Here is a 72,089-nt window from a genome sequence, read left to right on the forward strand (position 1 = left end):
TTATCATCTTATATTTCCATTCAAAATAATTATATGGTGTTAAAAGTGGAACTATAGATGCATCCATGATAGTAGAAAAGAAGATTGCAAAGAATTAGGAAAAGTGCAAGAAAGAAGGCACAAGAGACACCCCCCCTTTTCACTAGTCTCAGAAATCACCCCCCCCAGATATTACAAGGTTGACACTTTATAATTAGTGCATTTACAAGGCTTTTTATCAGATTACAATTCTTTTAAGAAACCAATAGAGATTTTAAATACAAATAATTTGAGACAAGATCTTAAACAAATTAGCCTTATAACTACTTAATTTATCTCAATACCTTTCCACCAACTATTAGTTTTTGAAAAACAGAGTTGTGAGGAGAAAGATATGACCAGTTGAAGAGAAAAAGAAGTAGCTGATACAACCTTTAATATCTGATAGAAAAAGGCAAAAAAATTCAATTAGACCTACACTAATGGAGAGTGCTCATTTCTAGCTTTCTGTCAAGTATTTGTTTGCAAAAATATGACACCCGAGGCAAAAGTTGTGCAACTTTTAAGAAATGTTGTTGAATTTCCCTGATAGAAAAACGGCTTAGGCCCTATTCAAGCTCGTTTTCTGCAAAATTTATTAATTTTCTGAAAATACCATCCAAAACCCAAAAAAAATTCGATGCTGAGAAGAAAACCCAAAAATTGTTTTTTGTGAAAGTGAACAGAAGTTGGAACACTAAAGCCAAAATGAGAACAACTCCAATAAAAACATTTACTCTGATTTTTTTATTGTGTCCTCCAAACTCTAATTTTGGTGAAGTAAATGTCACTTTTGACTTTGTCAAGCCTTATGGACACTCTGGAAATTCTTATTAAACTTCCAATATTACCACAAAGTTGGTATCACCCATATCTTACAAGAACACATACATGTAAACTAGATTTAACTAGAAGCTATTTTCTTTTAAATTGTTCTGATTCTCCAGATCACACGAGAATGCAGGAGAAGAGCATACTTAGTTTTTAAGGAAAATATTAGCTATATAAAAGTCTCAAATCCCTCAAATAAATCAAAAAAAGCAATGAGCTATACCAGACAATAAGCTCTGATACCATGTGAGATTCTGCGAGAAGCGAGAATCGAGCCAAGATCTGATGTCGGTCGTAGATCACATGCAACTCCTCACACAACGGATGATCGAAGATCAAAATATCTGAATGAAAATAATTTCATTATGAGAGAGAAATAGAGACAAAGAGGAGAATTTGGAGAAGACTCTCACCAAGCTATCACTCCACTAACTTAACTAGTGAAGGTGAGAGTATAGTGTTTATTATATAGAAAAATATAAGCATATACATCCAAGGGGTGCATTAACTCCTATTCCCCATAAAAAGTGGGAGGTTTTACCTTCTTGGTAAATGCCAAAACATGTGGCATAACCTCCTTACATGAAGACAAAAAAGGAGTTGAGAAAGTTGGCACATAAGACCAAAAGAGGGTGTGAAACCCAACTACCCCATAACCCACTTAGGAAATGACAAAATAGTGGTTATGAGAGGTGGCACAACAAGCCAAAAGAGGGTGTGTAACTCAACTACCCATGTGAGGTGGAGAGTTACACATGTAACTAAAGTATTTTGCCACGTGTCCTCATATAAACCACTCCTATTAACCTAAGCAAGCTTAAATAATATATGTGTAGGAAAAATAAATACCCCCTAACATAAGGAAAATGAAAAACCTACACTAACACTTCCTCCTCGACCAGCTCCTCATTATCCACAATAAGTTTTGTTATCCTATTAGCTGCTTTATGCTTGATAGTCAACATATGAAAAAAGCTTGTATTTCTATCTCCTTCCTTAAGCTAAATGCATCTTGATCTCTGCTTCCAGAAAGTTTCCTCTTTAGCAATGATTTCATGGTATTTTTTAAGAGTCTCATTTTCATCAGCAATGGACAGAGTACTGAAACCATCCTTCTGAATTTGGGTCTGTATTTTTTTAAGGTCATCTTGAACTTTACCTTTAGCCTCAAAGATATAGCCAAAGCTGGATTTATTCCAAAGTCTTATATTGTCTTTAACACCTTTAAGTTTCTTAACAACTTTGTACATAGCAGTTCCCTCAACTTGGATGCTCCACCATTTCTGAATATTATAGGTGATATTTGGTTGATGAGTCCACTTTTTTTCAAATCTGAAAGGATAATGTCTCCTTCTATTAGTAGGGTCAGCAATCAAGGTGATAGGAAAATGATCTGACCCAACCCGAATGTGGGTAGACATAGAACATAAATAATGTTTGTACCAGTCATCTAAGATGAGAGTCCTATCAAGGCGAACTTGGATAAGATCATTGTCAGTTCTCCTATTAGTCCACATGTAATTACAACTCTATATCTCCACATCGTTGAGAGCCTGAGTGTTAATAAAATCCATTAGGGCCAGCCTACTTTCCAACTGAGAGGGGCTTCCTCCAAATTTTTCCTCCTCTCTCAAAGCAGTATTAAAATCTCCCATGATCACCCAGCTAAGATTTTTGAAGCTATCCCTAACTTCTATTAGTTGTTTTTCAAAAGGAATTTCTAGGTTTCAAGGTATTGGGAGCATAAATGTGAGTGAGAACCCATGAAGTTCCATCTTTTAAATGCTCAAATCTAATGCAAGAGAAAAAAATTTCCTGAATAAGAACATGGCCTTTGACATTGTTAAGGTTCCAAATGGTAGCTATGCCCCCTGAAGCACCTTCCGAACTACCACCACTGATATTACCATTTTTGAAAAACTTCAAAGATTCAACTTTTTCTCTACTTATTTTGGTCTCTTGAATAAGAAAAACATCAGGTTTAATATCCCTTATCATATTCCTAATGATATCATGTTTATGAGGATTATTAATTCCCCTAATATTCCAAGAGATAATCTTCATAGTTACTTACTGATTCCTAACTCCTTAAGAGTCTTCTGGGTCCCATCTGCAATGTTCTTACTGGCCTCCTTGTCTCTAACTTTATGGTTAGAGGGTCGACCTGGGGAAGAGGAGATATACCCAACATCAACTTGAACTATTCTGTTGGATTTCCTTAGTTGAGAAGCCGAGGGAGTGGTTCCTTTCTTATTCCTGCATTTTGGTATTTTCCAGTCAGCTTCTTTCTCTAGAGCCGCTTCCGAGTTACTGAGGATTCTAGAAATTTCATCTTCATTACCCTAGTTAGGGATTCTGGAACCATTTGAATCACTGCTTATAGTTTTTGAACTTTGGTCTAAATCCAAAAGGTTCATACCTAGTATTGCACATTTTTGGGCTTCTTGCATTTCAGAAATTGTCATGAGCGATGAAGAGTCAGTCTTTTCTTCTTGGGAGCCATGGATCTCCCCTTCCTCAGGTTGGTCCTCTATCTTTTGTGTTTCCTTACCCACATAAGTGTCAATTACCACTTCAGCTGTGTTATTTGGAGATTCAGTTTGTTCTTTCAGTTCCTCTTTTCAAATCTGCTCTGTAATAGAGATGTTTACTTTGGTATCCTCATCTCTCAATACTTCCTAGGTTGGAGGATTGGAGACAGAAGTTGAGGACACTTCCTTATTTTCCCCCAATGGTTAAAACAATTATATTCAGCTTCCTTATTCTTTGAGTTTTTAACTTGCCATACCATTTTTTCAGGAGCCTTTTTACTTTCAACCTGAGGTTTAGTCTGCTTGGTCTCAACTTTCGGCTTGAATGGACATGATTTTGCCCAGTGACCTACTTTTTTGCAATGGAAGTAGGCAAAGGGGATAGATTCATATTCAATTTGTTATTTCCATTTTCCTAACTTTGAAACTAGATCTATCTATTTTGGCATATTTGCATCATGGGCTATCCCTACACAAAACCTAGCATGAGCGAGTCTCCTTTTTGAAGCTGTGACTGGGTCTATGGAGAGGAGTTCACCAAAGGAACTTACAATTCCTGAGAAGATGTTTTCTGCCCAATATTCAAGAGGCAAACCTAGTAACTTCACCCATACTGGGACTTGTGCCAAAAGAGAGTCGTTCATGTTCAGATTCGGGTGCCATTTCTGAAGAACCAAAGTTGTCTTTCCTACCATCAGGGACTTCCACAAAGTATCCTTAATTTATCTTCTTCACATGAAAGGGTAAATGATAGGAAGCCTTTAGGCAAAGCCAAGATTTCAACATTACCCTTCAGATCCCATTTTTGTTTGACGTACAACCTAACAACTTCGATGTTTGGACGTGAACCCATGAATTTGCCTACTAGGGAGTTCGACATACTATTTATATTATGATCTAAAACTAGATCAGGAATAGAGATAGCGAACTTTCCACCGGAAGGATCAGAAATATTCTTGACAGGAGGTAAAGAGGATTTACCAGATGGTTTTGTTCCAAAAAGGGATGACCATTTTCTAGGTTCATTTCCGATCTCCAAGGTCTCTTCACGTGGGCTGGGCCCCTCGTTGGATCCCTCCCCCAAAAACCCGAAACCCTCTTTCTTCCCTGGCAGAGTACCGCCAGTCTGCAAAATGTCAACAACCTTCAAAATGTCTGGAGGCTTGTCCTTCTCTCCCATGGGGCCATCTCCTTCGATCTGGCTACTCCCACCATTGGAGTTGGAACCAGAGTTCCCGCCTTGTAGAGAATTTGAATTTTGAATTCTCCCATTGCCACTTCCTAATCCTCCAAGCTCTTCTATCTCTCGTCGAAGAGAACTTTTCAGTGTTGATTGCTTCTCAAAGAATGAATAACAAAATGGATAAGTTGTTTGTTCTTTTTAACTTGCAATAAAAAAAGTTGACTGTGAATTTTATCCTTGCAAGAAATGAAAGTTTGTTTGTTTGTTTTAAACCCAAAATGAAAGTGTGTCCCTAACTTGCAAGAAAAAAAAATTGTTTGCTTGATTTTGTGGTTATTTTTGTTGATATTTTGGATATGTTGATATGGTTTTTTCATTGATGTCAACGCTTGTCAACACTTATCAGCACTTGGAGATTCATGTTTATGTTCACCGACATGATCAGTGACTTATGCATAGTCACCGATATCTGGTTCACCAGCAGGTTACATTGTTCACCGACACTTGGAATGACTTGGAGACTACTTGGTTATGTCAAAGACATCGTTTGGACACTTGGTTTTGGTGATTTGTTCATTGGTCTAAATTGGGTTTGCATATTTGTTGTTACCGACAAATAGGTCTAGGTTATGGACCGGCAAGTATATCTTTTCCAGATCAGCACGACATGTCATGAAGATGATTTATTGTTATTGTAAATACATTGAGCCGACATAATGCATCGCATATTGGTTCATTTATAATTGATTTTATTGTAATATCTTAGTGAGACGACCTACTCATTTGGTCTTAGGTTTTGCTATATATGTAAGATCTCATTTATGAGATTGTGTAGAAGAGTGTGGAAAAGGATTGTAATAAGGTATATGCAAATATAAGCAGAGCTATACACACAAACATCATTCAAGATTGAAGGAAGGTTTGAAGAAGGCAAATCAGAGCTTAACCATTACTGAATCCAGCATATGAAGATGCTATTTTGAGCAATACATTATCATTGGATTTAACCATCCAATTGTAGTCAGTGTGACTCTCATTTTGTGATTGAGCAGTGAGCTCTAGGCAGTTGGCCTTTCTACATGTGCAGACTCCATATTGTACACACATACTATCTGCAGTAGTATCATCTGATTGTGGGTAAAGCTTCCCACCGTGTTTTTTCCCCTTACAGGGTTTCCATGTATAAATAACTGTGTTATGTGTTGTGTATGTTATTTGTCTTTCTGTTTCATGCATTAAACTTTACCAGTACTGCAATTAATTATCAAACTGTCTACTGGCATTAAAGTTTGGTTTACTGGCATTAAGCATTAAGTTTGGTTAAGTCAGTCTTTGGTTTGTATTTTTTGGACAACGGATTCAACCCCCCCTCTCAGTTGCCTCTGGGACCTAACAATTGGTATCAGAGCCTAGTCCTCTTTTTGCAGAAGTTTAACAGCTTGAGGAGATCCAATGTCTTCTAACTATTTTAGGAAGGACAGTCTAAAGCTTGATGGAACCAACTATGGCATATGGAAAATCAGGATGGAGACACATCTGAATTACATTGGAAAGGACATTTGGGATGTTACAAAGACTGGCTATGTTGTTCCTACTCAAGGTTAACCTATTCCACTAACCTTTGCTAAAGATGAGGAAAATGATTGCAAAGCAAGAGAAGCACTTTTGAGCTCATTGTCTAATCAACAAATCATGGGATTGTCAGATAGATCTACTGCTAAAGCTATTTGGGATAAATTGGAAACATTGAATGAAGGTGACACCATAATCAAAATTGCAAAACTGGAATGCCTCCGGATCAAGTATGTGTTGGTTAACAGATTTGTCTCCTTCTTGAAATTTCTACTATTATCTTCTTAAAGAAAAATATGACTCCGTTTTACCCTTTAGAAAGAAATAATTATACCAACAGTTGGAAGAATTAATGAAAATTCAACCTCTGCATTAGAGGGCAGCTCCTCGTATGATTTACAATGAATTTATTATACAATTGATATGCTAACACTTTTAACCAGAAAGCATTAAAAGGCTCCAACATTTATCCATCAACACAAATAAATGCCTTCAAAACTACAACATAAGAAAATGTCTCAAAGAATATTCAAAGGAGAGTTCACAGACTTTGATTTATAACATACTTGCTGTATAAATTCAAAACAAAATAGGGACTCAGAAAAAACTAATGGCTCGATCGATACTCTCTCATGCATCAGAGGGCAAGGGGAATCAAGCAAATCAATACAATGCAAGTCATTCAACAACCAATAATAAACATGAACTGAGACAAAATACAAAGATAACTAATCACCAAATTATATTGTGCCCATAACAACTTAAGAAAGATTACAAATCTCAAAACACACAGATTCAAAGATAACACAACATTTGATTGATAACTAGTCATTATATCATCCAAACAATTCATATCAGAAACCAAAATTTTATTTGTTGCTCCCAAAATCACAGTTTTCGGAACCCATACAAGGACAAGCCCTTCCACTTAAATAGCCACCAGGCCATATTTTTTACATGATCAAATAACATTTACTTTCACCCAGGTGAAAGAAACTGTTTAAAGAAACATAAATGAAAATTACACTAACAACCACTAAAAGGCTGACATTTCATTTTCAGATCAGCTAGGCTTCCACCGTGGTAGAGGAGGTTATGGACTTGTCCTGCTTTTCCGTAGAACCACATCATTCAAGGTGAGCTACCGAGAAGTTCAAGATGAATTGGAAATAGGGCAGACTGATGTGCAGAATCCTCTGCTTCCACACTTCTTTGTCCATATTTACCTGTGTAACTTTTGCCTTGTGAACCTCTAAATGGTCCGAACAGACAAAGATCATTGATTCAATCCTTGCCGCTTTTGAAAAGTCATCAGTGGTCAATGATTTTGTTGTCTGAATGAAATGGATCCTTTCTTGAAAAGACTTAGTCATGTCTGCATCTTCTTCGATTACCTTGGCGCCCTCCTTCATGAGTTGAATATCAATACACTTGAGGTCCTTCTGCATCGTGTCAATCAAGTCAGTCAGTCCTTTGAGCAGCTTGGTGGATTCTTCATGGCCCTACTTGATGATCAAATTGTGCCATTCCACATTTTTGTTTGACACATACAACACATTGTCATCCAAGTTCTCCACCGGTTTCTCAGCCAGGAATTTCATCACTTCATACTTTTGAACATCATTCATCTATGCGAGGACTACTACCCACTTGATCCTTTCTTTTTCCCAAGTGGCTATTTCCAGTTCAAGCTCTTTACTCACGGTTTCAACATCCTTATAAACTTTAACTAGATTACTAATATAATCTAACCCTTGTTGTATTGTCAGGTCCAACCATTTATTAAACATATCTGTCACTACCTTGTTCCTTTGAACCTGATCTAGCATCTTCTGTTTTGCTAGTGATTTAGGATCAAATGACACTGGTATCTGCAAAAATGATTGGGGGTCTGGGTTGTGGATAACATTGATGTACTCGGCCATCAGTGTGACAAATTGCTTTAGTTCTCTTTTATCCTTTTCATCCTTCCAAGTCCTTGAAATTATCCTCTTCATGGAGGATTCCAGATGCTTAACATCTACAACCCTCGAAGCAACCCCCAAATATATCTTCTCCAGAGTGAAATCCTCCTCCATAGCCTTGTCTGCGTCTCTTCCAAAAATAGGTTTGGAAACTTTGTCTGTCCAGTGACCTGTTGTGTCATCCACATCAAGCATTGCTTGTGTTTTGAGCTTTTTTGGCTTTGATGTCTTTCCCAAGCATCTGTTGACCATGTCCTCCATTGGAATTGTGACCGACACTAAACTCCTTTTTTTTTTTTCCAATGGCGGCTTCCATCCATCTTGGTGCGATTGTAGGTTCCTTAGGTGGCGGGGTGGTCCATGCATCTGGTGAAGTAACAATTACCAAGGTATTCATGGGATCCTGTTAAATTTCCACTTCTTTATTTGTGTCTGTTTCTTGCATCCCAGGCTCGCTTTGATCCTATGAATCCATTATTTGTTCAACCTCTTCATTGGGGTCCAAGTCTATAATAAACTATCTCACGATGGGCTCCCTACTCTTCTTTTTCTTCTGGATTGAGTTACTCGAGCAACTATAAGACTGGGTGGCAACCTTTTTGACCTTCTCAGTTGAATTTTCTTTACAATGGGCTTTGAGACACCTGCAACATCAACAACTTCATTAGTGGCAGAAACAAGAGATTGAACCACAATGTGTGAATCAATTCTTGATTCATGTGAGGACATGTGAGGTCCCTCCTTGAACTTCTGATTCCTCAACCATCTCTCTATTTTCCTAACAACATTGAAGGTTCTTGTTTGGATATTGTCATCTTCCTTTTTGTTGCAGTCAATTTTTGGAATTGGTTTTCCTTCAATCTTAGTAACAAACTCAGGATCCAAAACATCCCTCTATGTATCTTCTGATATGCCTAATATATTAATTGGGAGCCTCATGGTAGTTATCTGTTACAAAGTGAATCTGGACCACAGTTTCTTTCTCACTTCATACTCATCCTTGCAGTTCTCCCAATAATCCTCTATTTGAGATTCATGGCAAAAATGACTATCTACATTAAGGTTCTCCCTTGCATAACCCTTGCTATCAAATTTTTGTCTTGCCACATATGGCTGCAAGTTCATCCTTTTAAACTCTAGTTCCAGGTTCAAGGCATCTGATACAGACTTGCAACTGTAATATCTGAGTTCAACGAGAAATACCACCCTGGACTCACCCTTTGCTCCTAATCTTTTATCAATGTAGGCCAACTGCCTGCTCACTTCTATAAGCAAGTAGCTATCAAAAGCGTACCTGGGTAGTTTGAATGGTTGGCTTTCAAAGCCACCTACTCGTATGTAAGTAAATCGAGGAAATTGGATAAAGAAACTTCCATATATACTCATAAATTCCATAGCTTCAACTGACATTCTCCTATTTGCATCACCCTGAAGCTCAAAGGCAAGTCTCCCCATGAATACTCTATTCCACCTGTCAATCTGCTCAACATGTCTCTGTTGTTGCAATAGAGGATAAAAATTGTAAACCCTCATTCCATCAATCCAGGGTTCATTAGGTAGTCTAGGCCAATCCCTTGTGCAAGCTAAAATGTACAAAAGGTAGGAAGACATGTAAAACCCTGTCATCCCCACAAAATTGCTCAATCCTTCATGAAGTCTCTCTGCAATTACTTGAGACCAATCCAGAAATCTGTCACCGGATAAAACCACTTGGATGAAAAAGTACATCCAATCCTCCCAGTAGAAGGAATGTGAATTCCCTTTCACTCTGTTCAAAAGTATAACAATGTATCACACCTCTGGGATGAAATTCTCTCTATTCGGAAGCTTGGGTTATTGTGATCCTCCTTTTTGAATCTTCAAGAGCCAATTTCTAGCAATTACACTCCTGTACTTGCTCTTATTTTCAGAGAAATAGGCGTACGAACTCCCAATAGTCCAGTCCTCATACTCATCCTTATGCAGAATACCCATTGTTGCCATCACTATTTCTCTATTAATTCTGACTAGCTCCTCACCATCGTAGGTTTTGATACATCTGTTCTTAGAGTCACATCTATTCATGCATGCCAACACTAAATCTAGGCACTGTGTGACGAGCGGGAATGCAACAGCTTCCACAAGACCACTCTTAACTATCTTTTCCATTAATGAACTGGTCTGAGGGTTCTTGGTTCTTTCCAGGAAATCCCCTAAATATACATGAACTAAGGAGGTGTCTTCCAATTCTGGCAAAATACTTACTAGACATGAGGTCCGGCCAAGCTTCAACAACATTGGCCTCATGTTAAGTACCTACCCCCTTAACCAATAAATTTTAACAACAAGACAGTATCCTACCCCAACAATTTAGAGATTTCTCTTTTCTATACTGATAAAAACCTCAGAACTCAAAGAAACACAACTTAGGAGAAATCAACTGAACTTACCTGTTAACACCATGAAAACTGGAAACTCTTCTAGAGAACAGAGCTGGTTTAACCTTCGACGCCTCCAATTTACTGAATTATGGCAACTGTGACCTTCTTAAATATGGAAATAAATTCATACACATTTCCTTCAATTGGATGAATAAATATCTTTTAGAGCTACACATGCTTCAACATGATTTACCCAAGTGTGCGAAGTGACGGTGAAATGACACAGACTGACACCTTCTAAATTATCTATCACTTCCACATAAGTAATTTGATGTTCTCATGATTACTTTCCACATTTAGAATTTTAAATTTCCGAATAAGGGAATATTCCTTCTTGTCGTGCCACTTTTATTTCCACCAAAAAGCTTTAGAGCTAATTTTGAAATGAACCCATGAACCTTGAACCGTTTGACAAAAAGGTTCATCGGTTCAAGTTCACTTAAGAAATATAAGAGTGAGAGGGTGACACACAAAACAACACCGGGAACGAGCGACAAAAGAAAAGGACTATTAAACGTGAACCTTGAACCTTTTGAACCGCTTGAAATTTAGTTCAAGGTTCAAGGTCGCATATCAACTCAAAACATAAGGACTCATGCTCGTCATATAACGATACATTGCCGTGACTCACGAAAAGGCATTTTGAACTTTGAACCTTGAACCGCTTGAAATTTGGTTCAATGGGTTCAAAACTTCGATGACCACAAACAAAGTTCAATTGTTTGCACAACGACAAAGACCAAAAATGACTCTCTTTTAAAACACGCTTTGAACCTTGAACCATTTGAATTTTTTTTTTAAAAAGAGTTCAACGGTTCAAGTACGAGGAAAACAAATGACCCGACAGAAGTAAAGACACAAAAGGCAACCCGTGAAATTGAATATTTAAAAAGGAAAAAAATTACGTGTGGACTAACAGTATGAAAATCTGAAAAATGGAAGAAGATAAAAGAATTTCTGCTTTTATGGAAAGAGTAAATGAAATTGTTTTGGGTATACAATGTTGTGGAGGAACCTTAAGTGAAGATGAAATTGTTTCTAAATTTTTAAGAGCATTGCCACCGGAATATAAAATGAAAGTAACTTCTATTAATGAATTGAGAACAATGCCTAATACATCAGTATCTAGAGACACTTTGGTTTGAAAACTTTCAGCTTTTGAACTTGAGGAATTTGGTCTTGTTGCTACTATTAAGACAGATTTAGTTTTCAAAGAATCATCATCATCTGATAAATCTAATTGGAAAGCCTTTTATGAAAGAGAACTTGAAGAAATTAGAAAGGAGAATGAATAACTGGAAGAACTTGAAGCACTATTTGCAAGGAAAATGCCTAAAGGTCCAGTTGGAAGTAAGTATGAAGGTACAAAGCACCCTTTAAATGTTTTAACTGCAATAAGAATGGTCATATGGCTTCTAGGTGTCTTGATAGACATGCAAGATTGAAAGAAGAAGCTAAAAGAACATATAAGTCTAACCCTGAATATCAAAGATACAAATTTAAAAAGAATAGAGACAAATCATGTTACTATGTTGATGAAGGAGTTACTGATGATTCTGATGAGGAACCGAAAGACAATGGATGGGCTTTTGTTGCTATAACAGAAGATCAACCAGCACCTACTATTCAACCGGTAGAGCAAGCCCTGACAACTAAAATTGAAGATAAGGATGAATGGGTTATTGATTCCGGATGTTCACATCATATGACTGGTGATAAGAGTAAATTCTTAACCTTTTAGGAATACAATGGAGGTCTAGTAAGATTTGGCGATGACAAAGCTTGTTTGATCAAAGGAAAAGGCACTATATCTTTTGATGGTAAGCACAATACTGATAATGTTTATTATGTTGAAGGTTTGAAGAATAATCTTTTGAGTGTTGGTCAATTAGTTGAAAAGGGATTTCAGTTACAATTAAAGAATGGTAAATGCAAAATCATGAATAGAACTGGTTTAGAAATTGCAACCGGTAATCAGACTAGAGGTAATATCTTTCATTTGAATAACAATGAAAAAACATGTTTGATTGCACATATTGATGAAAGTTGGTTATGGCATAAGAGACTGTGTCATGTAAATTTTGATTGCATTGTGAAGATCAGTGCAATTAAGGCAGTAAGAGATTTACCTAAGATTGTTAAGCCTCACAATCTGACATGTAAGGAATGTCAATTTGGAAAACAAGTTAGAGCAAATTTTAAGAGTATACCAGAGAAATCCAATAATGTTCTTGACTTAATTCATAATGATTTATGTGGTCTAGCAAGAACTAGAAGTTTACAAGGAGATAGATATTTTATGCTAATCATTGATGACTATACTAGAATGTGTTGGGTTACTTTTCTCAAGGAGAAATCAAAAGCTTTTGGAAAATTCAAACTATTCAAGGTGATGGTAGAGAATGAAACCGGTAAGAAAATCAAATGTTTGAGATCAGATCATGGAGGTGAATTCACATCTAAGGAATTTAATACATTCTATGAAGTGAATGGAATTAAAAGACAATTATCAGCACCTCGGACACCCCAGCAGAATGGAGTTATGGAAATAAAGAACATAACTATTTTGGATGCAGATAGAAGCATGCTATCAGAAGAAAACCTACCTCATGTGTATTGGAGAGAAGCATTGAATACAACAGTTTATACATTCAACAGAGTTCACATCAAAGGTGAAACCAGTAAGACCCCTCATGAACTATGGTTTGGTAATACTCCTACTTTTAAATATTTCATAATATTTGGAAGTAAATGTTATATTAGAAGAGATGAGTATATTAACAAATTTGATCCTAGAAGTGATAAAGGAATATTTCTTGGTTATTCATCTAAGAGCAAGGCATATAGATGTTTTAATAAGAGATTGCAGAAAATCATTGAGAGTGCAAATGTGAAGATTGATGAATAGTTTAGAAGGTCTATGGACTCTGAACTGACAATAGAGATAATATCAAATGAACCTAAAATGAGTACACCAGTATAGAATGTTGATCCAGTCACATCAGCATCATCTAAGGATTCAATAGTGACTGAGGAACAACAGCAAGTGAAAACACCTCGGTATGTAAGATTGAATCACTCTAAAAATCAGATAATTGGGAACAAGTATCAAGGAGTTATGACTAGAGGAAGACTGGTAAATGAAGAAGTATGTCTTATTTCTCAAATTGAACCAACATCAATTAATGAGGCATGTGAAGATAAACATTAGATTAAAGCTATGGAAGATGAATTGGAACAAATTGAAAAGAATAACACATGGACATTAGTTCCCCAGCCTAAAGACAAAAATGTAATTCGAACTAAATGGGTATTCAGAAATAAACTTAATGAAGATGGTAAGGTAATCAAAAATAAAGCAAGATTAGTGTGTAAGGGATATTCACAGAAAGAAGGAATTGATTATAATGAAACCTTTGCACTGGTAGCTAGAATTGAGGTTGTCAGATTATTCTTAGCTTTTGCAGCACACAAGAACTATAAAGTATATAAAATGGATGTTAAATGTGCATTTCTGAATGGTGATCTTGAAGAAGTTTACATTGAAAAACCTAATGGATTTTCTTTGACAGATAACAAAGATATGGTTTGTAGGTTAAGAAAAGCTTTATATGGATTGAAGCAAGCTCCTAGAGCTTGGTATGCTAGATTGGACAAATATCTTTTGAAGATTGGTTTCACTAAAGGTAATGTTGATAGCAATGTATATTACAAAGTGACTAATGATGATATCTTGGTTATTGAGTTTTTGTTGATGATATAAGCTTTGGAGGAGAAGATGGATTGTGTAAAGACTTTTCTAAAAAGATGTAGGAAGAATTTGAAATGTCTATGATTGGAGAGATAAAATTCTTTTTAGGATTGCAGATTTCACAGACTGATAAAGGTATATTCATAAATCAATCAAAGTACTTGAAGGAATTACTAAAGAAATTTGGCATGGAAAACTCTAAACCGGTACGCACACCTATGACTACAACTTCTAAACTATTATTGAAGGATGAATCAACACCTATTAATCTGACTAGGTACAAGTCTATGATAGGAGGTTTACTGTATTTGACACAAACAAGACCTGATATTATGAATGCAGTATGTATTGTTTCAAGGTTTTAGAGTAATCCTAAAGAAAATCATGAATCAGCAGTGAAAAGGAATTTCTGATATCTACAAGGAAATACAAATCTTGGTTTATGGTATCCTAGAGATGAAAACTTTGATTTATGTGCATACACAGATGCAAATTGGGCAAGAGATGTACATGACATAAAAAGTACCACTGGTGGAGCATTTTTTCTTGGCAGCAGATTAATTTCTTGGTTGAGCAAGAAACAAAGTTGTACATCTTTATCAACATCAGAATCAGAATATGTTGCAGTAACAACTAATTGCACATAGGTATTATGGATAAAGAAAATGTTGAAGGACATAAAGGTAAAATGCAAGGAACCTATAACAATTTACTGTGATAATATGGCAGCAATTGATATATAAAAGAATCTGGTATTTCACTCTAAAACTAAACATGTTTCTATCAAATTCAATTTTCTAAAAGAGAATGTTGAAGCAAAAGAAGTGAAATTGGTTTATGTGAATACTAAAGAGAAGATTGCAGATATCTTTACTAAGCCTTTGCCTAAGGAAACTTTTGAATATCTAAGAGAGCAGCTTGGAGTTATACCCTCACCGGTAGAGACTTAGACAGTTGATGATTGACATCAACCTGCTGAATTAACAGAGAAATCTTCTCTCTGGCTTTGATGAGGAGAGCTACTTCTCAAGGGGAGTACCTGGATAAATTGATAAGTTGGTATTTTGTGATAAGTTCTTTGAACTAATTGAATTTGGTTTTGTATTGCTTTGGCATTTGATGTCAAAGGGGGAGAGATTATTCATTGGAGGAGAGATTGTTACTCTCTATATCTGTATTTTGATTTCTGGTTAATGATCTTTTTTGAAGATTGTTGGTTTTTGGTTTTTGGCATTTCTATTTTGGCACTTTGATGGTTTTTCCATCTTGTGTTGCCATCAATGCCAAAGGGGGAGATTGTTGGTATTTTGGATATGTTGATATGGTTTTGTCATTGATGTCAACACTTGTCAACACTTATCAACACTTGGAGATTCTTATTTATGTTCACCGGCATGATCAGTGACTTATGTACAGTTGCCAGTATCTGGTTCACTGACACTTGGAATGAATTGGAGACTACTTGTTTATGTCAAAGACAGCGTTTGGACACTTGGTTTTGGTGATTTGTTCATTGGTCTAAATCGGGTTTGCATATTTTTTGTTACCGGCAAATAGGTCTAGGTTATGGACCGACAAGCATATCTATTCCAGATCAGCACAACACGTCATGAAGATGATTTATTGTTATTGTAAATGCATTGAGCCGACATCATGCATCTCATATTGATTCACTTGTAATTGATCTTATTGTAATATCTTAGTGAGCCAACCTACTCATTTGGTCTTAGGTTTTTCTATATATGTAAGATCTCATTTATGAGATTGTGTAGAAGAGTGTGGAAAAGGATTGTAATAAGGTATATGTGATTATAAGCAGAGCTATACATGCAAACATCATTCAAGATTGAAGGAAGGTTTGAAGAAGGCAAATCAGAGCTTAACTGGTACTGAATCCAGCATATGAAGATGCTATTTGGAGCAGTACATTATCATTGGATTTAACCATCCAATTGTAGTCAGTGTGACTTTCATTTTGTGATTGAGCAGTGAGCTCTAGGCATTTGGCCTTTCTACATGTGCAGACTCCATATTGTACACACATACTATCTGCAGTAGTATCATCTGATTGTTGGTAAGGCTTCCCACCGTGGTTTTGCCCCTTACAGGGTTTCCACGTACAAATAACTGTGTTATGTGTTGTGTATGTTATTTGTCTTTCTGTTTCATGCATTAAGCTTTACCCATACTACAATTAACTATTAAGCTGTCTACCGACATTAAGCATTAAGTTTGGTTAAGTTAGTCTTTGTTTTGTATTTATTGGACAACTAATTCACCACCACCAGCCCCCCCCCCTCCCTCTCAGTTGCCTTTGGTACCTAACACTTTTTAACTTTGCAAAATGAAATTCATTTTATGCCCCAAACTAAAAATTTTGTTGATTTTTAATCCAAAATGAAAGATGAAGTTTTTTTTTAAACCAAAAAGTAAAGTGAATTCTTTTTAAATCTAACTTTAACAGAAAAATCTTAGATAGAAAAAGAAATAAACTTTCTAAATCCCTAACTCCTCAAATCCTGCAAAACAAGAAGTTAGCAAAAACCTGCACAAGAAAAGACAACAGTTAGTGAAATGAAGGTTTTTGGTGGGCTTCTACAAGCCTAAAATTTGAATTTTCAGTTACATAATATTTTTTTTCAACTCTCTATTACAAAAGCGCTACTCTATGTAAACACAAAACAACTACTTTAATACAAACGTGCTAAAAGACTAACAAATGCGCTAAAAGAACAATAAATGCGCTACCAGATGGACAAATGCGTTAATAAAAATTGTTAAACAGAATGAAATCTCTGTCAAACAGAGAGCACAAACACGCTAAATGAGTGACAATAGCGCTATTTAACCAACAATAGTGCTATAACTTTGACAAATGTGCTAATTCTAAGCCAAACGCGCTAGAATGCAGATAAAGGCACTAAATCCTCAACTATCGAAGGCACTAAAACGCGTGTCAATAGCCCTAAAGTGTAACCTGTGTGTGGCAATTTTGGTAATTTTTACAAAAAAAGTTAGTAGTTTCAATCAGAAGGTTGCATGTTAGATCCAGGTCGGGTTCACCAAATGATGCACTGCAAAAAGGAATGTTAGGAACACAAGATTCAAATGTTAATGTTGTTAATATCAATCAGAAATGAAATAGAAATGAAACTACAATCCTAAGCATGCATATCAAGAGAGATATCAAAAACATTATAGAAAGCACACAAAAACGGAGGAAAGACACTAAACCCTCCCAAATGCTCATAGCTGCTCCCCCCTTGTTCCTCTCCTCTCCAAGTTCCACATGAGTGTATCCCTCAACGTTCTACACTACTATGGATGTCTTATGAAGATTCAAGATTATGAAAATGATTAATTATTCAAATACAACAAGCTAAATATGAGAAAGCCTAATTAATCTATGTTGATTTTAACCAGAATAACAAAGAAAAGTTCTCCTAGATGCTCTCTCAAATTTGGTATAAGTTTGATGCATACAAGATTTTAGGATCTGGATGAAGAAGGAATGGGCTCTATTTATAGGGAAAATTGGGCAATGGATGGCGAAGATTGGATAATCTTAACAATGGTCAAGGTTGATGGGTTTATGATCCATGTGAGGGCTTTCAACCCAATCCTAGGATGACAAATGTCAACATGAGATGGCTTGAGAGGAGAGGGAAGAAGCATTAAATGCTTAAGATGACATGAAGGTTACCTTGGGAGGTAATGTTAGGCTTGTTAGCATTATACACTCTAATGAGAATTGAAGGTGTTGTCATTGATGGCAACCTTGTGGAAACCTTCAGGTTACCTTGTGGTATTCATTTGGTAAACCACCAACAGGCACTGACACCGGCAGGTACTTCATCGGTAACGACAACAATGCATACTGGCACCCTAGCCGACATGAACAAACTTTTATTTAATTTATTTAATTGTAAATATCTTTTGTAAAGCTGAAATGGTATATTGTAATAGACTCATATATGTATGAGATCCTGTAAATCATATTTGTGAGAAAAAAAGAGTAAGAGATAGTAGATAGGTAGAAGAGATGAGCGAATATTAAGGAAGATTTTGTATAAGGTTTATGGTTATAGTATGAGCTCAAACCGGTACTAAACCTGGCATAGAAGATGTTGAATTGTAGGAGTAAATTATATTGAATTCTCATATTCCATTTTGTAAGTCAATGAGACTTCCATTTTGTAGATTGAGTAGTGAGCTCTAGGCAGTTGGCCTTCCTGGATGTGCAGACACCACATTGTAAGTAATATCCATTCATTGGCTAGTGAGTGAATATTGTGGGTGACAAATCCCATTGAGGTTTTTCCCACGTCAGGTTTCCTCATTAAACATCTTGTGTTATGGTGTGTTTTCTATGTTGTCTTTATTGTTCCTATTTACTGCATTATCTCTTATTTATCGATACATTGTTTTGGAATGCAAAATACTTAATAAGGTTAAATATTTTGTTAACCGGCTAGATACTAATTCACCCCCTCCCCCTCTCAGTATCTTTGGGACTGTCATTAATCCTAACAATTGGTATCAAAGCTTGGTCCTCTATTTTCAAAAGTCTAACAGCTTGAGGAAGATTCTGACACTGGTACAGATGGAGAACTTAAGAAAACAATTATAAGGAGCTCTTGTGGACTATGATGCAGAGAAGTTGAAGAATATCAAACTTGAAGATGATCTGAGGACTGCATAGGAATTCATTCAAGGACTTCAGGAGAATCTTATTATTGCTAGAAATAAAAGAAAAGAACTTCATGAGAAGATGCAAAGTGATGATGATGAAAAGGAAATTCTTAATGATCTTGTGAACAAAATGAGGCAAGAAATGAGAAATGAAATGCAAGATATGACTATGAGATTTTGTAAAGACATTGAAGATAAAAAGAAGAATGAAGATGACTTGACTAGGAGACTCAATGATGCTGGAAATAAAAATCTAAGACTCAGTCATGAAAATGATATGTTGAAGACATATCTGATTCACATGCAACATGATAAAACTGAACTTATGAGACAAAAAGGAATTCTGGAAAATGAGTTCGCTACTGCAAATCAACATAAAGAGAAATTCAAGAAAAGTTAAGAAGAACTTGATAATATGCTGAAAAGTCAGAAACCTAATGGAGATACTAATGGACTTGGATTTGAAGTTGGAGAAAGTTCTGGTACTGCAAACAATCATGATAACAGTAAACCGGTAAGACAACCTAATACTTACAAATTTAATGAGAAATGCTTTAACTGTAACAAGTATGGTCATAGAGCAAATCAGTGTAGATCTAGAAACAATCAGAACATTAATGCACCCACCGGTCAATGTTCCAAATGCAACAAAATTGGTCATAATTCATAAAACTGCAGAATGAATGTGAGATGTCATGTTTGTGGAAGATTTGGGCACTTATCTAATCAATTCATAACATAAACCGACATAGGATATGGAAAGGCTATTCAGAAGAATAATGTGACTTGTTATGCTTGTAACAAGATTGGACATATTGCAAAATTTTGTAGAAGCAAGACTTCATCAGCAACTAATAAAAGACCTAGTTTGAAAGTCAAAGAGAAAGTAGATGAAGTAAAGCAAGAATTTTCAAAATAGTGGATTAGAAAGAGAGATCAGAATGTTGGCGAGACTATTCCTTCACCGATAGAACAGAGTATTACTCCATCAGCAGGAGATTCTTCATCCAACTGAAAAAGTAACCCTTTGGGGGTATTGTAGCAAGTTGAATATCATGTAGTTTACCCTCGATTGATGGTGAGAAGATGGACTTCATCTCTACCGATAGATGTGTTAAGTTTCACTTAACCGACGAGCATTTAATGCGGTTGTTGAAAGAAAAGACATTATAAATCATCGATTTTCCCCCTTTTTCGATTCACCGAGCATTCAAACTTTCAGAGAGCGTGAAATCTGAGAGAAGGTATCCAAGGCGAATAAGTGAAGCGATTTCTTTCAAGTGCTCAACCTTTATCAAGCAGCTTAAGGTATTTCTCAAATGGCTTCCTCTTATGCTCCCGAATTTATTGCAAACCCTACTGTTGTGGAAGTTGTAAAACGCCCTAGGCTCACTTTCAAAATTATTCCCGAGATAGCTAAGCAAGATGATTCCATAGGTGCATTTTCAAAAATTCATAAAGGTGTTGCTTATGCAGAAGACCCTAGAATTTATATTTACTGCAATATTAAGGAATTAGGTTCTGAGGAAGTGTTAAATATGTGTAGAACTGTTATCTATGATGAAAATGGCAATGTCAAGCCTGAACACAAGATAATTAAGACCTTAGGTTTTATGGAAATCTTGGACATCCCTGAATTTCCTAAGGAGGTAGTGAGAATTGTCCTTAGCAGGGTACATGGAGAATTTCTTTGGTTAGATTCAGTTTGCAAACTTACCAAGGAAGCAACTAGGGCAGTGACATGTTTACCCTCCACCGGTAGTAGGCCAAGCAAGACAAAGAAGGTACCTAAAAACACAATCATGACCTTAACTTGAGCACCATCTGATAGTAGATCTCTGAGAGTAAATGACATCAAGGATATCAATGTCAGATTCATAAGTATGATTTTAGGATACAAGACCACACATGCAAACCGACTTAATTTAGTTTCTAGTCTTTGCATCAAAAGTGCTTATGATATGGTAAATAATGATGCAAAAATAGATGTGTGTGAGTGGCTAAGGATGAATTGATAGACAACCTGAAAAAGATAAAAGGTGATAAGAAAGGAACATTCTGTTCTGGCAATCTTTTGGTATGTCTTATGTTGTATTTCTCAAAACAAGTTCCCGGTATTGGACAAAAAGATTTTGGATATGACATATCGGTAGGAAAACAATTTTAAGAAGCCTTCACCGGCATGGGTACTGATAAGGAAAACAATATAACTGAGTATTTGAAACCCTTCCAAGTGAAAATGAAAACCAGAGAGATACTACCACAAAGTATAGTAGACAAATATAACAAAGAAATATGTTTTGTGATTAAAAAGGATGAAATATGGATGGAAGTAGTTCTTCCTAGAACTGTATGGGTAACTGAAATGGGGTATGATGCAGATGTGAATATTATTGAAACTTATGCTAAAGCCCTGTTAGAAGCACCTAGAGAACCCACATAATTTTTTTTTGGTAATGCTGAAATAATTGAAGTGGTGTACAGACAATGAAACAGAGAAAGAAAAGAGAAAAGTACATAAGGAGTGCAACAAAACAAGTAAAGGAAATCAAAGAAAACATCTAGAACATTACTGGAATAAAGGAAAGTAAACTAGAAGGATTACAACTGGAGGCACATATCTCACCGATTGGTACATCATCTGACAGTGAAATACCTGTTGAGTTAAAGAGAGTTGATAGGAAGAGAAAACCCTCACCGGTACCCTCTCCTTCACCCAAGAAAACAAGAAAGAAACAACAGGCGGTAAGACAACCGGCAAAGAAGTTGACACCAAAGAAGAAACAAAAACAGGTTATAACACCTCTGGATAATTTACTGAGTGAAATCACTGATGACGGCAACTTAACAAATGTGAGCAAACTGTATAATACATTCACTGATTCTGAGAAGGAAAGTATTGAGAACAACATAATTATACATCTGGACATTTACAAGAAAGTGTTAATTGAAGTTGTAGATGATTTGCCAAATGAATTGTATAGAAGGTTAGATGCAAAAAGGATTTCAGTTATGGAGTTAGATAAGAAACTTAAGATTGAAAAACTTCTAGCTCTACATCCAGTTAACTCTAAAGAGGAGATTGATGAACTAATTAGTGAAGCTAATAGATCAGTTTTTGCAAGTGGTCACCAACATGTGAGCTTAATGGCAGGAAGAGTCAATGAAATTGCAGAGGAAACAACTAATAAATGGGATTATCTTTTTTGTAGAGAAGGAAAAATAGGAAGAATTAAATAGACCTAAGAAAACTTTCAAAGTATATCAGAAGGACAGAGACAAAGGAAAATAAATTGGTGGAATACCCAACATCAAAATAACTAACAACCTACCACTACCCTTGGTCACTACATAGGTAAATACTAAGGACATACCAGCTACTGAAAATATAGACACAAGACATGAGGACACTAACCCTGAATCAGAAATTTTATTCACCATGAATATTGATACTCAGGAAGTGAACATTTTTATGGACAAGGACAACATTGAGGTAAAGAAAGATATTGCTAATACTGAAAAACATTGTTGAGCAACCGACAGAAAATGGTGAGGTTGAAACACAAATAGAGCATTCAGAGCAACCTTTGGACCGTGGAATGAATACTAGAAGTCTTGATGTTGGCACTGAGAAACCTATAGAGATAGTGACAGAGATACCAGTAGCAGATAACATAGAGAACCGACAGATACACAGGTAAATATTGAGATAGTACAACCGGTAATCACTGAGAAACCCAAACCATTGCTAGTTGAAATGTAAACTTAGACTGATCCACCAGAGGTCGATACAAGCAAATTGGTTACTAGTACTGCAAGCACTGAGCTAGTAAAGGCAGTTGGTCAAACATTTGGTACTTCACTAAGTGAATTCAGACCTATAAATGTGACAGAGGTACTTCTAGACTCAATCAAGAAGATAACTGACTGTAATGCATTGGCCTATAAGGCGATTGATGATACTATACCCATTCTTAAAATGATTACACCAAAATGCAATATAGATCATGTAAAGGATTCTTTAAGTCAGTTAGACACATTGTCTAAATTCATTGTTGAAATGTAAAAACAGTTGACAAAATAAATGAGGAAACATTCAAAGAGAAAATGGAAAAAGAAAAATTCTTTGAGGAAACAATAAGGATGTGCACTGAACACATTAACACACTTTTACCGGCATTGAATACAACAATTTTAGAGTATAAGGAACTATACAGGGATACATGCAAGCCACAACTGTTGACACAAGACATTGAAAAGGAAATAAGCAGAGTACAAAAAGAGATAGATGATATAGCTGATAACATCATTGGTTCATCCAAACCTATATCAGTTATTGAGAAAGAGATAGTAGGATTTGAGGAAAAGTTGGAGAAACTAGAGAAAGAAAAAGCAAGGATCAAGGCAAATGCTAGAGAGCTTAAGTACAAACTTAGTCCTAAACTGGATAACCTTATCTCTCTAAGAAAAGAGATCTTTGAGGCATTAATTCAAGGGAAAAGGTCACTGGAAGAGCATATGCATCATCTGACTGACACAATCCAAAGAACTAAGGCAACCATGAAGGACAACAACAGATTCATATAGAGTTTAAACTTGGTTTTGGCTGACATATTTCAGATTGTAACCAACCTTTTACAAAATTCAAGGTGAAATTTTGCACTCATTTGACAATTTTTGACAACCTTTGTCATTGATGTCAAAGGGGGAGTAGTGGACAGAGAAAAATGGCTAATCAAAGGAGATCATTTGCTCAGGGGGAGCACACATTTTTGGTAAATGTTTGGAACAGATTTTGGATTTTTTTCATGAGTGTTGCCATCAATGCCAAAGGGAGAGATTATTGGCATTATACACTCTAATGAGAATTGAAGGTGTTGTCATTGATGGCAACCTTATGGCATTCATATGGTAAACCACCGACAGGCACTTCATCGACAGTGGCAACAATGCATACCGACACCCTAGTCGACAGGAACAAACTTTTGTTTATTGTATTTAATTGTAAATATCTTTTGTAAAGCTGACATGGTATATTGTAATAGACTCATATATGTCTGAGATCTTGTAAATCATATTTGTGATAAAAAAGAGTAAGAGACAGGAGATAGGTAGAAGAGATGAGCAAATATTAAGGAAGATTTTGTATAAGGTTTATGGTTATAGTATGAGCTTAAACCGGTACTGAACCTGGTATAGCAGATGCTGAATTGTAGTAGTACATTATATTGAATTCTCATAATCTATTTTGTAAGTCAGTGAGACTTCCATTTTGTAGATTGAGCAATGAGCTCTAGGCAGCTGGCCTTCCTGCAAGTGAAGGCACCACATTGTAAGTAATATCCATTCATTGGCCAATGAGTGAATATTGCAGGTCACAAATCCCACCGAGGTTTTTCCCACACCGAGTTTCCTTGTTAAACATCTTGTGTTATGGTGTATTTTCTATGTAATTGTCTTTATTGTTCCTATTTACTGAATTAGCTCTTATTTACTAGTACACTATTTTGGAATGCAAAATTCTTAATAAGGTTAAATATTTTGTTAACCAGTTAGATACTGATTCACCCCCCCCCCCCTCTCAATATCTTTGGGACTTTCATTAGGCCTAACAAGGCCTGAGTTGAATGAATAAAGCCTTTATCCAATGAATAATGCCTTTATCCAATGGACAAACTCTTGTGCAAGAGTTAGTGGGGATAACCATGGTCAAAGCAATGAATGCTTGAAGAGACCCATGAGTTAAATGGGAGTTGAAGTAGAGGGAAAGTCTCTAACCATGTGGGTGAGTTGAGTTAACCATTAATGGTTATGTAAGAGACATAAATGGTTATGTAAGAACCATTAATGGTTTGGAAGACTTTAGGGGTTAACTTGTTGAAAACATAAAGCCTTTAATGCATTTCAAAGACTTTGAGGCTTTGGGAAGTGACTCCAAGTTGCATAGGAATGTGACAATAATTAGGGAGGGTGATTAGGCTAATTAGGAATGGTTTAGAATATTCTAGAATGGGTTAGAAGAGTCTAGAATGGGTTAGAAGAGTCTAGTGGGTTTGGTGGGCGAGAGAAAATAAGATTTTAATTAAAATAAAATTCATTATTTCAACCAAATAGGTGCAACTTGCATTTGTAGGAGAATGCAAGTGGGGGGGTAGTTTAGGGATTTAAATAAATGTTTATTTATTTATTTAAGTGAGGAAAGGAGGTTAAATTAAATAAGTGTGTTTTATTCATTTAATTGATTTGGAGTGTGGCTTGATGAATTAATTTAAATAAATTGAATAATTTATTTAGTTAATAGAAGAAGAGGTTGAGGATGAATTAATTAAATATTAATTTAATTAACTGATTATTGATGGTTAACTAATCAAATAAATAGTAAATATTCATTTAATTAAGTGGACAGAATTATGTGACTACACATACATGACAATTTCTATAGCAACATAATATCCAATTCGTCTAAAACTCATTTATTTTTATTTACCATTTTTTAGACTAGAGGAATTGGGTAGCCACCCTATAAACAAAAGTGTGTTGGTAAACTTTTTAACATGAGCACTAATGTTAGCGCGACACATCCTCAAGTACCACATGGGCTAGGGAGAAACTGAACCTCGTGACCTTTTGCTTTACCATAGGAAGCTCTCACTAATCAAGCCAAGCTCCTAGACCTCAATTTACCATTTTAAAGCAACATATATGCATACATATTTTAAAGGCTTGAAATTTACCTACCTATCATTTTTTTTATCCATTTGTTGACACCCTATCTTTGTGACTTAATCTCATTCTAGGAAGTGGAGTAGCAATTTTGAGACTTAACACTATTGTTGATGATCTATGTAAAAAATCTAATGATAAATACTCCCTCCTATTGGTGTTGCATTAGTTTTTCAAATTTTTAATTGTGTGGGGGAAAAAGTGACACTAAGCAAACATGCCCTAATCTCACTTTCAACCACACACTTGTGGAATACGAAAGAGCCTAGAGGTATCACACAATTGGCTACTTCTTTTTGTGGAAGAGAGAGCCATGGGCTACCTATTAGGATTTCTATTCCTTTGTTGTAATTGAAAGATAAAATGATGCAAGTTCAATTCCTAACCCAAAGTGCAAGTATGAACTAATAACAAGATTGCAGAATTGAACTTAAACAATGGAAAGCTGTAAACACAAGGACAAAACAAGAATTCAAATGCGTACCCGGAGTTAAAATCTGACTGAAAATGTTCGGGACGGGGGCGCGGGCGCCACTGTCCTGATTCTGCCCCTGAAACTGCTCCGGAAACTGTTGTTTTGCAAAGTTGTCAAAAATGCTGAAAACTGCTGTCAGAAGGACCAGGGCGCCCAGCGCCCCTGTCTTGGCAGGACTAGGGCACCCCATGCCCCTGTCCTGGTCTTTTGCTCTGAGATTTGGTGTGAAGTTCGGTCTCCGTCTGCTTCTTCCGGATCTGTAACCTGCGGCGTCGTCCGAGTCCCGAAACCTGAACTTATATCTGAAAAGGTGTTTGGGCGGCTATATAGGGTTTTGCCTTAGTCAAACCCCCTCTTCGGTGATTTCCACCTCCACGAATAGCCAAGTTGTATTGTAAAATGTATTGTGTGTGCAGACCTAGTGTGTGTGCAAGGTCCTTAAATGCAAGTAAGCAAACTAGAGCAACCTAGAAAGTAAACCCTAATTGCTTGTAAATGATAATGTAAATGCTCTAAATCAAGATGCAAAGTGATCTAAAGCATGAATAAAGGATATATTGAAGCTTATGCAAAGACATGAAAACAACATGAAATCATACCCAACCCTCAAGGGAGGAGTACAAGCCAATCTTCAGTCGGTAATCTCCTATTGTTCTTCAATGTCTTCCAAGCCCTAAATGAATGAAATTGATGAATGCTTGATGGATGGATGTTGAATGTTATTGAAGTCTTCAAAGATCTGCTCTTTCGCTGCATAGAAGGTCCTTGAAAGCCAAAATTCGGATCCTTTCAAATGAAGAAAGGGAGCTCTTATATATGAAACTCTAGGTCTTAATTTCGACTTTTGGCCGACCTAGAGATTGAATATCCCGCCAATTTCTTGGGGTTAAGCTTTATTTTATGATTGGGTCGTGCTCCTAAAATTTTGAGAAAAATGTTCGGGACCATGTGCACGCCGGGCGCCATGGTCCCGACAACTTTTCACCAAATTTTCAGGGCCATCGGATATGATGATTTTAGAGAGAATCCCGAAGTTATAGCTGATTTTGAGATGTTTTGACCCCCGAAATCAAGCCCCCAAGTTCAAAATAGGACCTAATTAGGGTTTTTGATTAAATGATGTATTGGAAGAATAAAATGAAAGGGGCACACTTTAATGAAAGGGCCCAACTTTATGATGTGGGAGATGATGAAATAGAACCTTAGACCTAATTAATTTGACTAATTAAGTGCTAAAGAGGAAATGCAATGCAAAATGCAAAATGCGCCAAGGTGGGTGCTAAACTAGGTGTGAAATTGTACCACCCTAGCAAGTGCATACAATTTACGACGCTACATTTAGCCCCCACTTTAGTGGTCATATGAACACTACATGCATATGCAAGCTAAAGTACAAAAAAGTAAACATTATTTGAAAAAGGATATATCCATAAGTCTGTCGAACGAAGCCCCCAACGGTATCTGCAGTACACAGTTAGGAACCGCACCCTACAAAACACACGTTAGATCACAAAATCACCTAATGCTTACTAAGGAAGGTGATGAAAATTCAAGGGTAGCTATATGCCCCCCCCTGTTTCGGCTTGCTAATTTTAGTGAGTTGAAACAGGGTATCATGTTTACCACTTCGAATTGTTAAAGAATATTGATGACAAATGCTCACAAGAAGATTTGATATGAGATCAGAAACTAATGGAGAATCATTTGGTAAGAAAGAGGACTAAATCTCAATTCCAACACAACAAAGAGTGTGAAGATTTGAGAGTTCTCTAACACAAGATGAAGGATGTAAATGGAAACAAAATGCAAAGAGAAAGAAAGGAAAAAAGCATGAATACACACATTGGTGATCCATGAGAAGAATAGTGAGAGAGAAAACATGGACTTCTCGCCCCTAGATCTTGTCTAGGTGATCCATGGGAAAAAGGACATGGAAAACTAGCCCCTAGAGTCTGTCTAGGTGATCCATGTAAGGGAGGAGAGTGAGAAAGTCTAGCCTTATGCCGCTAGTTCCACTCAACCTCGTGCATGTGTGTGTAAGGGAGGTTAGAAGCACCTCATAGGAGTCTATGCCTGAGTATGCTACAACCTGTATATGTATAGTACAAAAGTGTGACATCTCGCTCTAAGAGTCTTTGCTCTGGTTCCGAGAATAATCACCTTGCATAAAAGAAAAAAATGGAGACATCTCGCTCTAAGAGTCTGTGCTCTGGTTCCGAGAATGACCCATTGCTCAAAAAGTGTAATGTTTATGTCATAAGCAAAGTAGAACAAGGATACCTACCTTCATCACAAAAGAAGATACCCCAAAAATGCAACAATGTCATAGATCCAAGCAAGAGAGTTTTGTACTCTTTAAGCAAGGATAAGATAGTTGAAAAGGGATATCTTGTAGTATGTGTAAAGGAGATCCTTAGAGGAGAAGAGATCTTTGTACAAAAGACACCTATCCTCGAGAGGAATTGTGTTAGACAAATATAACATCTTCTAGAATAAGACAAAGAAGAGAATAAGAATGCAATACTTTCTTTCGCGAGGTGAAAGTGATTCTTAATGAAGGATGACGCTCTTTTTAACCCAATTGGGAGAGTGAATTCATTATGGATGTATTTTACCAAGTGAAAAAGAGGTCGTAGTCAAGGACTTACACCTCTTGTAAGAGAGAATCCTTTGAACAAACGACAACAAATGCGTACCAGGCATAACATCAAGTAATAAAGTCCACACCATCCACAAAATAGGAAAAAGTGGATCCTTAGATAAAAATAAGGAAAGATCATTGCCTCCCAAGGATAAGGACAATGAGAAGGACTTACACAATCTTCTAGGGAGAGACTTGGACATAAGCAAAAGAAGAGATGTATGAAATCACTCTTGTCCCCATAGGAACAAGAAAATTAGGCTATTATGTTGCTTCAAAAAATATGATTGCACTTGAAATTGTACCATCATGAATGACAATGAGCCCCCAGTAAATGAGCTACCAATGTCACATAATGATGAGCAACATAATAGCCATTAATGTTATTTAAAGACATGATAGACTAAATGAGGTATTTGAATATGACATGTTGAATGCTCAACTATAAGTGAGATCAAAAACATGTATAAAATGATAAAAATTGAAGAAGGAAAGTTACGAGAAATCTTAGAAGAGAGATGAGTGTAATTTATTAGAGCCTTATCCCTGGAGGAAAGGACTTTATGATGAATAGGAGATAAAGATTCATAATTGGATTTAGAAATTTGAGGGGAGTCATAAAGAGATTTGTTCATCGCCAAGATTTCCTTATGAGGGGAATGAGAGTTGATAGAAGTAGAAGATGATTTAGTTGAAGTGAGATCATCATTACTACTAAATATAGCATTCACATTGAGAGATGGTCTTTTAGATGCTTTGGTGGGCTTAGAAAGATTATATCCAAGTCCACATGAATATTCATGCATGTTATGTTCTAAAGGAACTTTAATTCCTTGTTCATTTGCGCCACAACCATTTCCACTATAGCCACTCTTAGCCAAAATGTGAAAACCACGACCATAACGATTAGCCATTTCAGAAAGAAAGGGTGGTTTTTCATAAGACAAAGAATCAAATTTTTCAGAATTAGAGGTGTGAGGAGAAGAAGTTTGAGAAGCGGCCACAAAATTATTGCTCATAGGTTTAGGTAAGACTGATTGATCTCTAGTTTCTTCCTTCTTTTTAACTTTAAACTCTCTAGGAGGAACCCTATACTCACCCACAAAGGTGGGATTGAAATCAAGAGATCCCCAATCGTCTTCTGCGAGAACCTTCCCAGGATCAAAAGCCTTTTCATGTGTAGATTCAAGTTGAGAAGAATCTTCTTCAGGAGCTTCAGACTCATCCAAAGAATTTTGATTATCAGAGGGTGATGATTCATCCATAGGTATCTTGTTTAACGAGTCATCACTAGAAGAGGAAGGTTTAGAAGAACTCCCTTTGGAAGTAGATGTTTGCAAACAAGCTTGAAAATTAGTATCACCTATCAAGGTATATGTCTTATTGTTATAAATGAATTTAACTTGTCTATGCAATGTAGAGGGGACAGCTTGCATACTGTGAATCCAAGGTCTCCCTAATAACAAGTTGTATGTTAGATTTCCTGACATAACATGGATAGGAGTAGGCAAAGTAACAGGTCCCGCTGTGATGGGTAAGGTGATAATACCTAATGAAGACTTAGCCACATTATCAAAGCCTCGAATGGGACGAGAGTCAGGCTCAATAAGGGATGTATCCACATTCATCTTATGCAATAGATTAATGCTACACACATTAAGGCCAGAGCCATTATCTACCAATGTTCGTCTTATAGCAGTTTCATTTATGACAACCACAATCATCAAGGGATCATATTGATGTTGAATTTCACTAGTAGGCAACTCATCTTGAGTAAACACAATTTGAGCTTTAGGATTCATCACAGAGTTAACCAAAGACACTATATTACTAGATGTATTAGGTGGAGGAACATTCAAATCTTTCAAGGCATCTTGTAGCATTCCATGATGAGCGGAAGAAGTTTGGATCAAATCCCAAAGGGATATCTTAGCAGGGGTAGCTTTAAGTTGTTCTATGAGATCATATTCCTTACCAAGAACTTGTGAAATACGTGGAGCTTGAGGAAGAATAGGTTGAGAAGGAGGAAGTGAAGTTGGGATAACTAGAGGAGGATTAGGTTGCCTATTGTTTCTTGTGTTATAAGTATGGGCAACCACATGATAACTCTCTCTAGTTAGTTGCTTAGCATACTCATAAGGGCTCTTAGAAGAATAACCTCCTTGCACAGTAATAATAGGTTTCTTAGGAGTACAAAAAGAATCATTAGCATAACCACCTTGAACCACTAAAATAGGTTTATTTAAAGGTTGAGAATTTTGAGAAGGACAAGCACCTTGGACAGTGAAGAGAGGTTTGTTAGGTGTTTCATTCACACGTATCAAATTAATTGAGGATGGTTTAGAGGAATGAACAAAAGTGTTGGAAGAATTATTGATAGTCTTCTCTTGCACTAAAATCTTATCACAGATTAAATCAATTTTAGGAGAGAGACAAGGGGTAGGCATTGATGTTCCAGTAGGAAGAGTAATACTAGGAAAGGTCATATCATCCTCTATCATCAAAGGATCTACATGGGGAATAAACTCTCTAGGAGAAGGATCAACATTACTCTCTAAAGTCTCACTTTTGAGAGGGAGATCTTTGAAAGAAATGTTAACCATCTTGCTTTGAACTAGGGTATCCTTATGAGTAGAACCAAGTTGAGGAGAGGGAGATGCTTTATTTTTAGAGGGAGAATGATTGAGATTCAAGGAAGATGAGAAACTATCAAGGGAGTTTTTAATCTTGATTTCATCCCCTTTGGATAGGGGTAGAGAATAATCTATACCTTCTTCTAATGGTTCATCCCAAATAGTGAGGTTGTTGAAAGGAATGTTTGAAGTATTGTCAATTTCGGGAGAGGAGATAACATTGTTTATTAATTCCTCATCCTTAGGAGGGAGAGAATCAATAGATGTGTTAAAATAATCCTCTTTCCTCAAAATATATTCAATATGATCTTTAGGGGAGAGAGAATTAGGGAAATTGCTTATTATTTCATCTTCTTTCTCTAAGGGATGCTTATGGGTAGGACAAACTTTAGGAGAAGGATAAGCATTTATCATTAATTCATCATCTCTAGTGGGAATTTTGTTGGAAAAGGAAAGGCCATCACTAGGAAATGTAGGGTTAATGTCATCTTCTTGCACAAAAGGATCCTCATGAAGGGAGTGTTTTTTAGGGGACACAAAGGCATCAAGGGCATCATTCAACAAAGCATGATCATATCTATTAAAAGGTTTATCTTTTGATTCAAAAGGAGATATCTCTTCATAGAGGGGATCATTGAAAACAACCATGTTACTAGATTTAGTGGAAGAACTGATGGGAATGTACCCTTGAGAGGAATCATTCGACTTATCTTTCTCATCACAACGAAATGGCATAGTAACAATGTTTATGATTTTTTGGTAAAATGAAGGTTTGGTATATTTAGGTTTCAAAAATTCATCTAAAGCTTCATCTAACTCATAATCATCACAAATATGAACATCTTGCAAATAAAAATCTGACATTTTGAAATTGCATAAAATTTAAACACACAATGCAAAGAAACACACTTTTTTTTTTTTTCTTTTTTTCTTTTTAATGAAAATGAAATGAAAACACACTAAATCTAGATCTAGATCTAACAAATGCAATGCAAGAGGAAGCAATGATAGATTCACATCGGGTTCACAAAAATGTGTGGGGGAAAAAGTGACACTAAGCAAACATGCCCTAATCTCACTTTCAACCACACACTTGTGGAATACGAAAGAGCCTAGAGGTATCACACAATTGGCTACTTCTTTTTGTGGAAGAGAGAGCCACGGGCTACCTATTAGGATTTCTATTCCTTTGTTGTAATTGAAAGATAAAATGATGCAAGTTCAATTCCTAACCCAAAGTGCAAGTATGAACTAATAACAAGATTGCAGAATTGAACTTAAACAATGGAAAGCTGTAAACACAAGGACAAAACAAGAATTCAAATGCGTACCCAGAGTTAAAATCTGACTGAAAATGTTCGGGACGGGGGCGCGGGCGCCACTGTCCTGATTCTGCCCCTGAAACTGCTCCGGAAACTGTTGTTTTGCAAAGTTGTCAAAAATGCTGAAAACTGCTGTCAGAAGGACCAGGGCGCCCAGCGTCCCTGTCCCAGGGACCAGGGCGCCCCACGCCCCTGTCCTGGTCTTTTGCTCTGAGATTTGGTGTGAAGTTCGGTCTCCGTCTGCTTCTTCCGGATCTGTAACCTGCGGCGTCGTCCGAGTCCCGAAACCTGAACTTATATCTGAAAAGGTGTTTGGGCGGCTATATAGGGTTTTGCCTTAGTCAAACCCCCGCTTCGGTGATTTCCACCTCCACGAATAGCCAAGTTGTATTGTAAAATGTATTGTGTGTGCAGACCTAGTGTGTGTGCAAGGTCCTTAAATGCAAGTAAGCAAACTAGAGCAACCTAGAAAGTAAACCCTAATTGCTTGTAAATGATAATGTAAATGCTCTATATCAAGATGCAAAGTGATCTAAAGCATGAATAAAGGATATATTGAAGCTTATGCAAAGACATGAAAACAACATGAAATCATACCCAACCCTCAAGGGAGGAGTACAAGCCAATCTTCAGTCGGTAATCTCCTATTGTTCTTCAATGTCTTCCAAGCCCTAAATGAATGAAATTTATGAATTCTTGATGGATGGATGTTGAATGTTATTGAAGTCTTCAAAGATCTTCTCTTTCACTGCACAGAAGGTCCTTGAAAGCCAAAATTCGGATCCTTTCAAATGAAGAAAGAGAGCTCTTATATATGAAACCCTAGGTCTTAATTTCGACTTTTGGCTGACCTAGAGATTGAATATCCCGCCAATTTCTTGGGGTTAAGCTTTATTTTATGATTGGGTCGTGCTCCTAAAATTTCGGGAAAAATGTCCGGGACCATGTGCATGCCGGGTGCCATGGTCCCGACAAATTTTCACCAAATTTTCAGGGTCGTCGGATATGATGATTTTAGAGAGAATCCTGAAGTTACAGCTGATTTCAAGATGTTTTGACCCCCGAAATCAAGCCCCCAAGTTCAAAATAGGACCTAATTAGGGTTTTTGATTAAATGATGTATTGGAAGAATAAAATGAAAGGGGCACACTTTAATGAAAGGGCCCAACTTTATGATGTGGGAGATGATGAAATAGAACCTTAGACCTAATTAATTTGACTAATTAAGTGCTAAAGAGGAAATGCAATGCAAAATGCAAAATGCGCCAAGGTGGGTGCTAAACTAGGTGTGAAATTGTACCACCCTAGCAAGTGCGTACAATTTACGACGCTACATTAATATTGTGTTTGGGCTTGTTCATTTGAATCACTTGATTCTACAAGACTTTGAGGGTATGCCTTTTTGCCACTTGAGTTTTTGTGAATATTGTACTATTATCTTTTTAGTTAATTTAAAAGTAAAGTAGAAATAAATTTGTAGAAAAAAAAAGAATATTTGAATTTCTGCATGTATGTTCAATCTCCCACCTCTTAATTTCTTATAGATATCTCACTACAATATTGTTTTACCGATGTCATACATGACTATGTAACTAGATCTTACATGATCTAGAGTAAAAATTGGCACCCACTATAACTCTCTCCTACTATGTTTTCAACCAAAAAATCACCAAGGAAGATAGGTTACATGGTCTTTCCTTATATTATTGAGTTGGCTAACACAATCCCAAGTGTTGCCCTTGCTTCTTGTTGAAAGTAACCAATTTTGAATGGATTTTCCACAACTCTAGCTATCTAACAATGATAATTTTGATGGGTGCAATCAAAGGAGATGATTGAGGAGAATACGTAAGTTGATGAACTAGCCAAGTAGATTAACATTGGCACTTAGTAGCCAAAGTGCCAACCCATGTTTAAGAAAAGAGTATCTCTTGATCTACAAATGACAAAGAAATCTTTAGAATAACATTCACAAGAAGTAATACAAACTCCTTTAACCACAATATCTTATGTTATGATCACCAAATACAACACATTGTCCTTGTTTGGTAGAGGTAGTTTGTGAGACTAAACAAAGATCTCAAATAGAGAAATAATATAATTCATCTCCAAATACTTTCCTACAGAATATGTTTCATCCATTTTTTTCTTCTTAATATTGACAATGCTCATAATAACCTAATCAAAGGCATGAATTTGGTATTTTTAACAATGTTCCATCGAGAAGAAATAAAAATCATCTTAGCCAAGTTTGATGAAATGCGCTCCTAACGATTGCAAGAACTCCACCACAGTGGACCATTATGGAAGGCTAAACCTTCCCTAGCAAAGAACATGAACATTAATGAGTGTCATAGAAAATAAAGGTCCATTATAGTATGTCAACAAAAGCAACTCTTATTACACAGAGGTTCTAAGATTTCTCAAAAACCAAAAGAAACTTCTTTCTATTAGCATTACTTTTGCATGGTCCTCTCTCTGTGAATGATGGATTTCTTGCATGCAAACTACTGCAGATCAATAAGTCTAACTAAGCCTCTTTCACCATTAATTTAATAGTTTGGGCGGTGGTTCTTTTTATATAAATCATGCATTCACCAGATTGTAAGTAATGTAACAAATTAATTTAATTTTCATTCATATGCATATTCATTTATCTGCTCTGTTCATTTCTTTTGTTCTCTGCATCTGCAAGTTTTTCTTTTATCTTCTTGCTAGATCCATAATTGTTTTTGCAGGTTTAGCTACAAAATTTAACATGTATCAGAGCTTAGGAGTTAGGAAGAAAAAGTGTAAACTTTTTTTTTGTAGGTACTACAGATCAGATCTTTTGCAAAGTATGAAATTTCCAGCCTCTTCTCTTCGCATACCATACAACTATTTCAAATGGAAGTCAAAGATTATACTTCAACTTAAAGTAGAGGCTTGTATTGAATAGTCATGGATACAAAAGTTGAACCTAATCCTGCTATTGAAAATCCCAATATTTCAATAGGAAGGACGAGGTGTTTGGTCTTCTATAGTTGTCCATGTATCCATAATTGTTGTTTCATGTTAAAGCATGCACAACACCATATGAAGTTTAGACTAAGTTGAAGACTCTTTTTGGGAAGCAAGATGAAATGCGAGGTCACGTTCTAGAAAATGAGCTCAGCTCATTAGATCCGAGAAATTTTGAAAACATTCAAGACTTTTTCACAAGGTTCAAATACTTATTACTCCTGCTAAAAGAATGTGGAATTGACAAATCCAAAGAATAAAACAATTTAATTCTTGCTATTTTTTCAAAATCGGATCCTAAATATGCTATATATTTGTCTCTTCTTTTCACATAGTTAGGCTTTCAATAGGAGAAAGTTGGAGGATTCCTACTCTTGATGATTTCATTGAGTCTTTTATACATGAGTAGGATAAGCTCATAAAAATGGGTACTTTAAAAGATTCTAAAGCTCATACACTTGTTGTGCATACAAGTGAGAAGACCAATGAGAAGAAAAATTCTCAATCCAATACAGAGAAGAAGACATCTGGTGAGCCTTGCAATTTTTGTGGCAAGGTGAGACATGCAATCAATAGGTTTTGGAAGAGACTAGAGGCTTTAGAGGAGGCCATGCAACATCATATTTCAGCCACTCAATCTTCTTCATCACAGACAGACCAATTTCAAGGTCATGCTCTTTCTGCACGGGCCTTGCTTTCATCTTCTACTTCTCCTTTGCGACACATTGTTTCAGTGGACCTGTCATGCTTCTCCTTTATCATATTATGAGGGATTTTTTCTATTGTTAGTGCTAACGCTTCTTTGATTTTGTTTCTGACTTTGATCGGTTCTTTAAACTATCGGCATATGTATTTTCGACTAGTAGCTTCTTGCATGGTTGAGTAGTGTCATGGGGTCACTCGTGGAAATGGTTGAGTCTAGTACAAAGAATGAACTACAAAAACAAGAAAATTAGAAATTATAACGTATCCACCAAAATACAACTAGAACAATATGATGATCCAAAAGAAGCCACAACAAACTTTAATTAGTGATTGGTTTTTAAAATGTCTTCTCCTGCTCAGTTTTTTGCATCTACATTTTGACCATTGCTTGGGTGTGGCACCTTTTCTTCAGCTAGGTGTGGTGTCCCTCCTTCTTCCTCGTTGGCTCTGCTCCCTCCCCCCTTGGGCGTTGGCTTCTCTAGGGACTCGACTGTCGCTACTTATGCATTGCCTCTTCCCCGCGACTCCCCTATTCCTGAAGTGGTCTTCCCGCTTGCTGGTGGTGGTTTTGGTGCTCCCCGCGTGGGAGCTTCCCTTTTGGAAGATGGTCCCCCTCTCGTGGATGCCCTCCTAGAGAGCATTGTTGTTACTAACTCTTTTGCTCTCGATAATGGTTCTCAACTGACTGCTATTGGTGCTAAGGTTCTGCCCAGGCCTTCTTTTGTTGGCAAGCATAGCTTTGCTCATGTGGCTAGGTCTACTACCTAACTCTCCAGGGGTGTTTTTCCTCTTCCCTATGCCAAATCCTCCCCCGTGGTGGTTTGTGGGAAAGATGTTGTGGACAATATTCGGTTGTACCAACGTTGTGCATTAGTTTTCAGATTCTCTAGGCTCTGGCCTTCACTTTCTGACCTCCATCATTAGGTGAGTGACTCCTGGAGACCTTTGGTAGCTCATAATGTTGAGCTTTTTCCTTGTGCTAAGGGATTTTTTATAGCTTCTTTTACTTCTTTGACTAATAGGGACCTGGTTTTGGACAAGCTGTGGGCTTGGGGAGTTCACCCCCTCTCTGTTAAGCCTTGGACAACTTCTTTCAACCCTCTCACTGAACCATTTAATTTGTGTCCAGTTTGGGTTCGCCTTTCAAAACTCTCTCTCCATTTTTGGGAGCTTTCTTGCTATGAGACTATTGGTAACTCTTTAAGCCAATTCTTAAAGGTGGATGATACCATGCCTTCTATGGACCACACTACCTTTTCTCGAATCCTTGTTGATATTGACATCTCTTTGCCTCTCTTTGGAGATGTGGTTCTTATGGTTGGTGATTAGCCTTGGACACAACAGTTAGACTTTGAGGGTCTTCCCTTCCGCTGTCGAAAATGTTTCTCTACGGGCCATCTTGCTTCGGACTTCTCTATCTGACACCACAAAGGTGTTGCTACTTGGTGGAAGTATGCTACTGTTGATCACTTGACCATCTATGCTGTTGAATCTGATTTGGATGGTTCCTCTCAGGAGGTTGAGGTGCCTTCTACTACTGTTGATCCTGTTGTTGATTCCATCATTTTGGCTCTTCCTGCCTCAACGGACCCTGTTGCCTCTGATTTGCAGCTTCTCTCTACACCTACTGGTCCTTCTTCTGATGCTCTGCAGTAGCCTTCTGTTCTGCAACTATCTCCTATTCTGCAGCAGTTTAGTGTTGTCTTGCAGCAACCTGATGCTAGCTTCACTAATGGCCTTGATAACAATATCGCTTGAACTGTTGTTTGTCTTAGGCGGAAGGGGAAGTCCTCCCCAACCCCCCCCCCCTTGGATCGGGTCTCCACACCCCTTCTTGAGTTGGGTCTTTGTTGTTGAAGGTTGGACAAGTTTCGTTTGTTCAAACTTGTTAATCCCAGACTTGCTTCGATGTGTTGTCTCTTTGCCTATGAGATTTTATTTCTTTTTTGATAGTCTATGACTATGTTAAGGGTCAGCACCCTAGTTAATGTTGCTTTTTAAATAAAAAACAAACTATAATAGGTACATAAAAAAAGAAAACTAACTTATTTCCCTTAATATAAGTAGGCAAAAATAGATTCATGTACATAGTCTTAACTTCTTCATAAAGTGATGTGGGAAATTGTATTGAAGTATAAATAAAATAACTCATTAGAAATTGGCATTTATGTTTAAAATGAGTTATCATAACTTAATCTATTGATTTGTATGTTAGAATGTTGTTTATTTTAATAGAAAGACAATACAAATTTGAAATCAAATGCCTAACCATTAATTAGTTCAATAACAATATATGTTTGATTTATACATAAAACATTACAGAATGCTTTACACTCAAAATAAAGAGAATTAATACCTCAATAGTAGTATGTCTTTAATATTCATAAGAGAGGTTTCATATTCAAATCCTAATCAATCCCTCAAAAAATTCAATAAAATGTTCAAATACAAAATTTATCTTAAAATAAAATTTTAGAAAATGAATCTTTAATAATAAACACGTTGTAACTCAATGATATTTTACATAGATACATACAATTTAATTTTTTTTAATTTTTTTTAATTTTATTTAATTTATTCAAAATACAATTAATATTTCAACAATAGTCCTCTAAAAAAAGGCTAAAACCTCAATAAGCTCACTCTTTAAGTTCATAACATATGAGATCATGAAAGGAACATTTTTGTATAAATAACTAGGTTAACAATATAGACAACATTAGAACAACATTCTATTCTAAAAAGGTAGAAATTGTAAAAAGGTTGAGGATTAAAGACATGTAGAATAGGAATTGTCTTCCACCATAATGCTGATGGAACGAGTTGGATTGTGTGTAGAACAATTGGTTCTAATTTCTCCTTTGGTGCCTGTCACTACACTCGACTGACCCATTTTTTCCATGGCCAAACCAAATTTTTGAAAGAAGAGATCTTGGTCAAGGGCAAAATCTATAACGATTTGTTGGGTGTGAGAGTTTGTGTAAAGATCTTGATTTGATGCAAAGAGGCCCTCTTGATTCCCAAGATTCACATAATACATATTGTCGAATAAGTTGGGTGAGTGAATGTCTAATACAGTAGTGTTGGTGACATTCGTGGTTGGGCAATTGGCTTGCAAATTTGTATCAAAGACCCTGAAAAGAGTGCTATCTTGGGCGGGTATAATTGTTTCTCAAATGATGCACAATGCCCTATTCCTATGGTGTGCGCACTTGTACTCACTAAACATTAAAAACAAAATCTAATTAATATATAGTTACTTTGTACAAAATGAAATATAATTTAAAATGGATGCAAAATAACACATATTAAATTAAAAACATATTTTATATACTAACTAATGCAATGTATAATAGTTTCTAAAGGTTTTTTAATTATTATTAATTATTTTTCAATGTATTTTTAATATGGTTTTTATGGTCTATCAAGATTTATTTGTAGAAATTTTTAAATCTGTTTGTAACAATATGTTTTTCTATGAAACATATGCAAAATGTAACTTGACTATTAGGTGATTATGAGAAATGACAACTACAATTATATTGTTGTGCACTAAAATCGTAGTCAAATCATGACTGCTAGAGTTAAAAAATAATCACATCACTTCTTTATATAGTGTTTATGACAACCAAAAATTATTTGTAGAAATTGTTATATTGTTACACACTGCAATCATATTGTTGTGCACTATTATCTTGAGTTGAATCATGATTACCAGAGTAAAAAAATAATCAAATCACATTTTGAATTCCAATTTTAAAAAGAAAAACAATCACAAATATTTTATACAATATTCACATTTTGAATTCCAATTTTAAAAAGAAAAACAACCACAATATTTGTGTTAAATTTTCATAAATGAACTTTTGATGGGCCCTGTGTTCTACCCCAGCTAATCATCACTTAAAGACAATTAAAAATAAATGTCATATACATGGTTCAAACATATTGGCCAGATCTATCAGATTTCTACAGACCATGATGGTGGTTATAATTAGTTTCTGGATTCAACTATGTAAAAACTTTTGCATCAACTTTTCGGGCCACACTCCATGAACCATCATCAGAATGAAAGAGAAAAATTCAAGAAAAATGATAAGGGTTCACAAAGTGTGACCTAAAACGTTGATGCAAAAGTTTTTACATAGTTGAATCAAAAAACTAATTATAATCAGAAATAATATTAGCTTTTTATTTGTAAACAAAAAAAATAAATATAGAGCTAACATGAAAGAGCCACAAGGTCTATGACATCAAGGCCTTTGGTTGCAAGAGCATCAATAAAAGCCCGAGGCATTGGAGGTTGGATTTGGAAGGTTCACAAGTGTCACAGTTTGACTGACAAAATTCAAGCTGTCCCTCCGCCCTAGAGGCACTTTGTATTTTGGCCCTCCACTCTATTATAAAAAAATCAATGACAAAATTACAAAACAAATCAAAACAAAAAAACTACAAAGAGAAAATAATCGAGACAAAACCCACAAAAAAATGTAGAGGAACCCACAGAAAATGCATCTCTCTCTTTACCAAATCATTATGAAAAGAAAAAAGTAGATCCAAATATGCTTAAATTACTTCATATAATGATAAATTTACCTCTGCGACTGAATCACGAGCTGCCAGAGCAGTGATGTCTGCACAGGAAATGACGACATCACAGGCCTTGTCCACAAGCTCTTTAATATCATTTATTATTTCAAAATCTTTTTTCCGTAATGTTAAATTTGGAGTGGCATCTTGCTCACTCGGCCCGTTGGCTGATCCATCCAACATAACTGAAGCATCATAGCCTTGTGCAATAGATTTCACCATTTAACACCAACCCAACAAACAAATACAGCGAAACAAATAAATTAGATAAAACCCAACCTGAATAAAACAGTCATGAAAGTGAAGACGAAGCAACGCGACGGCCTGAGTAATATCCTTGTTTAATTGAAACTTGATCTGTTCTTCGACAATGGATTCCAGATTGGGACAGGTGTTGTCATAAAAGCTCCATGAAAGCTCATTTTCCAGAGGAATCTCTGCATTTGAATACAGGACATTCTCTGCTCCAGCGATGCAAGAGAAAGGAACTTTCTGTAAACCATGCAAACTAGAACTTTCCTTACATAACTTGGGAAAGGAACTTTCTGTAAACCATGCAAACTGGAATTTTCATTATATGATGCAAGAGAAAGGAAACTTGTCTCACATAATTCAGACTATCTCACACATAAAAATGCTCTTGGTGTTAATCTCACAACTCTAGGAAATATTCTATTTACAAAATAGAAGACGTTCTCTTACTGAACATTCAACACGAGCTGCACTTAAGCAACTTCGACAACCACACCTTTTGAACTATAGAAACTTAACACTATCTGCTATCAGGAATCCCTATGTTTAAGATGATGTATCTTTTTTTTTTTCAATGATTGATAATAAAAAGGGTTAAAAATTTATTCAAAATGAGAAAGAGAAATACATAAATAAAACAATCCACCCAACTAAGAGAAGACTACAATGGACTTTTCTCGATCAACAAGTTGAACCAACTTTGGAGAAAGTTGTCCGTTGTCCTCAATAGACCAGCCCTCCATAAAGTCTGAAGTCCATTTAGCAAGACAATCAACCATTCCATTCCATTCCCTAGTAATATGATTGAAAGTGACAGACTCAAAAGAATTACAAAACAAAAGAATCTGTCAAATAATCAACTATAACTGTCAATTAACGCCATCGAAGTTCTACTTATTTAGCAAAGCCACCACAACCTAGGAGTCAGATTCCACAACAATCCATTGCCAACAAAGAGAAGAACAATGCACCACCATAAACAAAATAGCAAGAGCCTCCATATAGTTATTTGTGTGACAACCCTTGTAGATAGAAAACAAAAACTGGACTTGCCCTGAGCTATCACGCCCCACGCTACCAATACCAACATACCTAGGATTACCCCTTGAAAACCCATCAGTATTAATTTCAAAACACAAAGAGGAGGAGGGCTCCAATGACCCACTCTAGAAATCCTGTGCAAACGATGATGACATCTATTCCTCATAAGTTGTCGAGACAACATCACTCTCGAATTAGAAAGAGAGAAATTAAAGCGGTTACAAATATCAATCTCCCTAGGAGCCACTCCCCCAACAAGGTCACACTTTTCCGAAACAGTCCCTCGAAGAAGAATGCAAAATTTTCCACCACACATGTTGAATAGTTAACTTGGCATCTTAGAAAATCTGACAATTCCTTTTCAACCAGATGTGCAATGGTTAAGTTGATAGTAAAATATGAAATGCTTAACGAGTCTTTAGTGCTATACATATGACGTGTGAAGCAAATGAAATGGCTTTCAACACCATCCAAGCATGCACTTTGATTTGACTGAATTCTTCATTGTCAACACTATATTTACTCCCTCATCTGCCCACAGTCTAAAGTTTTTTAGCAATTTTTGTATGTATGAATTAAAATAGTTGTAGTCAACTACTTCTACGGTCTTTCCATTAAGACATAAGTGTGTAGAAGCATGTAAAAAAGATGTATATATCATTGGCAAATTAATGAATATAGGTGGTTTTTGGGGCTTTTCATGTGTGTGTTTTCTATATGCTCAATTTCCTATATGCTATGTTTTGCTCTGTTTGTTCACTCTATTCCAGATTGTTCTAACCGTTGTATAAATATGCAATAATGTTTTTTTATAGATGGAAATATGCTTATCACTTTATTCATCCATTGCCATGAATCTTCTTGTATGCTTTACCATTAACATTCCATAAATAAAGGTGGTTTCAGGGAGAACAAAGATCAAACCATATTATCCTTGGTCAAAACAGGGACACAAGTAGGGGGTTTCAACACAATTAAGTAAAAGGAAATTATTCAAATTCATTTTTCTCTATATTTTCTAGCGATTAGAAGAGGCATGTTCCTGCAACTTATTACTTCTAACATTGATTACTTAGCACAAATTATAAATGCCTAAAATTTGAGTTTTTTAAATGTTTCTCTTTCTTTGTCGTAGTAAATAGCATCAAAATAATAATTTTGAAAGTGTCTTAATGATATAATAGCTGAGCATCTAGCCTTAGAAATAAGCATTTCTTTCTACCATCTGGTCTATACCAAGGAGAACATGCTTGGCATTTTCTTCATAATCGATCAAGGAATATACAAAACATATTAAATCATGTAAATTGTTGTCTAAAACAAGATTTACTTCAATTGCATGCCAAGAAAGTTGGATTAGATATTCTGCAGAAATAGCGTTATTATTTGCCAGTACAAATTATCCAAATCAAGATTGCCATAAGACTTTTAAGCAACTACTCATTTTCCTCGAAAAATATAATACACTACGCCACCAAATGTGAGCATAATTCTCTTCTGCGAATAATTTCTGAGAATGTTAGAGAAAGCACAGTGTAAGAAATGTGGAAAGTGGTGAGAGGTTTCTCACAATAAAATAGTCTATGGGCTAAATACATTTATTTAGTATAACTAGCAATTGCACTTTGGTGTGTAATGGGCACGTTTAAGAGGTTTGAAAAGTCAATGAAGAAAAATTCAAATGGTCTATTTTTGTATACATTTAGGCAGTACATGAGGTCAATTGATAGGAAATTTAGCAAATGTTGTTTTTCCAACAAAAAGGTCTCAATGAAGAAATTGTAGCTTCAAATCAACTATGCATCCACTTAGATGGACTCAAACATGACTCAAAATGAAACCTCTGAAAAAAGAAAATAATCAAGATCCATTGCCAGCATGCTCATATTATGTTTGCAATAGGGGGAGAGGGGGAAAAAGAGAGAGGGAGAGATAGAGTTGGAAAGAGAAAGAGAGAGAGATGGGTAAGGAGATGGAGATAGAGATCAATATGGAGAAGGAGATGGAGCACAAGATGGATATAGAGTGGAGAGGGAGAGGTACACACACACACACACACATAGAGAGAGAGATATATATATATATATAAAGGGGCAAGAATAGTGAGGCAGATATTAGATAAAGAGAAAGATAAAAAGAGATATATAAAGTTAGAGAGAAAGATGCAAGAGTAGTGAGAGTGTTGAACACTATCGGAAGCTAAGAGGGAGCTGGGGAAGGGGGGAGGCGGGTGAATTAGCATTCACTAAATATTACCACATTAAAGTAATTCCAACTCTATTATTTGTCCATATCAACAAGATGAAAGTAAATAGTAGTAACAACAAAACATCCACACAAGAACACCAAATTTTTATGTAAAAAACCCAAATTGGGAAAAAGCACGGTGAGAATCAAACTTACAATATATAATAACAATTTTAAAATAAACAAGGCTTCCTGCCAAAAGAGCTTACTGCTCTAGACTTGCAGATTGAGGCACACAATCTTAGGCAAGATACAAAAAGAGCTCACTTAGCTGAAGATCACTTCTACAAGGAAAGAGACAAAACTGATCTCATAAAACAATAGGAATAGTAGATAAAACTATATACAAAAAACATCTATTTGAATGTAGATAACAATTCACTGTATATACTTTGAAAAAAACAATCTTGAGAAATTTATCTAACATGGAAAGTTTGAAACTGCAACTCTCACTTGGTTCTCCCACCTGCACCTCTGCATGCTCCTCTGTTGTTGCTCTCCCTGCCGGATTGGATCGTGCTACGATTGATGCTAGTCCAACTTGGGCTTTGCTGGCCGTTGGTGGCTCTTGCCCCGACTCTACTCAAGTTTCGAGGGTTCCCTCTTCATCTTCACGTAGAGGGGATGGATCAGGGTTTATCCTTGTCTCTTGTGTCACCTCTGCCAATGTGAATGAAGCATCTGGAAAGGAAATAGAGAACAATGTGAATATTTTTACGGAGCATAGTATTATCTGTAGATTCAAGGGTTTCTGGCCCAACCTCCCAGAGTTGCTTAAATGGATCCCCTAGCACTGGGATCCTCTTATTTCGGGTACTGTTCACATTTTCCCTATGGCTAAAGTTTTCTTTGCTGCTAAATTTGAGAACGCTAAGGACAATAGAAAAATCTTGTGCGAAAGTTTTTTCTATGAGAAAGATAAAATGTCTCTTTTGGCCAAACCTTGGCACACTTATTTTAACCCTCTTTCTGAGAAGTTCAACAAAATTTTGATTTGAGTTAGGCTTCCTTACCTTCCTCTCCATTTGTGATTTCATTCTCTCTTTGAGGAGATTGGTGATGCTATTGGGAGCTTCATTATGGTGGATAATGACTCCTCTAAGCTTTACCATACTACTTTTGCTCACATTATGGTTGAGCTAGACATTTCCAAGGGACTACCACCTGAGATTGCCATTAATTCCTCTTTTGGCTACTGGGTCCAATCTTTGGATTACGAAGGTATTCCTTTTAGGTGTCGTAGATGCTTTAAAGCCGACCATGCAGCTAGGAATTGTAGGCTTGAGAAGAAAAATCTGGTTGCCTCATGGTGGTCAGGGGCTTCTTTCTGGCATTATACAGTTAATAAATCTTCAGAGGCTTCTAAAGAGTCATTGGGCGTTGGGGTTTCTACTTTGGCTGACTCGGATTCTTTATTAGCAATGAATTATTTGGACGCCACATTGGATGCTCCTATGATTAAAGATGTTGTTATACAGGTTGCTGCTATCTCTTCTGCTGAAAATGGTTTGTTGTCTCCTACCCCATCGATTGCTTCACAGTGTGTTGGCATAAATTTTGCCCCATCTGTTGGTTGTGATCCTGCACCTGCAACGGTTATTGTTCCCTCTATTGACACTCTTTTTTCCAATCCAGAAAGATCGGTGTTGGGCCCTTCGGATTGGACAGTTGCAGTAGCTAAAGTTGAAGATGGGTGGATTACTGTAAAGGGGAAACATTCAAAGATGTCCAAGTCATCTTTTGATATGACTCTTCGTTCCCACAAGGCCAATTGGAAATCTTGAGGGTGCTTGTAGTTGGTTGTTTGGGCTAGTTTTACTGTCCCTTTCTTTGTCTAGGTTGCATGCTTTCTTTAGGGGTAGTCCCTATTTTTTGGTTGTTCTATCTAGCTGGGCTTTCAATGCTTTATGGGTATGTGCACAAAGATGGTGGTCATAAAAGTGGACACCACCCAAAAAAAACATGGAAAAACAAGCAGTGCATACGCGGTTTTAAAATTTAAAATTCCCGTGTACGCACTTAGGTTTGTTCTTCCTGAGCCTAGAGAAGATAGCGCATACGCGCTGCTCAAAGGAAAATGAGCGCGTACGTGATAATAATCCAAATATAACCGCGTACGCGATGCCTGGTAAAAAAAGTTTTTAAAAAAAATGGGTCTCATTTACTCATGAATTGCGCGTTTTTTACTTTGTTTTTTTCCCATTTCCTCTTCTAAACTGCGAACGGGGTGCTAGTTTGTCCTCCAAGCTATCGATCAAGGTTAGTTTTTGTTTATTTTTGTCTTTCTTTCTCGTTTATGCAATTTGTTTTACATTTTGAATTTAATTTCATTAATTTTGATTAGGTTTTTTAATTTTTTATTTCAAAAACCAAATTCTTCTAATCCAGAATAAGAACAACCAAATGCACCTCCTGAAAAACACACAAGAACATCCCCCAATTCCTCCTTTTGACCACACACCCGAAACACAAGAGTAATTAATTAATCAATTAGGACAAAATACGTCTAAAATCAATAGACTGATTGTTAAATTGAAAACTTCTAAACTTGACCATCATCAATCCCTCGCCACTAGCCTAGAAATATTATCTAGTGGTGCCATAGTTGTTTCCACACAAATTACCAAATGGGGAAGCTTTAGAGATAGGTGTCATCAATTCTATGCCAATGGGCTATCATACGATGGAGTAAAAAAGAAAAATATTTCTAAACAATAAATATGTGCCCTTTTCGTTGATCCCAAAACTATTCAGTCATTACCTCTTAATACAAAGAGGTTTCCCATACATTGGTGTACCAATGTGCAGATGAAGAATCTTTTTTGGCAGAGCTGGTGGATGGTCTTTGATGATCCACCTTGTAATAATTATGAGGTGCCACTATATTTTTTGAGAAAAGTATATTGTGAGTTTGTGCTCAATGAGTGCCCAAACTATTTTGACATGAGAGAGTTCTATGGTAGAGGTGGTGGCTCTACCCAAGATAGACCTGGAGCCCATAGGCGATTACTTGCGAAGAGTCACCGCCCCCTAGCCAAACCCAAGGTGCATCAGGCTGTCCCAGTAGAGCTAAAAGAGTCGATGGAGCTACAGACTCTTCAAGCTACCACAACATTGACTGGTGCCATCATCCAGCATGGTCCGTCATTAACACACCCTATTGTATTGGATGATGAGCCATTAGAGGGTGACAGAGAGCCCATCTAGCATATGTGTATCAGTTGCTCGAGGATATGCTCGAGGATAGATGATGCAGCTGGTGCAGATGGATCCTCATATCATTTGTGCACGATTTGCGGTTGTAGATGTCAAGCCCACACGGTTGAGGATGTTGTGCTAACAGATGAGTTAATGGACATGGTGTTTGCCCATGAGCCACAGAAACAAGTGTGTTGATTTAAATTCATAACATTTTATTTATCTGTCACTTTAAATTTGTAATTGTATGTGGGGAAAGAGGGGCGATGAAACTTAAAATGTGAAAAATGAAGCTCAAAGAGGCTTGCCCACACACCCACAGGACTTCTAGGTGCAAGTTATGAAGTCATGAAGAATGACTCAACTTCCCAAGGTTGCTTCCATGGTTCTCTATCTCACAAGGTCCCTCAAGCCAATGTCTTTGCTCTCAGACCACTGAGCAAAGTGGCTTAGGGATGACTAATGCAATAACGAGGGATGCTTATGATGGATTTAGTTATGAAAATGCATCCTATCTATGCATGATTCTATAAATGAAATAAACTAGATTATAAGATGACAAGATTAGTAGCAATACTATCCTAACATGATATACTAGTTTATGAGTTAAGCTAATGATGAAGGAAATAGTCTAAAATGCTTATTAGATTAATTCCTATTTACAAAGAGAAGCTAGATGTGTTAATAAAATTGAGCATAAATGAGATACTAAAAGCTTGCATGGATCCTTTAAATGGAGGAATGAGAGCTCTATTTATAATGAAACTAGGGCAATGGATGGTCAGGATTGAAAGAGTTAATCAAGGGTCAAGTTTGAAAGTTGTCAATCCATGTTTACAATTTTCACCAATGAAATGGTGACAATTGTCAACATAAGGCTGGTTGAGAGGAGAGGTAGGAAGCATTAAATGCTTGAAAAGACCTCATGGTTACCCTAGGAGGTAAGGGATAAGGTTAGCTTAGGGTTATCCAATGGATAAAGCTTTTATCCAAGAGATAAACTCTTGTGCAAAGGGTAAAGGAATAACCATAGTCAAAGCAATAAATGCTTGATGAGACCCTTGGGTTACATGGAGGTTAAGTTAGTCAAAAAGTCTCTAACCATGTCACTAAGGGTTAGTTAACCATTAATGGTTTAAAGACTTTGGGGACAAATTTGTAAGAGTCCTTCTAGATTTGGGGGTATTCAACAAGTTAGCTTGTTGAATGGATAAAGGCTTTAATTCTTTTTGAAGACTTTACTCCAAATTTGAGAAGTGACCTCATCAAATTTAGGGAAAAGGGATAATGACTAGTTTTGGGCTAATTGATTAGGATTAGATGAATTCTAGAAGAAATTAGGAATAGGGTTTAGGATGCAAGTGGGAGATGTAGGAAAATGGAAGTGGGTGAGGGAAAATAGAATTAATTAAAATAAATTACTTTATTTCAATTTGGTTGCAATTTGGGAAATTGAATAAATTAGATTTATTCAATTTGGGGTAGACTATTAATTAAATGTAAATTTAATTAAAAGGTAAGAAGAAGGGATTTAACTAAATAAAATGATTTATTCAATTAAATGATATAAAGGGCTCTAGTGAATTTAACTAAATAAATTGAATAATTTACTTAATTAAATAGAGGAATGTGGGTGATTTAGTTAAATTAGTTTTAACTAAAATAGAGGAATAAACATAAAATATTCATTTAGGAATATGGTCATTTTTATACATCTACATTTTGCCCCTCTTTGAAGTGACGTGTATGCACATGTTAATTCAAAGAAAATGATGTGTCATCATGATTTGGTTATGATCAGTTTTTATGTCGAGATGTTCATGTCGTGCCTCAGATTTGGTAACCAATGCCCCAAATTTGATTAAATGATGTTGATAATGCCCCCTCAGGAGATGAATCAAATTTTTTTGAAAATTTGATTTGATTTGGATAAATTTAATGGCATTTTAAATTTTGGTCTATGTTGAATGTGATAAATTGATTCATCTCCCGATAATGATGTTTGGTAGAGTTATATGAGACACCACAAGTGATTCTCGTGTTTCTCAATGTAATCCTAATTTTAATTTACCCTATAAAAGGGAAAAAGTGATTCCTTTTTGTTGGCATTACAATAAGTTGGAAGATTGTTAGCATTACAATAAGTTGGGAGATTGTTAGCATTACAATAAGTTTATTGGTTGATGATATTGAGAAGGTTGTTGAAGATGAATGATATAATTGATAAAGAATGATTATTGTCTTAATATTATTATTTTGTCATTGATGTCAAGCAATTGATTTTTTGATTCAGTATGATGTTGCCATATCTTAAAAAGTATGTTTTGATGAGTATAAAGATGTCGGTAAATGACACAGAAAGAATGTGAAAATAAAGGGGAGTAATAAGTTATTCAATGGGCAACTATTACCGAGTTAGACAATGATGAGATTATGATGTTTTGATTGTTTTGATATCCTATATATGTGTATTCAAAGACTGAACAAGAAGGAGAAAAGATTTCATGCAATAGAATGTGTAAAAGTTTGTTATTGTTCTATTTTACCGAGCAAGGAACTAGTCAGTAAACTCCAAGGTTATCGATGTCGGTTAAAGAAGGAAAAAGTCACCGAGAAGAGAATGACTACCGAGTAAAGTTCAGTATTAACCGAGTATCAACCGAGCAGTAACATAATGCATTAAATGAGTGAATACATTATTAAATGAAGGATGCCAATGAGCTGGAGATTTATTGAAGATTGGAATGTCATGCAAGAAGTTTGTTAAGGATCAATGGCAATGAAAATTCAAGAGTTAGATCTACAGCGCAGATTGAACGGTCATAACCAAGCACAAGTACCAAGGAAGGATACAAGTTTCAAGGCAAGATAAAACATTTTTCAGACCGAAAGATTCAATGAACCTAGTCAAATTTGAAGATCTGATGGTTAAGATTAATCATGGGAAATGTGATTAAGGAGATTAAGCAGTCAGGAATTGCTTATAAATAAAGAGTAGTTGAAGAACAATGGATGCGGGCAAACTGAAGCACGGTGATGCTATAGAAGTGATAACCGAGTACAGGAGATTGAAGATCTGATTGAAGAACAGATTGAGAAGCCCAGCAAGGAGAAAGATAAGTCTTATGATAAGATTATCTTGAGCACATTGAGCACATAGAATCTGCTTTAACATTTTAGATGTGAAGTTGCAGATATATTTTATTACTGTTATTTATTTTTGTAAGTGACAGGAAATCTCTTAACCGAGTGGACTTAACAGTCTTATTTGTAAATCCTCTTGGAAGGTAACATTCTGAATGAGTGTTTGAAATCCTTTGACAAGGTCACTTCTAACAAAGTGAAGATTCTAACAGATCTGAGGGAAATCACTTAACTGGGTCACATCTAGCAATGTGTCTATAATCTTTAATAAGATTTGCTTTTAACCGAGCATACTCTAGAAGAGTATATTTTCTTGTGGGTCCGAAATCCCACAGTAGTTTTTCCCTATTAGGTTTTCCACGTTAAATCTAGTGTCAAATGTGATTTAATGTTATAAGTTTATCTATTTATGAGTTTGAATGATTTACAGTCATAGTTGCATATCAAGTAAGTGCTACCGAGGTTGAATCGAATTAGAGTATTGATTATTGAGGTTATCTGATTCATCCCCCCCCCTCTCATCTAACTAACAATTTTTGTCTCATTTGTGCTTGTTGACTTTGGAGAAAGTGACATGTGGAGAAAAGTCAACATGCCGATTCCATATTCTTCCCATTGATTCGATAACACAAGGCATTGGAACCTCAGAGTCGGCCTTGCATATTTGTTGGATATCTTGAGGGTGTTAAGGCATATAGATTGCTAGATCCTGAGACACATGAGGTGTTCATTGAGAGGAGTGTTTACTTTGAGGAAAGCTCTCCTAGCTTAGCCTCTCTACCTCCTCCACCTTCCTCCATTGTGGATAGTGATTTTAGTGATTCAGATGATGAGACTTCTTCAACTCTGACTCACAGGGTTACACCTCCGCAGGGTCCACTTGCAGTTGAGGAGCCTCGTTCTCCACCTCCACCTAGACCTCGTTGGGCTCGACAGACACTTGAGTCCGTGGGTTCTCTTGTTGGGGATCCTTCAGATACACGGAGAACTCGATCACAACATTAGGATCTACCACATGCATTCATTGCTACCACTTCCGATCCACAGACATTTAGGGAAGCATCCGGGGTTCCTGAGTGGGACCAAGCTATGGAGGAAGAGTATAGTTCCTTGATGAGGAACAACACATGGGATTTAGTCCATCTCCCTAAGGGGAGAAAGATGGTTTGATATAAGTGGATCTATCGGACCAAGTTTGCAGCGGATGGAAGTGTGGATAAGTATAAGGCTCGGCTTGTTGCAAAAGGTTTCTCTCAGGTTGCAAGTGTTGACTATACTAAGACCTTTGCACCCGTAGCCAAGATGAACTCCATTCGCTTGACACTTGCTATTGCTGCAACTCATGTTTGGGTTGTACATCAGATGGATGTGAAGAGTGCTTTTCTTCATGGTGATTTTGATGAGGAGATTTATATGGAGCAGCCATAGGGTTTCATCCAGGATACTTCCTTGGTTTGCAGACTAAGGAAATCTCTCTATGGCCTTAAGTAGGCCCCCAGGGCTTGGTACGCCAAGATGGATTCCTTTCTTCTCTCAGCGGGGTTCACCAGGTGTCATTTTGATCTGAATGTCTATATTTTGTGACATGATGACTCTCACTTGATAATTGTGCTCTATGTTGATGACTTGATCATTACAGGGAGTACCACATCCATCATTAGCAGGGTCAAATCTGCTTTGCATGATAGATTTGCTATGACTGACTTGGGTCTTTTGCACTACTTTCTCCGGATCGAGATTTCACAGTCACCTTCCAGGATTACACTATCACAGCCCAAGTATGCTCTTGATCTACTTGCACGCTTTCATATGGCTGATTGTAAGCCTGCCTTGACTCCCTTTCTTTCAGGAGTCAAGCTTGAGGCTTAGTGTTCTTCTCCACCAGTTGATGCCACTTTGTATCGTCAGCTTGTGGGTAGTCTCATCTACTTGACTCATACACGCCCTGATATTTCATTTGCAGTTGGCATGGTTTCCCGCTTCATGCAGGAACCACATGAGCTTCATTGGAAAGCTGCCAAATGCATCCTTCATTACATCCATGGTACACATCACTATGGGATTCACTATGCAGCAGGCATAGGACTTTGCTTGGTTGGTTACACAAACTCTGATTGGACTGGCGATCTTGATGATCGTAAGTCTACTTCCGGTTACAATTTTCACCTTGGTTCAGGCCCCATTTGTTGGCAGAGCAAGAAGCATCATGCTATTTCTCTCTCTTTGACTGAGGCTGAGTATCGAGGCACTGTTAACACAGCGACTGAGACCATTTGGCTTCAGCAGATTCTCACAGAGTTTGGATTCACCACTCCACAGCCGACAGTTCTACATTGTGATAATCAGAGTGCTATTGCAATCTCAAAGAACCCGGTCCAACACCAGCAGACCAAACACATCGAGATTCATATGCACTATATCCGAGAGATGATTCAGGAGTAGGTCATTGATTTGCAGTATTGTCCTACAGTGGAGCAAGTTGCTAACATATTCACCAAACCTTTCACCGAGAGTAAGTTCCAGCAGTTGTGAGCTCTCTTGGGGGTGTAGGATGTGTCATTAGGGGGGGTCAGTTAACTTCTCCTTCCTCTCTTATGGGGGGGACTTTTTCCTCTTTATGGTTTTGTCCTTCTTCTTTGAGAGCCCTTTATACATTCATCTCTCTTTTTGGGGCGAGTTTTTTCCCACTGGGTTTTCTCCCTTTCTCCATTTGTGAGAGATTGCTTTGCATAGTTTTGCTGGCATTTGCATATTGTACATGGGTACCTATCATGGCCTAGTAGCCGGGACCCATCTTGCGTTGTTGACTTGAGTCTTCATTCCCCTAAGTTGCACTTAAGGGGGGGTGTTGGTGTAAATAAATATTCATTATGGATATTATTACACTTTACTTAAGTTAACATAGGGATAGAGCTTGTAGGAGAAATTCCACCTTTTGTGGTCTTGTTTTGTTGTTATACTCCACATTCGGTGGGTCATCCACCTCTTGTGGAATATTATATTATTTCTCCTACCTACCCCTAGTATTTCTTACCTACCCTTGTTTCTCATTGAGCCACATGTCATGATTGTGTGCTCGTACATCCATATGGCCTTGCCTATATAAAAAGGCCTATATTCATTGTATTGAAGAATCCAGTTGATCATTTGCATATTGATGAGAATATAGTTTTGTTCTTGTCATTCTATTGTCTCTCTTTTTATGCTTTTCATTGTGCCCTTGATCTTGGCAAAATCCTACAAGAGGCCTGTTGCATGGACCACCGGTAAGTCAACCTTTTTGACCCATTTTGGATTTTATATTTTGTCTTCCTTGGTCATGTTTTCAACTTGTCATGCGGATTTTACGTTTTAGCGCATCGGGGACAAAACGTAGTGCATACAATAGGTTTTGTAGCGCGTCGGTTTCAAAAAAATAGGGTAGCATCTGAAAAGTTTAGGGTAGCGCATTGGTAGTTTAGGATAGAGTGTAGGATTAGGTTAGCGCACCAGGAGCACAGAGAAGCACAGAGGGTAAAACGGGTAGCGCAGAAGAAATACCTAGCGCATAGGGTTTCTAGGAGGTCGCATGGGTAGGGCTAGATAGCATGTAGGTATGACCTAGTGCATAGGGATAGACATGTAGCGCTTAGAAAATATAGACTAGCGCATAGAGTAATTTAGCGTGTAGGATAAGTTAGGTGGCGCTTTGGAAGAAAAGGGTAGCACATCGGATTTTGCTAGCGCATAGGGTAGCTTGGGTAGTGCTTGGAGATAACAGGGTAGTGCATGGTAAGTAGTTTAGCGCATAGGAAATTTTTTTGGTATAGTGTGATTTGTGAATGAAGAAAATTGGTAGGGGGATGCCAGTTCTGTCGGGATAAGTGCAATTTGTCAGTCTGCGTGTGTGTTGTCATTGTTTTGATGAGTTGTCCAATATGAGTTCTAATATAACTTGATTTGATTTGCAATTTTTCAAGTTGATATAGATTTGATGCGAATGTGGTTTTTGATATGAAAGTGTTTGATATGATTTGTGGAGCTTGAGTTGTTTTACAAGCTACATTGATTGTGGAACTTGAGTTATTTTACAAACTGATATGGATATGAAACTTGAGTTGTGTTACAAGTTGATATGAAACTTGAGTTGTGTTACAAGTTGATATGATTTGATATGATGTGGAACTTGATTTAGATTTTCAAAGTTTCAAAATTTTGATATGAATCTGATTTTGATATCTATGTTTTGATGAGGAAACTGATATTGGACTTGCTTTACTTTTTGACAGGAGCGTCTTGGAGTGGTTCAGTCACGTGAGTTATTTTCGAGACCATGGTCATTGATACCACGATTGACACAGGCTGACAGGGGTATCATTGAGAGGTGTGGCCTATCCTCATTATTAGAGATGCCTCGGTTTATCGTAAATCGGGGTTTATTGACAGCATTGGCTGAGAGGTGGCACAGTGATATGAACACCTTTCATTTGGTGACAGGCGAGATTACAGTGACGCCTAAGGATTGTTACTGGATTCTACAAATTCCTATGGTAGGTGCATTGTTACCTTATGAGCAAACTGAGGAGGGTGGGACAAAGGCACTTCACTGGATTTTTCAGGATGATATAGTTTGTGGGTATGAGATCCCCTGGCAAGAGTTTCTAGATTTGGATTACGCTCCTCTACCATCAGTGTTGGCAGGTTTCATAGGTGGTTTCTTATGTCCTGACCAGAGGTCGAAGGGACTGTCTATAGGATGGCAGTTGGTCCTAGAGGACATGGTGACAGAGGGTCGCTGCTTTGCATGGGGGTCGGCTATGCTGGCCCACTTATATAGGGATTTGCATAAGGTGGTATATTTGGGATATGGCAGTCTATCCGCTGGAGTCACATTGTTACACGTATGGGCATGGGAGCATATTCTCGTGGCTAGGCCACTGGTGGACAAAGATAGGCCTATTAGGTGTGCGTACGCATACGGTATCAAGGGATAGTTGTCCAGTGTAAGCTGGGAAAACTAGAGCACTGGAGGAGAGTGTTGGATGATATCGATATAGTCGTCTGGCGACCATATACAAGTTGTGAGGTATGGGCAGAGGACGGGATGGAGATGCCCCATTTTTTCATGTCCAAGTATCTGATAGGGTTGACGCCCTTTTTTATAGAGAGGTTTTTGCATAGTTAGGTTCTGCGGCAGTATGGTCGTCAGTAGGGGATTCCACAGGGAGCATGTTTTTATGCTCAACGGAGACAGGATATCCCAGATTGGGGACCTACGATTGATAGTGCAGCGATAGTGGAGGAGTTCTTTCATTTAGCTGGCCAGATTTCAAATTATGCCCCTGAGATAGTGGATGCAAGGATGACTGATGAGTTTGCAACACTCTTTGCAGCGCATGCAATGGCCCAAATATCAGATCCAACAGAGATGATTCCCGCTTTTGATGACGATGAGGATGATCGGCGAGGAGAGGCTGGTGAGGAGATAGAGGATGGAGGTGGTGATGGAGGGGATGATGATGGAGGAGGTGGTGATAGAGGAGGTGGCTAAGGTCAGCAAGGGAGATTGGATTGAGGGAGACTTGATCGAAGAGGTAGAGATGGTGGTGCTAGAGGGGTACGAGGTGAGAGGGTAGGGCGGTGGGTGGTGGTGGATAGAGGGAGAGGAGGTTTGGCTATCAAAGCTGGAGGGGAGGAGCGGGTTGGAGAGGTGTTACCAGCGATGGGAGGGCATGATGATTTCAGACAAATAGGCCAGAGGAGGAGATTTGATGTATTACCTCCACCAGCACCGAGGATAGGTAGAGGGACAGGGGGTACCCCTTCATAGGTACCCCTGTAGATGCGGATTTCGACACATGTGGAGGATGCGCAGATTAGATCGCTGCAGTTGTCAATGCAGCATTTGCAGACACAGTTTTTGGCGCATCAGAGTCAGATTATTCAGCTGACTACAGAGCATGATACGGAGATAGAGCGGTGGGGTCGAGCAGAGGAGCTCACAGCGAGTTTGCAGAGAGCGGTAGCAGGTGGCCCAATGAGAGACACTTTGAGAGAGCTGGCTTTGAGAGCCAAGGAGGCAGAGTTTTATAGGAGACATTATGAGAATGCAGTGCCACAGGAGCGCCGAGTGCAGAGTTTTACACAGTCGAGATGTAGTCGATCTTGAGAGATTGGGTCGAGGAAGGAGAGCAAAGGCGTGACAGGGCCTCCTAGATAGAATCCACTTGGAGATCCAGGTGCTAGGATATCTGCAGCGAGACCGTCTCCTTTAGGAGATAGTCATACATGAGAGACGTTGTCTCTATTGTATTTTGATCATTTTGTTGTATGGACACAGACATGACATATTTTGCATATTGATCATTTTTTGAGATACATATATATGACACCATTTTCTTTGATCCTCATGTGATGTGTTATGGATTATGCTTTGTATATGCTTTTGTTTATTTTATGATGATGCAATGCTTAGATAGATGCATGTGATGTGATATTTGATGAATATGATGTGATAATGCATGAGGTTGTGAGATGTATCTTGAAAATGAGATGTATGATATGATATGTTGTGAGATGTATTTTGAAAATGAGATGTATGATATGATATGTTGTGAGATGTATTTTGAAAATGAGATGTATGATATGATGTGCTGTGAGATGTATTTTGAAAATGAGATGTATGATATGATATGCTGTGAGATATAAAATGATATGCAACTAATTTGTAAAATGATATGCAACTAATTGTAAAATGATATGCAACTAATTGCATTTGAGCATCCTCATTCTGCATTTGTCATCCCTGTATAGCCACATGTTGTTTGCTTTCTTTGTATGTATCATCATTGAGCATCGATTTGTTTTGGGATATGTTGAAAAGTCATACAAGCATAATGGTATAATTGAACCATAATGACCTGAGAAAAATTTACATGATTTTTTATTTTGTAAGATAGCACAAGCATCAAGTTATATTTGAACTAGGACGACCGGAGTGCAGATTGCATAGAAACAGACAAGATTAAACCATTTGTATGCGCAAAGTGGATTCATGTCTTCAGTGATATGTTGTGAATCACGTCTCGAGACAAGTATTTACACCGTACAGATGATCGCCTCACAGACAGAAAACTAAGGAAATATTGGAGTCCCCACGACGTTCTCTAGCTTTGAAGCATTGTTGAGAACATATAGAGGATCCAACAATTCAAAAAGTTCAAGTGCAAAAATAGTCAAAAATTTATGCCAGATGCAACATTTGATACTTCAAAAAATCATCCATCATATTTTGTGAATCCTGTTAAGAGATCAATGTTTTGCTTTGCGATTGTGCAAGTGTTGTTTGCTAGATATGATGTTCCAAGTTTGCGACAAGTTTTGATGGCTTGAATGTGTTGCAAGTTTATACTGCCCCTAGTCAAGTGTGCTTCTAAATGTGGATATGTACAGTGATTACCAAACCATGGTGAGGTGTGGTGAAAGGGTATGCGGATAAACCAAGATAGTGACTACGCTAAGTATGTCCTGGATGGATATTGTGATAAAAAATGTCGGGCGATGGCCAATAGTGCTTTACTGTGGATATAATGGTATTGATATAGATAGAGGAGCGGTCCTCTCAGAATAGCGCCTATTGCCAGGTTTTCACCAGTTGCTTTTATTGTACCTTTTTATTTGTTTTTTCTTGATTTTTTTGATTTTTTTTCTTGATTTTTTGACTTTTCCGTGCATTTAGACTACTCAAGTGTAATATTTCTTCAAATGGATGTTGTTAGTTGGTTCATCAAGCATATCTCCTTCTGAAGTTGTTAGCTAATAGGCGCTTGATCTATAGGCTGATATAATGACATAGGGACCTAACCAGTTAGGTTCAAATTTCCCTTTCTTTTCCCGATCTTGCTGATTTCTAGGATTTTCTTTGAGTACGAGGTCTCCAATTTTAAAATTCTGGGAATAACTTTGTGGTTGTAGCTTCTGCACATGTGTTGCTGATATGCTTTGAGATAAGTTAGGCACATTGGCGTCTTTCATCCAGTAGTCCAAGCTCTTGCAGTCGGTTAACTCGATACTCTTCATCTAGGATTAAGCCTTTCAAAGAGACTCTGAGAGATGGAATTTCTACCTCCAGAGGTAAAATAGATTCCGATCCATATACCAATGAATATGGTGTAGCTCCCGTAGGTGTGTAGATGCTAGTTCTGTATGCCCAAAGTGCTGGATTGAGTTGTATATGCCAATCTTTGCCTACATCATTCACTATTTTCTTTAGGATTTTTAATATTGTCTGGTTGGATGCTTCTGCCTGACCATTCCCCTATGGGTAGTAAGGTGTAGAAAAATGATGTTGGATTTTGAATTTTTCACATAGTTCTCGGACATCTTGGTTTTTGAAAGGTCGTCCATTATCTGTGATGATGGAATTTGGAATGCCATATCTGTAGATTAGATAATTAAGGATAAAAGAGGCAATTTGTTTCCCAGTCACTGTGGTCATGGGGACTGCTTCAATCCATTTGGTAAAGTATTCCATTGAAATTATAATGAACTTGTGTCCATTTGAAGATGAAGAATGAATTTTGCTGACCAAGTCTAGTCCCCATTGACAAAAGAGCCAGGATGTTGTGAATGGCTGCAGTTCCTGTGCTGGTGCATGTATAAGATTGCCATGGATTTGGCATTTAGGACACTTCTTTGCAAAGTGGTAAGAGTCTTTTTCCATTGTCGGCCAATAATATCCCATTCTTAGAATCTTTATAGCAAGAGTAGTACCACTTGAATGTGTGCCATAGATACCTTCGTGAAGCTTGTGTAAAGTGGAGTCAAATTCATTACGATCAAGGCAATGAAGAAGAGTACCATCTAGACCTCGACTGTACAAGGTATCAGTAGTGAGAGTATAACGGGCAGCCTGTCGGATAAAGTTACGTTTTTGGTTTCGGGATAGGTCAATGGGTAGGATATTGTTCTTAAGATTGTCATATATCGGTCCATATAATGGAGAGTCAGAACCGGTCAAGGCATAGATAACATGGGATTTTGAATGATCATACGCTGGGGAGAACAGTTGCTCTACCAAAAACTCGTAACGAATCCGTTGCTCTGGAATTTGCAGTAATGAAGTGATAGTAGCCATTGCATCAGCTGCTCTGTTGTCCAACCTTGGTATTTGCTCGAAGGTGATGTGTACAAAATATTGTTTGAAATCATCCATCATTCGCTTGTAGGGTAGCAGCTTGTCATCCTTTTTCTGATAGTCATTGTTGATTTGATTGATGACTAGTTGTGAATCTCCGTAGACTTTTAATTTTGTGATTCTCCATTCTACTGCCAGTTTGATGCCTATAACCAATGCCTCATATTCAACAACGTTATTTATGCATGGAAACATAAGCCTATATGATCTTGGTATAGTGTGTCCTTCAGGGGTGATGAACAGAATTCCAGCACCTGAGCCATGTTGTGTGTCGGATCCATCAAAGTACAAGGTCCATTGTTTGGTGGAGATAGCAAGAATGTCTCTGTCTAGAAATTCAATCTCCATAGTTTGTTTTCCAGGTAGTGGTGCTTCTACCAGTTGATCTGCAATTGCTTGTCCTTTGATAGCTCTTCGCTCTATGTAGTGGATATCAAATTCACTGAGGATCGTGACCCACTTAGCCAATATGCCTGTAAGAGCTGCTTTACTAAGTAAATATTTGAGAGGATCAATTTTTGCAATTAGCTTAATTGTATGCGCTAGCATGTAATGTCGAAACTTTTGAGAGGCAAATACTACTGTTAGACAAGCCTTCTCAATGAATGTATAGTTTAATTCATATCCATTTAATGTCTTGTTGATGTAGTACATAGCTCGCTCCTTGCCTTGTTGATCCTCTTCTGCTAACAATGCCCCCAGTGATATGTTTGTTGTTGAAATATAGAGAATGAGTGGCTTCCCTGCTATTGGTGGGACTAGAACTGGTGGGTTCATTAGATATTGCTTGATTTGATAGAAGGATTCTGCACATTTGGCTTCCCATCTGAATGGTACATTTTTATGTAGCAAATGATTGAATGAGAGGCTTTTATCTGCTAATTGAGTGATGAATCGCCTAATTGATTGGATTCATCCTTGTAGAGATCTAAGTTGGCTGATGTTCTTTGGTGGTGGCATCTTTAGAATGGCTTTTACCTTTGCTGGATCCACTTCAATACCTTTAGCTGAAACTATGTAGCCTAGTAATTTGCCTGATGTAACCCCGAAGATACACTTCTTAGGGTTGAGCCTGACTTGGAATTTTTCCAATCTATCAAAAATCTTTTCTAAGATGCTCAAATGTTATGCTCTGGTGAAGGATTTAGCTAGTAAATCATCCACATAGTCTTCCATGAAGGTATGCATCATGTCATGAAAGATTGTCATCATTGCTCTTTGATAAGTTGCTCCTGCATTCTTTAAGCCAAAAGGCATGACATTCCAACAATACGTTCCCCACGAACAGGTAAATGTTGTTCTATCTTGATCCTCTAGGGCTATCTTGATTTGATTATAGCCTAAAAATCGTCCATTAGTGATAGCATTGCATGGCCTACTGTGAGGTCTATAATTATGTCGATACTGGGCAAAAGAAAGTCATCCTTTGGATAGGCTTTGTTGACATCTCTAAAATCAGTGCATATTCTGATACTGCCATCTGGTTTTGATAATGGTACGATGTTGGAAATCCATTCAGCATAGTCAATGGGTCGGATAAATCTGACGTCTAACAGTTTCTTCAGTTCAACTTTGACCATGAGTGCTACATGTGGATTCATCTTTCTCAATTTTTGCTTGACTGGTTTATCTCCTTGAGCAATGGATAAATGATGCATGATTAATTGTGGATCAATCCCAGGCATATCTGCATATGACCAAGCAAAGTTGATTTGCTTTTTTTCAAAAAATTTAATAAATTCTAATCTTTCTTCCTCTGTCAGAGATTCTGCAAGGTGTATAGTTTTGGCCGCTTTTGTAGTACCAATGTTGATTGATTGAGTGGGCTCAATCAATATGGGTGATTTCTCATGATAATGCTCAGGAAGAGTGTCAAGTCTCCCATCTTTAGGTGCCTTAAAAAGGTTTTCACCCTAAAATGCGTCCTTTATTTTTACTTTTGTGTGATCTATTGCTGCCATTGACTGGTTTTCAGCAGTAGATCCTTTATTTTTCTCATTTTTGCAACTAAGAGACTTGGCACTCCCCTTGTTGCAGACATCGTTAACTTGTTTACTGGTAGAGTCTGTTTCTAGGTTAACGATACATAAGTAATGGATAATGGATTCGTCATTTGGTAAAATTGGTATATCATGAGTTTTAGGTTCGTCCCAGTCTATAAGGTCTACAAAGATAAGTGGTAAGGAGTCATTAGGTGGATCAAGTTCAACCACTATAAGTGTCAGGATAGAGGTTTCATTGTGGTTGGTCGGGGTGTTAAAGGAGTTGAGGATTTCGTCGAGGTCTTTGATGGTATCATTTTCTATATAGACTTGCTCATAATGATGCTACTCGTTTTCCTTGGCGTCATAGATATTTTGTGGACCAAATTCAAGCGGTCTATATTCTATGTTGTGTTCTTCTTGAGATATGGGTGTATTATTGTCATTTACACAAATATCTTCAGTAATGTTAGAACAGCTTCCCCATTCATATTCATTGGAATCAGTCTCAGAGGTATCATCCCAGATTCTATCAGTGTTGTGAACTAGTATGTTGTAGGGTGAGAACGAGTCTTTGATGATTGATACAAGTTTGATATTTTTCTCTGATTCTGTATCAGATCCTGCTTCCACTTTTTGCATTTGTTCATATGCTATCTCTTTTTGAGGAGAAATGATACAATCAGGAGGTGATTCCTCTTTGTCGAATATTAGTTCTTGAATAAGATGTACTTCTGTAAATGTTCCCTTCTTTGGAATGATGGGCTTCTCTTAATGTTACTTCCTTTCTTGATATTCACGTTCCTTACGTATTGTCTCTGTTGACTCAAATAGTGCCTTCTACCAAGAATCTTCCTTGTACTTCTTCTCTATTTTCCATTGAGGTTTTTGATATTTGTGAGGTGCCCTCTTTGGTAGTAGAGTGAGTTCAAAGCCCAATCCCTTTTTGTCTTTACTGAATTGTGAAGGAGGATCCAATGGTTCTGTGACGCCTTCCTGACACTTACCAATAGGTCCTTTGCCATTGTATCCCATTTGTTGCATGATTGAGTAGGCTTTTCCATACAGGTGTGTTGGTATAGCTACTTCCACAGTAGCTACTTTGTCTTCTTCCTCATCTTTGTATAGCCAACTAAGGATGTCCTTTTCCTTAGATTCATGTGTTAGAGTGCCTAGTTGGATAAATGTGTCGTCAAACTTGGTAATGGGCTGAGTTGCTTGATGTGTTGATATTGTAGGTAATCCATGAGATCTAGGTGATGTTGGTAAGTTGGCCAAACACATGGGTTCCAAAGAGTATTCTCCCATGCCTTGTTCTTTGATTTTCATTTTCTATTTGAAATCTCTAGATAATGATTTAGACTTTTCTTGTTGAAGATCTAGTGTTGAGGAATTTTGTTTATCTCTATTATGTGGAACCAAGCTATCTTGGGTTGCCCCCATAGCATTACAATGTTGAAATGGATTATGATCCGTTGATATAGAAACCTCCTGCCCATTGTAGGGGATTTTAACACACTGGTGATAAGTGGAGGGTATTGCTTGCATTTCATGTATCTAGGGTCGACCCAATAAGATATTGTATATGAGGCCTATGTCTAAGACCTGGCACATAGTATCCTTTTGTATCGGTCCTACCTGAATTGGCAACACCATTGTTCCTTTAGATGATCTTTCCTCATCATCATAGGCCTTTATAGTGATCTTTTTGCATGGATCAATAGACTCCTCAGAGAAGCCTAATGTATGGATAAGTTTTAAGGTACAAATATTCAGTCTAGCTCCTCCATCTATTAATACTCGTTTAACTCGGTGTTTATAGACCATGACTTCAATATGGAGTGGAGTATTGTGAGGATGGCTCAATGAGATATTATCATGCTCAGAAAAAGTGAGGTTATGAGGCCCTATCATTTGAGCCACCATGGTTTGGAATTTGTCAGCATCCAGATCTTGAGGTACATTTGTTTCTAGTAACGCTTGTTCCAATATGTCTTTGTGTTTTGGCAAAAGTTTCAGCAACTCAAGTATAGATATTTGACCAGGAGTTTTGCATAGTTGACTGACTAGATCATATTGAATTTTGGGTACGGTGTTTGTTGTTGACATATGTCCCTTCAAGACATATTTTTGAGCTCTGGTTGTTACATTGACGGATTCATGTTCACACATGTCTTTGATTGTGATAACATTGACTTGATTGTCCTCAGCTGATACGTGATTGATAGTTTTATTATATATGTGATTGATACGAGCTCCACATGTATCGCTTGAGGTTGAAGCTCCATCCTTGTTGTAGTTTGGAAGAGGATTCTTGAAATCTCCATGGTCATCATTTGTCTTGAGACCATCGACCGTTAAATCACCTCTATCGATCATGTCCTGAACAATGTTTTTAAGCCTCATGCAGTCATTTGTTTGATGACCTTTGTTGCGATGAAAATTACAAAAGTGTGAGTCATTCCACCAAGGTGGTTTGATTTGTGGTTCAAAGTTGTTGATTGCAGGTAAAGAGATAATTTTGTTCATCGGGATTTCTATGAATGTTGACTCCAGTGATTGCCCTAGTGGTGTGTAAATGCGTTTTGGAAAGTTGTTTGTGTTACCTCGTGAGTTTGGATTAGGTCCCCTATTAGTGTTATTGTTTTGGGTATTGTTGGTTTTGTTTGTGTTGAGTTGATCTTGATTGGTATTTGGTGCATAAGCATTAGAGCTTGGGTTAGCACTTTTGGGATTCTTTGTAACTTGAGGATTACCTGATAACGCGAGCACGGGCTGCTTTGATTTTGGATCATTTGATTCATTTCCTCCTTCATTTCCATTGTTTTTGTTTCTAGTCCAGAATCTGGATTTGTCCAAGTAGTTGTTGTTTTGGTTGTTGTAATTGGATGAACTTGTTCCTTCTTTGAAAAATTTCAATGTTCCTTTCTTGACACATGCTTCTTCTACTTGGATGCCATTCTCAATCAATTTAGCAAAAGATGGTATGCATTGGAGTTTGAGTCTATAACTCATCTCACTATTCAAGTTATCGATGAAAATTTCCATCTTTTCCTTTTCGGGTACATCACGAGGATATCTCGAAACCATACATCGCCAACGTTGAAGAAAGACCATGAATGTTTCATTGTTTTTCTGTTTGGTGTTACAGACGTCTAACATGGTGATAACATGTTGAATGTTATAGGAATATTGAGTTATGAATTTGTTGACTAGTTCATCAAATGATCTGACGGGAGGTGTGATTTTGGATAACCATTCTATTGTTTGTCCTCCCAGGCTTCTTGGGAATAATCTCATCAAATAGGTATCATCATGAGCAAATTCAAGACTCATTGTACAGAATTCTCAAACATGATCATGGATATCGCCTTTTCCATCATATTTGTCAAATTTGGGAACGTCTGAGTTTGGAGGAAAAGGTACCATGTTCAATCGTTTGTCAAACGGATAAGGACAAATTGCAGTTAATGAATACCGTACTGTTGTCCCTTGTTGCATGTCTTGCATTTGTCTTTGTAACATTTTCATTTATTGAGTAAGAGCAATCAAAGGTGCATTATTTTGCCAAGGGAAGAATTCTTCCCTTGCATTAATTTTAGACTGAAATGGAGTATGGAACGGTATGTTTTTCTCGGGGATGTTTTGCTCAAGTATATTTTGTTCTGGTAGATTTTGTTCAGGAATATCTTGTTCAGGGTCACGTGCCTCCTCCTCTCGTTGTTGTTCTTGATATTCATAATTTTGAGATCTTGTTCTAAAAATGTCTGTGTCCAAGTCCTCTGGAAGTTTAACTCCTTTGCTTGTGAGCATGAGTAAGTATTTTTCCTTGTCATTTTCCATGAGTCTTTCCACAAGTCTTTGAAACGAAGCGCTCTCTTGACATTCTTGAAGAAGTTCTTCAGAAATTTCGGCATCCTCTAGATTTGGATGCTCAAAAGGATTCGATAATCTTCGATTCATGCTAGATTCTAATAGCATTTCACTTTGTTTGTTTCGTTGAGAGTGAGTGATAGTGGGCATCTAGTAGAAGCTCTCTGGGAAAAAAGGAATGAACTCTTCTGCAATGTTTTGTTCAGTGGTTGGTGGTTCGAATCAGGGTATGTTGTAAGTGATACATTCGTCGGGAAAGAATGTCGGATTGATCTTCCCTCCATGATTTATTTGTTGGTTGAATGTAGACCTCTGACAGAATGCTCTACTTCTTAATGGTTCCTTGTCAAATTCATTTGTTTTTTTTTTGAAGATATAATCGTATATGATGAAGGAATGTTCGATGAGATTTGAAGAGTTGACGATTGATGTATAAAAATTTATTTCTTTTGGCAAGTTTTGAAGAACTCAGTTGTTGTTTCTTCAACTTAGTGTTATGATAAATATTCTTTCTTCTCAGAATATGAGGATTAGTCATGCACAAGCGATCAATGGTTTCTTTTGATTTGTTTTGGAAACTCAAGTTCTACTTTATCAAAGTGAAGATTTAGATGCCCCCTCATGACAAAGTGCGTCAAATGATATGGAATACAAGCTTTCCCGATATGGAAACTTGATTTGACAACTTGGAGTTTTAAACAAGTGTGTTTTAGGAAAGAAAAATCCGTTTGATTTTAAAGGACCTGTTTGCCACTTGTGATGATGTTTCTTGATTTTGATAGGATAGATATGTTTATCTTGTGACTAGTTTCAGATTTGAGACAACTTTTCTTGATGGAAATTTTCTTTTAGAAATAGCTTTTGATACTCTGTTTTTGGTTTTCTAATTGATGAGCATTCAGGCTGATGAAGGAAAGCCTTCGAAATTGTTTTTCAAAATTTTCAAAATTTTCAAAATTGACCTCTGTTTTGCCCCTTGTTTTTTTGGTTTTAGCTATGCGCTAAAATAGAGACGCTATGCGCTATAGAACAATCTCAAAGCGCTAATGAAAAGACCCCATGTGCTATGCTGCCCCCTGCTACGCGCTAATTGGTTAAAACTATTTAATTTTGCTCCAGTTTTGGTTCACAAGATCATGTGCTAATATGAGCCACGTATGCGCTATTGGTGAAACTCTACGTGCTAAAGATTGGCTTCCATGCGCTAAGTTGTTGCGTTTACGCACTAAACTATTTTTAATAAGCGCCAATTGCAACTGTTGATTTTTATGTTTTGGTGAAGCGCTATTGTTAAGACTTTACGCGCTAAAGATGAGGTTTAATGCGCTAAAATATGGTCACCACACACTAAGATGTTGCTCTCATGTGCTAAACTACCCTGACTTGGTTGTTCTCTACAATGTTGGAGTTTTGCCTTGAGTTTTTAATGTTGATAGATGATTTTCTGAAGTAACAAATGAAAGCACGGCATCAAAGAGACAACCATTTTGCTTAATCTAAACAATAAGTGTATGTTCTACGAGGATGTGTTCAAATCCCCAATGTTTCAACAAGTTTAGATACAACATGTATTTCAATCAGACTCTATATTCAAGGGTCATAAACAATATCATAGCCCACTAGTCTCGATACTCTATCAGCTCAAACAGTCGTGTCACCCCCTAGGGGGCGGCCGTTTTTTTGCCTTTTGCCAAAAATTAACCCAAAGTGAATTGCTTCACAATTGAGTAGTTATCTTGGGAGATATATGGTGAGTGATCTTGGGGGCGGATTCTTCCCCACCCCTGCACTATGATATTGCAAATGTCTAGTTACTGACTCAGCTCAAAGTTTCTATACTAAGGTTCGTAATCAAGCTTCTTGTTCGGTCGTCAGTGATAAACTCCCTCAGGAGGCTTCCCAACCTTTAGAACAAAGGTTTTACGTATCTCAAAGATAATGGGGGAAGGCTAATCATTGTGCGCAACCATTGAAAAGGGATTTCGTCACTTTCCACTTTTGATTATAGTGGGTTGGAACACTTGGCTTCAAAGTCATTTCCCACTTAGGTCATTCCCTTCACACCAGCCAAAAATGGCTTTAAGAGTTTTTCAACCCCTCAGGAAGGCAGGCCTACCAAAGGTTTTATTGCTTGAATTAAAGAAAGCTTTTTAGAGTGGTTTGGCTTTTTGATCACCCAATTAAGGGGAGAGCATATACCTTCCACTTTCGAGACAAAGCACACAAGTTCCTTTTAACCCTTCAAAGCAATGATTTGTTAATCCTATATGGAGATGTTGCTCCACAAAAACATGGTATTCCTTTTTACTTTTCAAGGCAATGATTTTCTAATTTGAAAAGAAGAACTTGGTCAACAAAATGAACACGATGTTTCGTCAACAAAAGAAATCGATCTGAAAGGGGAATATCTTCCCTCTTTAGTTGCAAAAAGACTTTTGAGACTTGGTGTGATTCTTTACTTTGCTAAAACCTAAAATGGATCCTTTTATACACCAAAGGATGGAGAAGTTCTTTTTTTAATCCATTTGTTTGCAAAACTTTGAAAAACAAAATTGATTTGTTCCTTTTAAAACCTAATTTGAAAATTTGCTCTCCTAGAAAAGCAAGGAAAAATTTTGTTTTGTGGTTCTTTTTAAAGCTTAAACAAAAGTGAGTTCAATTTTAACAAGAATCAAAAGAAGTTTTATATCTTAACTAACTTAACTAAGCTAGCAAAAATTTAAAATATTTGATGATCCTAAAAACTAAGCTCCCACCTGTAAGAAATTTGTTAAAACCCTGCAAAATTTCAAGTGAAATTGTTAGAAAACCTGTGGGTTTTTGTGGACTTCAACAAGTCTAATTTCGCACTCGGTTACAGTTTTTAGTTTTTGTTTTTTTTTGCCTCTGTCTGTGATGTGCTACAAAACAAATTATACGTGCTACAAGGTAATCCAAATGCGCTATCGAAAAGGCTCAACGCGCTGAACTGTGTTTTAGATGTGCTAGTTCTGTTTTTCTCCCGTGTCGAGACCTATAGGAGAGTATTTGTGGGGATGATGCACTAAGGTAAAGACTGCATGAGCTAGAGAATAGACCCCACGCGCTAAACAGTGCACTGGATGCGCTAAAAGATCCACCAAATGCACTAAGGAATGTTCCCTACATGCTAATTCTTGTTTCCTGCGTACCTGCAAAAGTGTTTATTTTGAAAACCGGTTTGATTAACGGGGTAGTGCCCCACGGTGAGTGCCAAAAATGTATGCGGGGAAAGCAAGGCGATGAAACTTAAAATGTGAAAAATGAAGCTCAAAGAGGCTTGCCCACACACCCACAGGACTTCTTGGTGCAAGTTATGGAGTCATGAAGAATGACTCAACTTCCCAAGGTTGCTTCCATGGTTCTCTATCTCACAAGGTCCCTCAAGCCAATGCCTTTCCTCTTAGATCACTGAGAAAAGTGGCTTAGGGATGACTAATGCAAGAATGAGGGATTCTTATGATGGATTTAGTTATGAAAATGCATCCTATCTATGCATGATTCTACAAATGCAATAAACTAGATTATAAGATGACAAGATTAGTAGCAATAATATCCTAACATGATATACTAGTTTATGAGTTAAGCTAATGATGAAGGAAATAGTCTAAAATGCTTATTAGATTAATTCCTATTTACAAAGAGAAGCTAGATGTGTTAATAAAATTGAGCATAAATGAGATACTAAAGCTTGCATGGATCCTTTAAATGGAGGAATGAGAGCTCTATTTATAGTGAAAATAGGGCAATAGATGGTCAGGATTGAAAGAGTTAATCAAGGGTCAAGTTTGAAAGTTGTCAATCCATGTTTATAATTTTCACCAATGAAATGGTGACAATTGTCAACATAAGGTTGGTTGAGAGGAGAGGTAGGAAGCATTAAATGCTTGAGAAGACTTCATGGTTACCCTAGGAGGTAAGGGTTAAGGTTAGGTTAGGGTTATCCAATGGATAAAGCTTTTACCCAAGAGGTAAACTCTTGTGAAAAGGTTAAAGGAATAACCTAGGTCAAAGCAATAAATGCTTGATGAGACCCTTGGGTTACATGGAGGTTAAGTTAGTCAAAAAGTCTCTAACCATGCCACTAAGGGTTAGTTAACCATTAATGGTTTAAAGACTATGGGGACAAATTTGTAAGAGTCCTTCCAAATTTGGTGGTATTCAACAAGTTAGCTTGTTGAATGGATAAAGGCTTTAATGCTTTTTGAAGACTTTACTCCAAATTTGAGAAGTGACCTCCTCAAATTTAGGGATTTGGGATAATGAATAGTTTTGGGCTAATTGATTAGGATTAGATGAATTCTAGAAGAAATTAGGAATAGGGTTTATGATGCAAGTGGGAGATGTAGGAAAATGCAAGTGGGTGAGGGAAAAAAGAATTAATTAAAATAAATTACTTTATTTCAATTTGGTTGCAATTTGGGAAATTGAATAAATTAGATTTATTCAATTTGGGGTAGACTATTAATTAAATGTAAATTTAATTAAAAGGTAAGAAGAAGGGATTTAACTAAATAAAATAATTTAGTCAATTAAATGATATAAAGGGCTCTAGTGAATTTAACTAAATAAATTGAATAATTTACTTAATTAAATAGAGGAATGTGGGTGATTTAGTTAAATTAGTTTTAACTAAAATAGAGGAATGAACATAAAATATTCATTTAGGAATATGGTCATTTTTATACGTCTACAATAATTACATAAATGAATTTTCATTTATACATCGATTTAAATTAAGACAAATAATATTCATTTCAAGATGCAGTAGCGGTATCCCATACACCTCCCCCAGTTACTATAGCTGCAACTTCGATGCCTGAGGTATAAATTTTGTAACATGTTAAAATAGAATAGTACACTTTGAATTCAAAAATATTTAATGCTTGGTCCAATTTTTGGTTTTTAGGTGTTGGCAGGGGACGAAATGTCCCAGATTGATGACATCACGCTCTTAGCGATCGATTTTGGCCTACAAGGCTATACGGTATCATATTTTGTACAACTCTTTTTATGTATTGTTTTGATGGAATATGCAAGTCATTTCATTTTATATTTTTAAAATTATGTTTAATTTATTATCTATACTAATATCTCATGTTAATTTTTTTTTTTTAGGGTACCCCCTCTACGTCTAAGGCTCGTCCTAAGAAAAAGAATTCCTCGAAGATGCCACAACATGGGAAGAAGGTAATTGAACACATTTTTAGTTGTACAATTGTTTGAAAATTATGATATCAAGTATTAGTTGGGGTTTGTAGATTTATTAGTGTTTTTTGTCTATTTTACATGTACAGCGGCCATTGAGCTTTGTGGATTTGTTGAATGCACCTAATTCGCCCGTGGATCAAGAGAGGGCGGAGGTATCTATCTCTACTTTATTTTCTTGATTTCATGATTATATGCATGCGTACATGTGAACTTGTGATATATTATAATCTTATAATTTTTTCATACAGGAAATATCCATACCTATTTCATCAATGACGAACCCTCCTCCTTGCATTGGAGAAGCATCTCAAGATCCGGTACACTTTTGTTTGATATGCAAAATTAATTGTTTTTAACCTTCAATACTTATCATTATATTAATTGTATTTAATCTTTGAACAATTTTTGTATAGGTAATAGCGACAGTTTCTACATCGATGGTGAGCCATCCTCAGTCCATTGGAGAAGCATCTCAGGCACAGGTACGTCATTGTTCTCTATATTATAGCTTTAAAGTGTTTTTGATATATTTATGTTAGTACATTGTATTAATTGTACATTTAATCTACAATAGACCCCTTCGCGGTACGGCCATAATGTGGATCCATTTAAGTATGTCTTCAAGAAAACTCCTAAGAGTGACAAGGAGAGGAGAGGGAAGACATTACCTCCTAGATCAGCCGATGAGGTAATCTACATGTCAATTGCAAAGGAATTAAAGTTAAATGCATAGTTATGTTGTTAATTGTGAACTATTTTCTACAAAAGAATTCTAACTTGGCTTTTGAATTGTGGCTTTGTAGCCATCTACAGAGTTGTGTACTACATCGAAGAGGCTTGATTTTGATGATCCACCACAAGTTTAGGATCATATAGTGTTAGTTTTGGTCATAGAAT

General features: G+C 37.0%; 1 pseudogene; it reads right to left on the reverse strand.

Annotated features, from left to right (window-relative positions):
* Window positions 1-39,231: 39,231 nt before the first annotated feature.
* Window positions 39,232-42,082, reverse strand: LOC131075038 (peroxidase 12-like; annotated as a pseudogene).
* Between the last annotated feature and the right edge of the window lie 30,007 nt (window positions 42,083-72,089).

Source organism: Cryptomeria japonica, chromosome 5 (genome assembly GCF_030272615.1).
Source record: "Cryptomeria japonica chromosome 5, Sugi_1.0, whole genome shotgun sequence".
NCBI classification, from domain to species: Eukaryota; Viridiplantae; Streptophyta; class Pinopsida; order Cupressales; family Cupressaceae; genus Cryptomeria; species Cryptomeria japonica.